General features: G+C 40.9%; 3 long non-coding RNA genes across 4 annotated transcripts; all 3 read left to right on the top strand.

Annotated features, from left to right (window-relative positions):
• The first annotated feature begins 31,079 nt into the window (after positions 1 to 31,079).
• LOC146692751 (uncharacterized) lies at positions 31,080 to 33,408 on the top strand. Its single transcript, XR_014915284.1, has 2 exons — positions 31,080 to 31,187; positions 31,830 to 33,408. It is a non-coding gene; the product is annotated as an uncharacterized LOC146692751 (long non-coding RNA).
• A 3,653-nt stretch (positions 33,409 to 37,061) lies between these two features.
• On the top strand, positions 37,062 to 39,456 carry LOC146692750 (uncharacterized). 2 transcript variants are annotated; one of them, XR_014915282.1, is made up of 4 exons: positions 37,062 to 37,407; positions 38,192 to 38,263; positions 38,844 to 38,945; positions 39,119 to 39,456. It is a non-coding gene; the product is annotated as an uncharacterized LOC146692750 (long non-coding RNA). The 2 variants fall into 2 exon arrangements; XR_014915283.1 differs by having other exon boundaries at positions 37,062 to 38,071.
• Positions 39,457 to 63,587: 24,131 nt separating this feature from the next.
• Positions 63,588 to 64,340, top strand: LOC146692749 (uncharacterized). Its single transcript, XR_014915029.1, has 3 exons — positions 63,588 to 63,696; positions 63,799 to 63,932; positions 64,090 to 64,340. It is a non-coding gene; the product is annotated as an uncharacterized LOC146692749 (long non-coding RNA).
• Positions 64,341 to 72,089: the final 7,749 nt, after the last annotated feature.

Here is a 72,089-nt window from a genome sequence, read left to right as displayed (position 1 = left end):
TCAATAAATGACGAGTTTATTCAAGGTTCCCCCTTGGCAGTACGGGCCAGCTGGATTACATGGGTATCCAACCTTTTGTGTCTAATGAAGCACTGGCACAGGAGCTTTAACATTTTGTAAGAACGGCCAGCCGATTAAAGACTTTGAGTTTGGGGTGTAAGGACCCAGTGATTAGATGTCTCTTTCCATGTTAAACATGAGGAGGGAAATATATATATATAATATAATGCTTTGAGTGTGAAAATGTGGGACACACTGTTGTACGTAGAGATGGAAACGGGCAGGCAGTCCTGCCTGGTACCACTGCCCCTGCACCGGTGGAATTGAAGATTTCCGTTGATGTTCTGTTCTGTTCTGTTACAGTTGTTGCTGTGGGTGCCAGTGGGTCTGTTGATGAGTGTGTTGTGGGGAAAGTGAACTCTAGGGGCGCAGTTGGTGGCATCACAGCTGCCAGTGGTGACATTAATAGCATGTTAGCTGGCATTTGTAGTTCTGATTTTAAGGTTGTGCCACAGGCTAGTTGCAGTGCAGATGGGCACGATTCGGTGGCTATAATGGGGTCCCAGATAAGTCAGGAAAACTCAAAAGATGATTGCAAGACTCTGGAAGAACCTGAACAGGTTAGATTGGGCAGAAAAGTAGAGGGAGAATCTACGATGCAGGTTGGTTGCCATTCTGCCTGCATCCTACATCATTTGTTCATTAACATGAGAGTTTGAAGTCTCATTTTATTGTCTCTTCCTGCCTACTATTGTCCGCTCCCATGTAACCCACTGGGTTCCCATCACTAAATTCACCTGTCACCCAGACAGAAAGTGCCCACTGCCACTTTTCCATCTGCAAGACTCTTTAGACCACTTTCCATTCCTGGACATCCACGGTCTCTCACAGGTCTACATTTCAATACTTCCGGTTTTCATCCTCAGACCAACAGACAGACCGACTAAGACCAATTAAGAACTGGAAGCAGCTCTCCAAGTTGTGGTTGTTTATGTTAACTTGGTAGTTAGCTAGGGCAGCATGAATCCATTCAGAGGACAGTATGGTATGCATTTTTCTATTATATTCTAAGCTTTCCTATTTTACTACATATTTACATATTTTGTATAATGTTTTATATAAAAACTGAGTACAGCATATACCAGTAACATTTGTTCAAGCTGATGTCAGAACATTATTTTCTAAATGTTTACCTTGTTAGGGAGAACAGTACAGTGAGTAATAAAAATACTTAAATTTAAGTGTGATTTTAACTTATTTAAAAATGAATTTTAATAAAATGCCACATTGTATAATAAAAATATAACATCGTGATTACCTTAGTTTGGAGTTCTAAGCATGCATACAATTACCTATCACAAGATAAGACATGATTTCATTTAGATAAAACTTCAAGATCCATCAACATTCATGCACAATTTGTTCTCATAAACACAACATGAAATGTGATTCAGATGTTGAATGCTACAATTTGTTGCAAGGGTATTATATTGCTGCATTTTAACAGGTGGTAATTTATTATATTGAGATTGATGGGTAATCCTGATGTGTTAATGTGATTATGGACACTCGATTTCTGCTCATATGATGTGGAGCAGGGAAATTATTTTACTGCTATTGTTAAATAATTGTCATCATTACCATTGCATTAATAATATAATCTGGAGTTTATATTGTATTCAGGGGTTGAACAGTGTGTGTCTTTCAGAAAGGCTAAAAGTCACAGGCTGACAGGAAACAGGCTTGGAGAGTTTTGCAGAAGTGAAAGTTATTTTGAGCAGCAGGCTAAGACGAGGCTTTAACAATGTAACAGATAGCTTTAAGAAGGCCTTAAGATGTTATGCATACAGTTATTATGTTGACCTTGTATTTCAGGTGCAGTTATAACTATTGTGTACACAATGCATATCTGTGCTTATTTGAGTTGATGTTCAGGTTCTTTAATGGTCTTAAGCTTCATCTAGTGAGAGTGTCTAGATGATCCATGCTGAGGGAAAACTAGAACATAGAAGGAATTGCAGTACATGCTTACACAACAGTTCATTTTAATATCTTTTATATGTTCATATTCTTGTATTAAGCTTTTAGTAGGGGTTCTTGATTAAAACATTTATTTAGTGGAAGACATACAGTCTCAGTGAGCTTCTGGTCTGGTGAAAGGTCAGAAGTGCAACAGGTGAATTGAGAAAGAGCATGTGAGGTCGTGACACACACACATGAGTTAAATTTATTTAGAGGAGAGATTAGTCATGTCTGGTTGTAACTGCAAAAGTGTCTCGGTAAAAGAGGAACCGTCCTTGTTGTCTCGGCAAGAAAGAGGAACAATTTACTTTAAGACAAGAACGGAAAGTACCAGCCATGAAAATAGAAGATGATCTTCTGGGGTAAAAGCCATTGTGGTGTTGATCTGATCTATGTATAAAATGTATCTGTGACGCATGAAGGGGCGTCAGTAAATCAAACCCTGATGCTATAAAATATCTGTTTATGCTTTGATTAAGTCGGAGGTCACTTGCTGTCGGCGTACAGAGTATCTTCCCACACGTGTGTTCATTAAAATCATTGTTTGACCAAGACCTTCTGGACCATGGGTGGTTTGTACTCTCCTTCCTCAATTGTGAACCTTAACATTTGGGGGCTTCGTCTGGTGGTTGAGGAGGGAGGATTGGAGGTGTAGACGGTGATGTATGGTCCGTTGTGGTCAGACAGGCAGGCGTGACCCGGCAACCAAACTGAGGGGACAGGCGCCTTTAAAAAGAGGTAGGCACAGGCCTGTTGATTTTATCCGAAGTGTGCTGAATTGGATGATAAAATTAAATGTCTATTCAGTAAAAGTTGCCGGTAAATGTCTGCTTTGATTTTGATGAGAATCTCATGACAGTACTGAGGATTTAAAAGCAGTTGGACTGCTGGTAATGATTGAATGCGGTTGGACCGCTAAAAGGATTTAATACGGTTGGACCGTGGTAAGCAGTTGGACTGCTCAATGATTTTAGTATGTTAGGGAATTTGGTTATTTTTTGGTTATAAGGTTGGACCTGCTTCAGTCATACACTTTGTTGGGTGTTTTACTGTTGTTTCAAAGTATTATAAATTATCTTAGAACGGAACCGTGGGGGTTCTAGGAAGCGCAGTGCTCAGAGGTAACGCTTGCCAATGCCAAGGACGCTTAGGCATTGTCCTCGAAGAGGGATAGTCAGTTGGTCACTGTGGAGCTTGGGGCACTCCAGAATAACTAGGAGATAGAGTCTCCTTACCGTTTGGAACGGTAGTCTGCGCTTTTTTGGACAGGAGAAGTTGGACTTTGGGCGTGTAACTTTAACTTAAAACTTCAGGGTAAGCCTTGGCTGGGAAACGCCAAAAAATAGAGCTTCAGGCAAAGTTTGGGTTGGTTGACGCTTTTAAATTGTGTTAGGGACTTTAGAGATGAGGCCAGAAACTGTTGGACAGATACTGGTTAATTGGTCGCAAAAAACTCAGGGAGTTCATCCGCTGGGCGGTTATTTTAAATTTGTCGAAATTGGGTAGGCGCTAAAGCTGACAGATCTGACAGTGGTTGTAAATATAAGACGTCGTTGTAATATAGAATAAGAAAATTTGGTGTGAGAGATCTCTGTGTGTCGAGTCAGTAATGCACTGACTGCCTGCTGCTATTTTTAGATGTGTGTGAGTGAGTGTGAAAATGCAAATTAGTAAGCAGTGAACTGTTTAAGCCACAGTTGGTTTTACAAATACTGCTGCAAACATTGTAGAGTGTGTGTTTAAGATGCCATTTATGTTTATGAGAGGACTATAAATAAAGTTTTGAGTTGCCGTAGTGGATGTATAGTAATTGACTGAGTTTGGATGCAGATATATAAATATATTGAGTGCACTGTATATACTTAAGACTAACACATTACTTTCAGTAGTAACTTTTCTCCAGCATTAGTTGCTGGTGTGGTTTATTTTTTCAAATTCTTGTGTGTGCGGTGAGAATTAATGGAGGTTTCAATTTTTCGTTTGTTTTTTTTGTTTTTGACTTGCTCTTTTTGATTATGACAAGCATGTCTAAAATACTATAAGGAAAGTGTGTTTTGAGTTATATTCCTCAACTCTGGTCACACTTTAAGTGTGTGAATGCGGTGACTAGAAGGTTTTGAATGATGAATAAAGGTGTGAGAGGTATTTCTTTGGTGATGTAAAGTAGGGTGTTTTAAAGTTTGAAAGTGTTTTTAATTTAAGAGATGCATGAGTGATGTTATAAGAGTTTAGTTTATTTAAAAGGTGTGTGTGTGAGAGGATTATGAAATCATTGTGTGAATGATGCTACATTTTAGATCAAAAGTTAGTAGAATTACAGAGGGTTTGTAGATTGTAAATACAAAATAAGTTTGATTAGCCTGGAGAAACAGCAAAGCAGCTTGAGCTGCTCTGAGCAGCTGCGTGCTGTGTGTGTGTAACAGGAAATGGTGTGGGTGACAGGAAGTTTGCATGCCCATATAAGGTGACGAGTGAGCACCCAGAGAGAGAAACAGATGAGCTAAACTCTAGGCAGATTAAGTATGGAGGTTTTGAGAAAAGAAATGAAAAGGATAGTAATCGTATGCTTTAGTGTGTTAATACAGGTTCCAGATAAATGAAGGTGGACTTCTCTCAACCTGGAATTTTGAGTACGGCGTCAAAACCAGTAGAGTAGCATAATTGGGAGAAAACAGGCCAGATTTTGGCTTAAAATCTTACAGCTTGACCTTACACTTGTCCCCATCCTGAGAAGAAGCTTAAAGGACAGTTAATCTCCTGATGAAGACCAACAGAACATCGTGGACTTGAGAAGAATTAATAGCAGGCAAAAGACAGTGCAACGGAAACTACACAGACGACACCAGCAGCAGCATGAAAGGAACCACGAGGTGGAAACATGTACTGTAAATTACAGGCTGGGCAGTTGAACAGTGGGATAATGAACGGTGGTAAAGCACTGGACACTGATTGTCAGATTTGTCTTGCTTGGAGTAATCTTGAAAGGGACGAGTGAAAGGATCAACAGAAAAGAAGAAACTACGTGATGAAACATGCACGGTGGACTGAAGGCTGGTAAGAACAGTGCCACACGACTGTGTAAAGGCACTGAATGTGATATTTTGCCAGGCTGGGACTTAATCCAAAAGGACACTGAGAGAAGAGGTCAGGGACCAGTGAAAGGTGAAGCCGGACGAGCTCGACTGTGAGAATACAGGGTGTAATTGGATTGAAATGAAAGCCTGAACTCATGATGGTTTAGAGATGTCCACCGTCACAAACAAAGAGGTAACCAACAATAAAAAACACACATAGACAAAGTGTTACATGTGAAATTATTTCTGGAAAGAATCAGAAGTGAGATAGTTTTGAATTAAGAAATCAGGGAAAAGATGCATGAATTAAACCTGATTATAACATACAGAGGCAATGAAGAAAGCAGCTTACACTCACTGAACAAAATACATAGGAAAAGCAATGAAGACCTGCTTACACGTATATACATGACATAAGTTGGGATTTCTGACCAGAGAGAGGGAAACGGGTAGTTTAAGTACTTATGATAATAATGAAAATGTCTCAGTTGTGTTTCTTTAGGGGCGAAAGAGACCTGGATCAATTCTCCCCATGCAGCGGTCGGAAGAAACCTGTAGGTTAACTTGACTGGACATGCCAAGGCAAGTTTCTGGTTGAATTGTTCACAGCGCCATGTCTCCACAAACCTGACAAGTGGGCCCTAATTTCTGGCTGAGGAGCAGGAATGCTGTTAATAAGGTGGGAACTTAAAATTTGGGTTAGCAAATTTGGGAAAGACAACTGACGGCTTGAGTGGAAAATTGTCTGACACACTGCAAAAGCAACATATGCAAGTTCACATACACAAACAGAAAATGCATTAACCTTATAAAGACAAGACAAGCTCATGGAGTTTAATGCATAGACACTGATTAAACCTGGCCAAGAACACAAACATATGCAATGAAGAACAGCTTGCTATTTTGTATGAATGATACAATGGTGTGAATGTTTAATAAAATACATTTGAGTTTGTAATTGAGGAATAGAAGAAGCCATATGACAAAGGGAGTTATGAAAATAAAAGTGATTAAAGTAGTTTTAAAAAGAGTGACTTAGGAGTGCTCTCTCGTACGGAGTGATCAAGTAGTGATCACTGTAGAAAGAAATAAAATGATTTAATGAGTTGGTAATGTTTAAACATATGTTTCTGTTGTTACAGCAACTCATTGAGAGATGACTCAGTATGCAAATTAGTTGGAGTGAGTGGTGACGAAGGAACTTCCTGTGTGTGTGTGTGACTGAGGAAGTGACTTTCAGGAGAGGAAGCACGGCAGACAAGAGGAGTGCAGATTTGGGTAGGAAATAATTTATAGTTTAGTGATATGTTGTTGTAAGGGGGTTTTATGCTGAATGTAAGTATGTTACAGAGCATAAGGGGGTGATTTTTGTGTGCAAATTGTGTGGTTTTAATGAGACTTTCGGTGTATTGAGGAGGTGAAATTATGTGGTGGCAAAACTTTTGTGTGTTTAAGGTTCGGGTTGTTGTTGTTTTTGTTTTTAATAGAGGGAGTTTTAGGAAACATGGACATGTCTAAAAATTGGGCCCATTATTTTGTAACAGTGCACTTAAAGAAAACCTGTCAGGTGATTTTGTTTTGTTTTTATAAGCTAACAATCAGCTCTATTTTTTTTTTCATTTCTGTTTTAAGGAGGCCTGCAACAGTGAATAACGGCGCTGAAAATTCTCGGGAAGAGCAAATATAAGGGGGCTTTCCAGATTACAATTGGCTGAGGAGAAAGCTACCTGTGGGGACGTAAGGTCGTAAGTCCCTGTAAAAAGGATTTTATGCGAGTCAATCCAGTCTAAAAGCATAAAGAAATATTTTCCTATGGAAAATAAAAAATGACTGAGCTCATTTTGCTGAGGGTGGAGAATCTGACGCGGGAAGCTCCACTATTAGCAAAAATATGGAGTGAATGTGTGAGTGAATGTGAGGATGAATAAATGTGGACAAACAATTTGCTTTTACCAGAGAAAATTTCTGTTTTGTTTTGTTGACTGGGGTTAGATTATGGGATTATAGTATATTGTTGGGAGAATGCCAAATGTTAAAGGGGAAACATTTTGATGTAACTCAGTTACCATTAATTGTAGAAACACATGACTGATAATTGTTCTGTTTTAAGTTTATTTTTATGACATAGATTGGAACATGAGTGGGGAAAACTGAGCATTTTTAAGTTTTGTATAGTATCTTGACACATGAAATGTATCAAGATAAAGGGGGGTTTAGGGTTTAATAATTTAATTGTTTAATAATTTAGGATCATTTTAGGACTTTTGGGGTTTTTGATCATTTGGATATGGTAAAACTGAAACTGTTATTTTTATGTTAAGGTTAAAGGATTAAAGAACTGAATCCTGTTTAGAAGATACAATACCAGGGTTCAAAGCTGTGAATAAATCTTAGAGGGAAAATTAGTGAGGGTTGAAGGAGTAGAACAGCTTTGATTTCTTTTTAATTTCTAGAAGTAGTGGTTATAATGTAGGCTTACACATACAGATATTACATAGGTGGTATGTTCAGGATAAAGGGGAGAGCTTATAAATAGAAATGATTTTTATACATATTGCATTTTTTGATATGAGTTATTGAAGTTATTGAAGGATTGCACACGCTTACAGACACAGAGTTAAGAAACACACATGACAGTATTGATTCCAGGCAAAAGGCCTCAAATTCATTTAGCTTTTAACTGAACTTAAAGAAGGACCAAAGAGGAAGGAAAGCATATATTTTGGTTAAGTCTGATAAACTAGAATTAGAAGGTATTGTTACATTAAAAGGAGCAAAATGAAATAAAAAGGCTATACCAAAAACGGGTTATAACATAGGAAATGTGAGGTTTTAAAATGAAGTTAGTGTTAACACACAGGAGTTGTTTCAAGGCAGCATTTAGCTATGATGAAATGTATACAGGAGTAATTGCTTATATGCTTAAACTTAATTGATTAAAGTGGTTGTTTTCTTTTGGATCTTTTAGAGTAGAGGAACTTGCAGCAGCGACAATTTGTGCACAGGATGTTGATGATCAGATAAGGGAAAAATAGAGCGAGCAACCGGACGTGAAAGCAGGGCTTAAAGAGTTTTAAAGGGATGAGTAACGTTGAAGAATATATATAAATATAAGTCAATAAGTTAAGAACATAATTAGGATCAGGCTTTTGATTACAGAGTCCCAAAAAGGATAAGTTAGGGAGATGCAGGAAAAGGTGTTTTGTTTCCTTTGCAGAAGATCGATCTCGGCGACCACAGGAGGGGCGAGGATCCTGGAGATGTCGAGGCCTGCTGAACCACCAGAGAGGGACCGAGAAAACCTAAGCTTACACATGGAGTGTTCTCGAATGGGAGCTGGTTGAGCCAGAGGACGGCTAGAGAGGGTCTGAGCGAGGACACAATGTATTGCGACCTCTGGTGTTCCAGAGGTCGAGAGAGGGAGTGTGGAGCAGGGAAATTATTTTACTGCTATTGTTAAATAATTGTCATCATTACCATTGCATTAATAATATAATCTGGAGTTTATATTGTATTCAGGGGTTGAACAGTGTGTGTCTTTCAGAAAGGCTAAAAGTCACAGGCTGACAGGAAACAGGCTTGGAGAGTTTTGCAGAAGTGAAAGTTATTTTGAGCAGCAGGCTAAGACGAGGCTTTAACAATGTAACAGATAGCTTTAAGAAGGCCTTAAGATGTTATGCATACAGTTATTATGTTGACCTTGTATTTCAGGTGCAGTTATAACTATTGTGTACACAATGCATATCTGTGCTTATTTGAGTTGATGTTCAGGTTCTTTAATGGTCTTAAGCTTCATCTAGTGAGAGTGTCTAGATGATCCATGCTGAGGGAAAACTAGAACATAGAAGGAATTGCAGTACATGCTTACACAACAGTTCATTTTAATATCTTTTATATGTTCATATTCTTGTATTAAGCTTTTAGTAGGGGTTCTTGATTAAAACATTTATTTAGTAGAAGACATACACATAGTCTCAGTGAGCTTCTGGTCTGGTGAAAGGTCAGAAGTGCAACAGGTGAATTGAGAAAGAGCATGTGAGGTCGTGACACACACACATGAGTTAAATTTATTTAGAGGAGAGATTAGTCATGTCTGGTTGTAACTGCAAAAGTGTCTCGGTAAAAGAGGAACCGTCCTTGTTGTCTCGGCAAGAAAGAGGAACAATTTACTTTAAGACAAGAACGGAAAGTACCAGCCATGAAAATAGAAGATGATCTTCTGGGGTAAAAGCCATTGTGGTGTTGATCTGATCTATGTATAAAATGTATCTGTGACGCATGAAGGGGCGTCAGTAAATCAAACCCTGATGCTATAAAATATCTGTTTATGCTTTGATTAAGTCGGAGATCACTTGCTGTCGGCGTACAGAGTATCTTCCCACACGTGTGTTCATTAAAATCATTGTTTGACCAAGACCTTCTGGACCATGGGTGGTTTGTACTCTCCTTCCTCAATTGTGAACCTTAACAATGATTAACATAACCCTGTTACTGTTTAAATAACACTTCCAATAATGTCAGCATAGAATTAATGTGAATGAAATAAATCAAATTAGCATCACCAATGTTAATACAGTGATTGTATTTGATTAGTGAATGTGGAGGAGCTGAACCACTTCTTTGCAAGCTTTGAGGTGCAGGGACAAGTGGCAGCTGCAGCTCAAACATCGGACGGCAGCAGCAGCCCAAGCTTCATGGTGTAGTAGGAGGAAGTCCATGCTGCAGCTCGTCAGCATGAACAGGGAGTGCATGGAGAGGGGGTCCAGTTTCAAGTTCCTGGGTGTGCTCACAGACACAGACCTCCAATGGAGCTCAAACACTGCTGCGGTTGTAAAGAACACCCAATAGTGTCTCCATTTTCTGAGAATCCTCAGAAAAGTGGACCTGAAGAGGGAGCCCCTGATTGTCTTCTACTGTTGCTCCATTGAAAGTGTGCTGGCCAGTGTTGGGCAAGTTACTTTGAAAAAGTAATTCATTATAGTTACTAGTTACTTCTTCAAAAAAGTAACTGGGTTACAAGATTCTAAAAGTAATTAATTACTTGAAAAGTAACTATTGCGTTACTTTAAAAAAAATGTTTAACCCTCTGGGGTCCAGGGTATAATTGGCCATTTTTAACTACTTTTGATTTGACTTCTACATTTCACCTTTAAAAATTATTTACTTTGCCTTGTTATTCACTTTATCATTGTTTCCAGCACAACCTCACATGTCTGAATTTACAGTTATGTTTTCATTTTGATATACTGTTGTTGGGAAGCATTTAAGTAACAAAGTGTTGCAGGTTACCTTTGTGGTGGCCATCTTGTTTTCCCAGTAAAGAGGAAGCCTGCCTCAATTGCAGCTCTTTTATAGGCCAGTCTGTATTAAGAAGGCGTGTCTTTAGAGTATTTAAAGGGAGCAGGAAATGGATTGGGGGCCATTTTGAAAAGTTGCTGTCTGCATGTGTATGATGTTGGCAAGAGATAATAAAACAATTACTTTAATTAAGATAGAGTGAAGTCTGATGTTTCCCTCACCGCCCCTCACTGCGTAACAGTTGGTGTCAGAAGTGGGATTCGGTTACGCCTGTGAATGAGGGACAGAACACGCTGAATGAGGGGTGTAGGACGTGGAAGAAACCGTTGGACAAGGAAAAACCCCCTTGCTGACATGGAAGAAAGAGAAGGTGGACAAACAATTGAGCCAGGTCCACCACCTGAAGGAGCAATGGCTAATGAGAATGATTTTGAACCAGTAGTATGACCTAAGCAGACTGCAGTTGGTGTCGTGAGTAAAGAACTTTCTGAACCGGATATTTTTGATGAAATTAGAGAATTTATGCGGCATTCTAAAAGAACAGAAGCAATACTGTTTGAACAGATAAAACAACTGAGTGACAATATACCAAGGCTGCAACATGTTGTACATTCTGAACTTCAGCCTTCTGTCCAGAGTGACATTTCTACAGCAGCTGTTTGTTCAAAGCAAGAGGCTGGGCAGCTGCCTCCATTATCAGCTGTGCAGCCACCTCACGGAGCCACTGAACACCAAGCTGAGCTGCCTCCTCCATCTCAACCACTGCCTGTACAGTCTCAAATGCACGTCGTTCAACCTGCTCCAGTGCAGAGAGCAGAAACACACCGTGGGGGTGAGCCAAGAATACCTGACTTCAGGGAAGGTGAGGATCCTGAAAGTTTTTTTGTACGATTTGAACGCATAGCTAAAACGTGGGGATGGCCGCAAGTTGAATGGGCAGCTAGAGTGGTCACGTTATTGACTGGAAAAGCCCTTGAAGCTTATGCTGGCATGGATGAAGAACAGTCTGACTCTTATGAAGCCATTAAAGCTGCAGTGTTATCCAAGTTTAATGTAACAGAGGAGACCTACAGATACCGGTTCCGGAGCACCAGTGTACCCATGGGAGAGAGTGTGCGTGAAACCTACAATCGGATAAAGGGACTCTATAAGCGATGGATGCGTCCTGACAGTCGGAGCAAAGAAGAGATCGGCGAAACCATTATTTTGGAACAGTTTCTTCGCGTGCTGCAGTCAGACGTCCGCACATGGGTGAAAGAGAACAACCCAAAGACAGGAGAGGAAGCTGCAGATCTGGCTGAACGTTACCTAGCTGCTCATCGTGAACCTTCTAAGTCAAAGATGACTGTGGGGAGACCAAAGTTTGGGGAGGTAAAACCTCCAGGGGTGACTAGTGTTGAAAGCTTGGACACTAGGGGTGGTAAGAAGCCTATACATTGCAGTCAAAGGTACAACCTCATTTGCTATTACTGTCAGCAGCCTGGTCATAAAGCTTCTTTATGTCCCCTAAGAAAACCAAAGTCAGTAGAGTTGTGTGTAGTTCCCTCCACAGGTCTTGAGGGGGAACTTACTGGTGATGGTTTAGTGCCACATAAACATGTGGTAGATGTTTCAATAAATGGCCGAACAGTAAAGGCTCTTGCTGACACTGGTAGCTCACAAACCTTGGTTAAATATTCTATGTTGAGCAATGTATTACCTGACTTTAACAAACCTGTAAATATTACTTGTGTTCATGGGTGTCAAAAAGATTATCCAACAGCAGATGTCACTATTGAACTTGAGGGCCAAGCATTTATGTTAACTGTAGGAGTGTTGGATCAGTTAGCATATGATGTCATTTTGGGAGAAGACTTACCAATCTTAGACAGTTTGGTTCATAATAACTCTGAAGCCTATTCCTGTGCTGTTGTCACTCGTTCAATGAAAAGGGGTTTAGAACCACTGCCTGATGTAGATGAAGACTTGTTTGAAGGAGGGAGTAAACTCAGGAAAACAAAACGACAACGTAGGCAGGAGAAAAATAAAAACAGTGGTAGGGCAAACTTTCCAGAACCAACCTTACCAATGTCTCCACCTATTGATCTTCAGTGGGAGTTTCCCAATAATTTTAGAGAAAGACAGGAAAATGATTCATCTTTAAAACCTCTCTTTAAGAAAGCATGCAACGTGGATGATGGAAAAGAAAATGATGTAGGGCTTAAAAGTGTAACTGGAGAACCTTTTATAATAAAGGATAAACTTCTGTATCTAGCGGACATGGAGAAACCCAGACTTGTTGTACCAAAAGAGTACCGATCAGTAATCCTGCATTTGGGCCACACTGTACCATGGTCAGGACATTTAGGACAGGCAAAGACTTACAATCGTGTTGCTCAACGTTTTTACTGGCCAGGATTGTACAAAGATGTGGTTGACTACTGCAAAACATGTCATGAATGTCAGAAAGTGGCTCCTACCAAAATGTCAGACCGAGCCCCGTTGCAAACATTACCAATAATGGATGTACCTTATGAGAGAATAGCTATGGATATCATAGGTCCTTTACCTAAGAGCAGTAGTGGTCATAAATATGCGTTAGTCATTTGTGATTATGCCACAAGATATCCAGATGTTTATCCACTGCGTTCTCTGCAGGTCAAACACATTGTTCGATGCTTAGTAGACCTTTTTTCCAGAGTTGGCGTTCCAAAGGAGATCCTGACAGATCAGGGTACCAGTTTTATGTCACATTTGATAAAGTCTCTTTATGACCAATTTGGTGTAAAAGGTATTCGAACTACTCCCTACCATCCAGAAACTGACTGTCTGGTGGAACGATTTAATGGTACATTAAAGCAAATGTTGAGAAAGTTTATTGATGATACTGGCAAAGGTTGGGATAAATGGTTGCCTTTTCTGTTGTTTGTATACAGAGAAGTACCACAGGCTTCAACTGGTTTCTCCCCTTTTGAGCTGCTCTATGGAAGGCAGGTTAGAGGCCCCCTGGATATGCTGAAAGAGAACTGGGTGGCTGGAGTGGCACCGGGGTCTACTGAAGTGGCTTCGACGATGAACATCATTTCCTACATATTGCAGATGAGAGACAAACTGGAAACATACAGAGAACAGGTTAGAGACCATATGCAGAAGGCGCAGCAAAAGCAAAAGGTATGGTATGACAAGCATGCCTGTGAGAGAGAACTAAAGACTGGTCAAAAAGTTTTGGTACTTTTGCCTACTGGACCAAGTAAGTTGCTGGCTAAGTGGCAAGGACCTTATACTGTGGCCAGAAAAACCAGCCCAGTGACATATGAGGTCATTTGTCCAGAGAAACACAAATCAAAGCAACTGCTACATGTAAACTTGTTAAAAGAGTATCATGAAAGAAACGCCCCAGAACCAGGTGTGAAGCAAATCCTGATGGTACAAGATGTTCGGCCTGAAGACAGTGGCATTCTGGAGGTTGGAGAAGCTGAGATGAGCCCATTCAGAGGCATGCCCAAATCTGAAGACCCTCCTGAACATCTGACTGAAGATCAGTGGCAACAGTTGAATGAGGTGAGGCAATCCTTTCCATCTTTGTTCTTAGACAAACCGGGACAAACAAATGTCATAACACATAACATCATCTTGAAAGACACAAAACCTCTTCGTCTTAAGCCTTACAGGATACCAGAACGGATGGTGGAACCGTTGAGGAAGGAGGTTCAGATGATGCTGGAACTGGGAGTGATTGAGCCCTCAAGAAGTGAGTGGTCAAACCCCATTGTACTTGTTCCAAAGAAAGACCCCTCCCCTACGATTTTGTTCAGACATGAGAAAGCTAAATAGTATTTCCTGTTTTGATTCGTATCCAATGCCATGGATTGATGAACTACTGGAAAGACTAGGAAAGGCTAGATACATTACAACCTTAGATTTGTGTAAGGGTTACTGGCAAGTGCCCTTAGAGCCGTCCTGTAAAGAATACACAGCCTTCCAAATTCCAGGAATGGGCTTATTTCAGTACACCGTGTTGCCCTTTGGTCTTCATGGGGCACCTGCAACTTTTCAAAGGTTGATGGACATTATCCTTAATGGTTGTTCAAAGTTTGCAGCTGCCTACCTGGATGATGTGGTGATTTACAGTGAGTCTTGGGAGGAAGACCTGCAGCATCTAAAAGTTGTGTTGGCAAAGATCCAGGAGGCTGGTTTGACTCTGAATGTGAGCAAGTGTGCCTGGGCACAAGAAGAGGTGAGGTATCTAGGATACATTGTTGGCCATGGACAAATAAAGCCACAAGTTGAAAAGGTAAAGGCTATACAAACAATTCCCAGACCTAAAACCAAAAAGCAAGTGAGGTCGTTTCTGGGCTTGGTTGGCTGGTATCGGAGGTTTATTCCCCATTTCTCAACCTTGGCAGCCCCTCTTACAGATCTCACGAGAAAACACGCTTCTAAAGTGATGTGGAATGACGACTGTGAACATGCCTTCCAATGTTTAAAGAGACAGATTTCTGAAGCCCCTGTTTTGCAAAGCCCGGATTTTTCCAAACCATTTGTTGTACAGGTAGATGCCTCTAATGTTGGACTTGGAGCAGTGCTGGCTCAAGGAGAAGCTGGTGAAGAAAAACCTGTGCTTTTCTTAAGTAAGAAGCTGTTTGACAGGGAAAAAAAACTATTCTACAGTAGAGAAAGAAGGACTGGCAATTAAGTGGGCAATTGATTCGTTGAAATATTATCTCCTTGGAAGAGAATTTATTCTTCAGACGGATCACCGATCCCTGGTGTGGATGCACTCCAAGCAACATCAGAATGCGAGGATACTGCGCTGGTGCCTAGCCCTCCAGCCATACCAGTTCACCGTCCAGCATTGTCCGGGTAAGAACAATCTTATTGCTGACTATCTTTCCCGTTTGCCGGAGATGTGTTGACCAGAAGGGGGGGGGGGGGGGGGTAGTGAGTAATGTTGGGAAGCATTTAAGTAACAAAGTGTTGCAGGTTACCTTTGTGGTGGCCATCTTGTTTTCCCAGTAAAGAGGAAGCCTGCCTCAATTGCAGCTCTTTTATAGGCCAGTCTGTATTAAGAAGGTGTGTCTTTAGAGTATTTAAAGGGAGCAGGAAATGGATTGGGGGCCATTTTGAAAAGTTGCTGTCTGCATGTGTATGATGTTGGCAAGAGATAATAAAACAATTACTTTAATTAAGATAGAGTGAAGTCTGATGTTTCCCTCACCGCCCCTCACTGCGTAACAACTGTATTAACACAATTGATCTAAAATTAGACAAAAAACATAAAATCAGAGTAGAAAAAGTTATATTTTTTACTGTAACAACCACAAACATTAATGAATCATATTTCATAACTTTAAATGCAATTATAAATTGTCAATTTTAAAATCATATGCACAAGTTTTGCAAACAACAAAATTACTTGTAGCTATTTACCTTTTACCCCTTTTTAATAACCATTTAAAACTATTTACATAGCAATCAGGTGTTCTGCATTCAGTAAGATGCCACACAAATTATTTGTGCCACTCCAAACATTTCTGTCCACTATAAAGGAGAACATCACAGCCTGACACATGCAGGTCTGACAGCAGCAGGTGTATCACTCCTGTTCTCTACCTGGAGACAGCAGTCACCTCATTGTTCTCAAACACAACACAAAACTATCCACAACACTACACACCAACTACACAAGATAACACATGAACTAAACACTCCAAACACGTTAAACGTCATAAATCTGTCACAACTCAAAACTCTCTCTCTCTTTTTCTGCTCTCTCTCTCTCCCTCTCTCTTTCTCTCTCGCCGTCACTCCTAAAACTTCCCCCTCTTCCTAAACAACCGAATGTCATGTTTAGGGATGGGTATCGTTTAGGTTTTATCCGATACCGGTGCCAAACCGGTACTTTTGAAACGGTGCTGGTGCTTAAACAGTGCTCAAACCGGTGCTTGAACAATGGAGAACACAAAATTGGTCCAAAAACCTCTCATGTTCAGCTGTTTTTTGTAAAAAGATGTTAGCCTTTTCTGCAGCTATAGGGGCATATATGTGTCAGGGTTTCTGGGTCGTTGACCCAGTATTTTCAGTTCACATTCACTGTTTATCTACTGCCTGTTCCACTTCCTGTTTTATTGTGTTAGCCTTGGTCTGTGTGCATTATATTCAGTTCTCTTCCCATTTATCATTAGTTCATTAGGTCCAGCTGTTCACTCACCTGTCTCCAATCGTTGTCATTGTTAGTCGTGTATTTAAGCCCTCTCTTCCCTTCAGCCCTTGTCGTGTCATTGATGTTATGTTGTCGTTTCCGCCTGCGTTCAGCCAGCCAGCCATTCAGTCTTTCAGTCCTTCAGTCAGTCGTCCAGCCAGCCAACCATTTCCTACCTCTGTTCTGTTCATCCACTCCTTATAATAAAACTTCACCAGTCTTCACCTACCTGCGAGTCCTGCGTTTGGGTTCCTTCTTCCTCGCCTCCACACAATGCCTGACAATATGGTATCACTCTTGGCTGGAAGCAGTGCTTAAACAATGTAAAAAACACAAACTTTGTCCAAAAACCTCTCATGTTTAACTGTTTTCGATTTTTTCTTTGGTCATTTTAGCCTTTTTGGCCAGGGTGAAGGGAGCATCTGCCATCAAACAAGAAGACAGCTGCATATAACTACGAATATGTTTGCTAGTTCACCTTACATGCATTCATTTAATAACGTGGTTAGCCCACTCAACGTAAATTATACACGAACAACATTAAGCTACTCACGCAGAGAAGAACGGCTGCTGCTGCCATCATCATCCGTCATCATTTCTGCTACACTGGCAGGGCTAGGGGCCAGGACACTCCTCTTCGGGCTTTTGGGGATGTTGCTAAATCCGGGTCCGATAACAGGCACCACACCCGCAGTAGATGTGCTCGGTGTGAGGTCTCACAGCAAACTATCAAATACGGCGCATTTCTCGGCTTTTAAAAAAAAAAACGCTATGCGTCGCCAGGTGTTTCAACGAATTTGAGGTGTTACCTCCTTTGACAGTATCACAGTATCACCTTAAAGCACTTGTTGCAGGCTGCTGAGTTTGCATCTTTTGCTGTGAAGTACAGCCAGACTTTTGACCGCTTCGTCTTGGGCATTTTTAATCTGTAGCTCTGCTCTAAAAGAACGTACGTACCTGGGCCCGCCTACTATCCTCGGAAACATAAAATGATTGGCTAGAATTCAAAGTGTATGACATCTCAGGAAAAAAAAAGCACCGAAATAAAGCACCGAAATGTGAGCTGCTTTTCGGTCTGGTTACTACCGTTTATGTCAGATACCGGTACCCATCCCTAGTCATGTTGCCATATCATTTTTGATTGGTCGACATGGTGCATTTTTCCACCAACACGAATGGGCTGTTTCTTGTTTTGTTTTTTTTATTTTATTGTTTTGTTGTTAGTGTGCTTTGTTACTGTCATTTTGCCACCACAAAATGATCAAGACTTGCTTGCTTTTCTGCGTAAAGGACTTTCAAGCATTTTTTTTATACACAGTCTCATCAATCTCAAAAATAATTAGACAAAATAAGACAATTACATATAAGGATGGTTTAGTACTGCCTGAAGAAGTTGTTTTTCTTTCAGTGAGAGGACTTTACTGTAGCCACCTTCAGTTGCTCCTTGTTTGTCGGTCTGTGAGTCAGATTGAGACTACGTGAAGTCAGGCTCACCTCAACACACAGCTTGGGCCCTGGAACCAGTCACCTAGAGAGGACCTGAACTGTGCCCAGTGTGGAATTGCTCCCACGAGAGGCAGTGGGCAAGACTGTCAATCAATCAATCAATCAATCATTGATTGATTCATGTATCCCCTGGCCTACTGCCTGCATTTTGGGGTTCTTTCCGCTGGAGAGTTGCATCCCAGAGCCTCCAGGTGGGGGAAATGATTCTAAATTGTCATTTGTGAATATGCAAATGACAGTTCAGAGTATCCAGCCTTCTTGGAGTCACTGAGTGAGGTTGCCCAAACGATTTCATTATCCTACTGGGAGATTTCATTGCTCACAGAGGTCTGTGTTATTGGACTTATGTACCAACCACAGTTTGAACATAAAGAATGCTATGTTCTAACATAACGGTGTTCATAAGTGCATGTGCCTATATCCTAGGATTGATGAATCAGAATATAGGTTGCACCGTGGTTTGAGGTAAAATGTGCACCTTTATAACAGTAATGTGTACCTTCAAAAACCATGAATGTGTTTGGGGTATTTGAACCCTCTATCGTTATGCCATCATGTGATAAGATAAATTAGAGTAGAGTGACCCTTATGTTGCTATATAGCCCTAGTCTGTTCTTCTTAGGAGCCTGCCTGTTACTCCAGTTAAAGTAACTTGCATTTTTGTCTTCCATAGAGATACGCAGTGGGAGTGATTATACAATGAGCATCTTGCTCCTGTACTTACAACAAGTTAGTCATCAAGTATAAACTCAGTCATGCAGTCCTGTATAACATTTGACTCTCTTCCGTGTTTGATCGCTTACCCTGAAACTGGTCATACACTGTTCCAAAAAATAGTAATGTCAAAGTATCTTACTGTATATTTTACAGTTTTGTACTGTCTTTCTAGAATATCATTAAATTTACATAAGTAGACTGTGATTTTATATGTAAAATGTAAATTAACGTTAAATCAATGTAATGCAATAAAACATAATTTTCATGATTATTAAATGTATCTGTCTGTACATATGCATACTTAGATTGTTAAAATACATTCACAAATATACCATGATTTCACAAATATCTGTCCGTTATTTGAAATATTGAACTGTTGAATTCAAATGTAATGCTATGGATTTGATTTGATTTGATATACCTTTATTAGTCCCACAAGGGGAAATTTCATAAGGCTGCCGACCTATTGCACACAATGGCGGTGCCATCTTACCCTCCGACCATACATACATTACACAAAACATCACATGGGGAAGACAGGTCAGAGAGGTATAACAATGGAAAATGCACCACATGAGGAAAGATAAGGAGAAAAAAATAACTCCCCCCAGACTGAGCTCTAACAGGGAGATCAGTTTGAGAACAGAAAAAAACACCTCTGCACATAGCACATGAAAAACCAAAGAAAACCAAAGAAACACATGACAAGCAACGGGGGTGGGTAAAGGGTGAGAGACAGCCGATTTAGACAGTACATCCGGGCCTGCAGCCTGTGCACTGGTCTCCTTGATCCACCATCAGCATTGGAAGGGAATAAGCGTCGAACGCGTTTGGAAAGGGAGGGGGGATGAGTGTGTGGAAAAGTATATAACATGATTCCTGTTGGGTCTGTGTTTCCACAAGCCCCGCTAATTCTAGAGACTTATTCATCATGAAGAAAACAAGACAGTCAATCGATCAATCACTTGCGCAAGGGAGGCCTGTGTCCACCACGAAAATGACCTCACATCTGACCTCCCTTGCTGCCCTTTTTATTGAGAGACAGTTCACACAGAACAAAGCCACGCCCACATGGTTCTAAGACAAGGCATTGTATGTATATGTGTGAACTTCTGTAAGTGTGTGTGTGTGTGTGTGTGTGTGTGTCAGTCAGACCTCCTGCTGACCAAAGGGTCGTAAACGCAGGAAGCTTACATCAAAAGAAGGAGATCTTCCAGATAGGATGTATCTGCAATAAAACATTACAGTCCCCCCATCCAGAACCTCGAGAATCTGGGGGGGAAGGACAGTGTTTATACGTAATTTCATTGTTTGATCACGTTAAAATGTTCCTAATTTGATGTCTAAAAGCACTTGGAAAAGGCAGAATCCCATGTGAAATTAGCACAACAAACTATTTTCATTACTGAAAGTAACTGTATTTACGTGAGAAAGTTATTTTCTGTTATTTTACGGTAGTATTTTGGCGCCCCAACTGCCAGAATATTACCGTTTTATTACCGTTTTTTTAAGATTTTTTTTTTAACATCTTAAAAAAAACACTAGTATACTAGTGATATTATGTCACAGAGTAACTTCTAAATGCTTCTAAACTCTTTACTTTTGATTTCTGTGACGTAAAGGAATATTGTCTGCAGAGAAGCTGTAGGTTCAGTCTTGTTCTGTTGGCTGTTTTTGAACAAGCTCCTGGATGAAGACACATACCATGTGAGGCTGTCAGATGTCTTTTCATTCTGGCGACTTGAGTGGCATTCTTTGTGAGGTTCTGCTGAATCCCCTGGAGATCCTCTCATTTGGAGGGGAGACATACCTTGTGTATGACATCCTTCACTGAGCAAACTAAATACAGATCATAAGGTATCTAAGGTAAGAAGTTGAAATGTTTTTTGTTTTTTGCACCAGCAGCAGCAGAATGCAAGCTGAACAGTCAGTCTAAGGAGCAGAAATCTCAGCATCTGACATTTCTGGCAGCAGAACAGATGCTGAGTCGCTGGTATTGATCAGCTTTAAAATAGAGAGAAAAAAAACACAGCTTCAGGTGAGTGCAGAGCACTTCAGTACACAGTTCTTTAGAGCAGCGGTCCCCAACCTTTTTTGCGCCACGGACCGGTTTATGCCCGACAATATTTTCACGGACCGGCCTTTAAGGTGTCATGGATAAATACAACAAAATAAAACTAGTACCGGTACCGAAAAAAAAGATTTATTCATAACACACGTGAAAAGACCCAGAAAAACCGATTAAACAATAAAAACGATAACAAAATAACGCTGAAAACCGACAAAAACCCGGAAAACCATACATTTCACACCTGAGCTTCAACTCTCGCGGCCCTGTACCAAACGACTCACAGACCAGTACCGGTCCGAGGCCCGGGGGTTGAGGACCGCTGCTTTAGAGCCATTCCACTGGGAGATATTTTCTTTCACTTACTAGCTGAATATTAGTAAGTGCTCATATTTAATAGTCATTTAAATTGTACAGACTGTAAATCCTGGGGAACAGCCTCTGATGTGATATGACACACTCTCGGTGATCACTTTACAAATGTAATTATGGGGCAATAGATGAGGGACATTTCATTTTTAACGTAATAGAAAGAGATGAGATTTTCAAAATGGGCTACAGTTCATTTTGAATGTTTACTGATCAGAATCAACCACACAGTGTGGCACCTGATGGACCATGATAGAAAAAGCGAGATGTCACTGACAAAATAAAAAGATAGCAAACAATACTCAGAACAATGGATCACAATGGAAGCTTTGAAGGCTTGGACAATGCAGACGCATGCAGTGTTTAGTTCTTAAATGTTCCAGCAGTAACCTTTGCAAGTCCTGTCCTCTGCCTCCAAAACTTTGTTAACTCTGTGTGATTTCCTGTGTACATAGTGCTTTTCGAAAATGACTTAATCAAGGTGTATGTATATCAGTGAAACAGAAGGGGTGAAGTGATTATTTATTTTTGTACAGTTTTCCCTTGTGTTTTCCTGAGATAGGGTCTTATGGAGAGCACTTTCCTTTTGTTTGGTTCTGTTTCACACTGGGTATTGGTAGCACTTCTTGGACAAGTTGTGGGTTTTTGGGGGGCTTTTTTGGCGTTGGTTCATCATAGATGTTATGCTTTTAAGTTTATTGCCACGTCTTTCTCACTTACTATGTGTTAATAGACCTCTCTGCATTGAATCGTACTTGTTATTAATCTCTGTCTCTGTTCCACAGCATGTCTCAATCCTGTTTTCCTTCTCTCACCCCAACTGGTCGCAGCAGAGTTTGCAGCAGGGTTTTCTCTGTATCTATTATTGCAGGATCTACTGTACAATATAAAGTGCCTTGAGGCGACTGTTGTTGTGATTTCACGCTATATAAATAAAATTGAATTGAATTCTTGAAAGGAGTAGCATTAAACCTAATCTTTAATTGTGAAGTAAGCTTGAAATTTTGGTTTTGGAGACTGGGACGTGGACACAATTTTAACGCTTATTCTGAGAACCAGTCAGACTGTGTGAAATAACTCCAACTTATAAATTCTGGTCATAAATCGATTTGTTTTTATATAGCATAATTTTCTGACCTCTTTTAAAAGTGTCTTGTAAGTCTTGTAGAGACTGTAAGCAATTTACAAGACTGCAGGCGACTGAAGCGCGGGACTCCGATGCTTGAAGGAAGTACAAAGAATTTATTTACAATGTCCAGGGGACATGTACAACAGTGAAAGGGTGGGGTCTCCAGGGAATCCAAGGGAAAGAAACGGAGATATCCGTTTCTCACTCCTCTTCTGTCACACACTACACTTTGCAGCCACTCTCCACTTGCTCACAACTTGAGTCTCCACAGGGAACAGGAACAGGTCAGGGATGTCTATGTACAAGGAGAAGGCAAATTGAAATAAATGCTAAATCAAAGAGAGCTACAAGCAATCTCAAAGCCGGGGTTCGGAAGTCAAACTCCTCATACTTCTCACCTGTTGTGCATGTCCATATAGAAGACGATACTCTTTGGCTAAGGATTGATTACAGACCCTTGAACAGAAAAATACATCCTGACTGACAGACATTTATTGTGCATGATGTATTGTACACAATCTGGATCTGCATCCCCTTTGACCTCATGAATGCTCCAGCAGCCTTCCAGAAGAATGTTTAGAAGTTCTTCGGGATAACATTTGTATTCCCTATATTGACAACTTGGCTTTTCAAAGTGAGCTAGTGGCCTGTATGGGGCTGTTTTGCTGCCTCAGGACCTGGAAGACTGGCTGTAGTAAATGGAAACATTAATTCTGCTGTCTACCAAAACATCCTAAAAGAGAATGTTCATCTGTTCGTGACCTGAAGTTGAAGTGCACTTGACTTCTGTAGCAGGATAATGATCCAAAACAGTAAAGTCCACTGATACTATCGACCATAAGTCCACTTATGAATGGCTTAAGCAAAACAAAATGAAAACTACAGTTTTTGCTGCTAAAAGTGGCCCAACCAGGTTAGGGGTCAATCACTTTTTTAACAGGGCCATGTAGGTTTGGATTTTTTTCCCCTTAATAATACACACCTTTATTTAAAAACTTCATTTTCCATTTTCTTGTGTTACTTTTGGATAATATTTTAATTTGTTTGATGATCTGAAACATTTAAGTGTGGCAAACATACAAAAAAAAGAAATAAGGAAGGGGAAAACACCTTTTCACACCACTGTATATGACAGTACTCCTGTCTACTCTGACTATCCAACTTTTTCTAATCAGTCATCAGTACTCCTAAAGTTTTATAATGCTAAAATTTCTGTGCTTCAGCTCTCTTTTCACCTTTGCAAATAAGGGGGCAATTTTTTTTAAATTTGTAATGCAATAAAATTTGATCAACATACTTTATTTACTTTATATTTTTTTGTTTTTTATCTATCCTAGGTAAACATCTAACATTTTTTGTCAAATGCTTTTTTTGTGTTAATTCAATTCAGTTTTATTTATATAGTACCAAATCACAATGGCAGTTGCCTCAATGTGTCATCATCATAAGGATGCATTTCTTATGCATTTCTTGGTACTTGTACTACAGATTTCTCATCTCTGTATCTGATGAATTAGATATTCAGGAAGAAAATTAACAACAATTTTTTGTTGGGGTTTCCATTACAAGGCACAGTAACTGTATATTGTATAAATATACTGTATACAATTAATGATTTAAAGGTAAAAACACAAGTGAGCTTTATTGAAAGTCATGCATGTCCATTTAGATATTGTAGAATAATAACATGGCAGAAATGGATTGTCCTTTTGGCAGAAAATGGTCCGGTTGTTAAAAAAACAGCCCTCCTGCTAGAGCTATTTTTATCAGCTTTTATCAGGAGAGGTCGACCGGTAAACAAATAACCAAATAAATAAATATATAAATTCATCTCAGAGTATTGTCTAAGGGACAGGTGATCTGTATGCTCTACCGCCAAGAGAAGCCACTTATTCCATCATTGCAGAAATCCCTGCTGTACAGCCTTCTCTTGTGCTTTTACAGGCTTAAGTTCAGCACTGTATTCCACTTGTCAAGCCAAAGAGCTAAATGTGCCTATCTTACTCCATTTGACAAAAAACAAAAGAGAAAAAAACAACAACAAAACGACAAAAAACAAAGCTAGAGGTGTGTTTCTCTAGCTTCACTCTTCCTTTTTTCTTCATTGTACTGCAATCACAGGCAGTGGGTTGCAGATTTATAAATCATTTATTTGGAAGCTAATGCACTGCACTTGATGGAAGAGTGCCTACTTTGGCTGCAGTTACACTGGCATGAGATATTGAAAGAGACTTTCCATGTGAAAACAAATAGTGCTTTGTGTCATTGTGCTTAATTATAAATATTGTTGAAATTTAAGTTCATAAATTTCTTTTTTACTTAGAATGAAACTATTAAGTGTGTGCTTGTGGAAGACATACCTGTTGTAAGACTGGCTATTAAACTAGCTGGCTATTTTAGAGTTTTTCATGAACTGAGATTCGGGTTTTATTAAGTATGTACGAGTAAGAAATCATATGTCAAAAGGTAGAATGCATCACCACTGTTGTTGTGTTGGAATTAAGAGTTCCACTTCCATCTTCTTTAAAGCTGATTGTACTAGCTTCTACAGTGAAAAATAACACCAATGGAATAAGTGCTGTGTAGTGCCAAGGTGTTCTGGGAGAAAAGGCTGCAGTATGCAGTTTTTGAAAGCTTAATGCAATGCCTTGGCCACCCTAGCTCGAAAACCCCAACCCTGGGGAGCCAACATAGGTGAACGGAGAAGACAACACTCGGAGGCACAAGGGATGAGTGCAAACCAGACTTTATTTACAAAGAATAAAGTGAGCGACACAATGAGAATTAATTCCATGAAAAGTTAAGTGTGTTTTAACTATGAACTGTGAATGAGAGGACTACAGAGCAAACTATGACCTTAGATAACACTATGATGAGCTATTTCCTAGGATCAATACTATGAGAAACATGACACAATACACAAGCACATCATGAACCAAGCAACACTAGCGACCAGGTAATGAGTCGAGGGAGTGAGTTCTTAGGCTGATGAGAACAGGAGTCCAGGAAACCCGATTCTGGGTAACATCCAGTACAGGAACCCAAAGGTGCAGGAAAAGGGAGTTACTAGACATAGAAGTGGAGCTGGAATGCTCACAATCAATGAAATGAGAGAGACAGGTGTCAGGTCGCAAATCCAGACACTGGTCTGAAGTGAAAATGGCAAATGGTGAAACAGTCCTACTTTTCACAGGCGGAGGCAAGACGTAGAGGGCAGGTGGTCTGGGTGAGTCGTAGAGAAAGTTCCAACAAGAGATCGGTGATTCCCAGAGAACAGCGCAGGGAGGCTGGCAGGTGGGTTAAGTGGGCGAACCAGCAACTGAACAGAGGTAAATTATGGTAGTGAGAAGAATGATGTCCGTAGGATTGCTGTGAATAGAGGAAAACACAGTACAAGAATAGCTATAACTAGATTCTTTAAACTATGATGACTTTCACAAACAATGGTTAGCAGACAGTCTGGCAAGTAATGGTGGTGAGGGTTGGTCTTAAATCCCTGCAGCCTAATTACTCACAGGTGCCGCTTGTACGAGGAGATGAGGCACCTTCGCCCAGAAGTGAAACCACCAGCACCACGGAAAAATCCATAATTAAACTAGAACATGACAAAAACTATCATGGGCCTTACACTGAGTTTCTCTCTGATTTCTCAGACTTTTTATCTGATTTACTGCTCAACACAGATAAAATAATTATTGTGGGTGATTTTAACATCCATGTAGATGGAGCTTGCAAAGAAAAGCGTCTGGACTTCTTTAAGTTACTTGAAGACGTTTCACCTCTCATCCGAGAAGCTTCTTCAGTTCTAAGGTCAAATGGTGGGGAGTCCCAGATTTAAACCTAGTGGGAGTATCCCCCCACAGAGGGACAAAAGGACCCCCTGATGATCCTCTAATCGCCTGAGCCAAGGTGTGAAACTGGGTGTGGGTCCCAATCAGCCAGGGTTTCGGGTGAGCTCATTGTGAAACCTGGCCCCACCTTATCATGCAAATTCCTGAGTTCAGATGGCCCAGGATGTGAGTGGGCGTTAAGGCGTCTGGGGAGGGATCTCAAAACTGGATTATAGATGGCAGAGAGTTGGTGTCGTAAACCACCGCCTCTGTTCAAAGATGGTCGCTCACAGTGGACATAGATGGCTTCTTTCACTCCTCTTTCAAACCATCTGTCCTCTCTGTCCAAAAAGTGAACATTGGCATCCTCGAAAGAGTGTCCTTTATCCTTAAGATGCAGATGGACTGCTGAGTCTTGTCCTGTGGAGGTGGCTCTTCTATGTTGTGCCATGCGCTTGTGAAGTGGCTGTTTGGTCTCCCCAATGTAGAGGTCTGGGCATTCCTCACTGCACTGTACAGCATACACCACATTGTTAAGTCTGTGTTTTGGAGTTTTGTCTTTCGGGTGAACCAGTTAAAAGACAAAACTTAACTTAACATAGTTGTCATGGTCCTGGGCTGCTGACTCAGCGTTTTGAGTTAATTGTTATTATTTTCTAGTTTCTTCTGATTTTGTATTAGTTCTTAGGGGTTGGTTCTTGTGTTTTATTATTCCTACCTGTGTTCTCCCCTCTGTGCTCTGTTTGTGTCTCTGAGTTTGTGTTTTTAAAACAGTCTGTTAATTTCCTGTTTTACTTTGAAGGTCTGTGTCTCGTTTTGCTCATCAGTTTCAGCTATGTTTTCCCCCTGAGTGTCATTTCCTGATTACCTTGTGTGTGTGTATTTATAGTGCCCATCTAGCTCTCTTCCTCGTCAGGTCGTCTGCTTCCCATGGTTTTGTCTGCGTCTCTCTGCTCCTCGCCTCATGTCTCCCCTTTGTGTATGATTTCAGGTCTGCTCACTAGCTTTCCCAGTTTAGTTTATTTTGTAATTCTCACCATCACTTTGTGTTACTGTCACCCATCATCAATAAAGGTCACTCACATCACAGCCGTCTCTGCAACTTGTGTCCTCCTTTCCCAAACACCACACGACTGCTGCCCAAGCCGTGACACTAGTAATGACTTCACAAAATTCTTCACAAATAAAATTTTAACCATTAGGGAAGTCAAAGGAGCTTGCAAAGAAAAGCGTCTGGACTCCTTTAAGTTGCTTGAAGACGTTTCACCTCTCATCCGAGAAGCTTCTTCAGTTCTAAGGTCAAATGGTGGAGAGTCCCAGATATAAACCTAGTGGGAGTAACCCCCCACAAAGGGACAAAAGGACCCCCTTAACCCGTTTCAGGAGTAATGGGTTAAGGGGGTGTGCGTTGAAGATCTCGCGGACTGGGGCCTCTTCTAGACGTTCCCAGCACACCCTTACTACGCGTTTAGGTGCACCAGGTCTGTCCAGCATCGTCCCCCGCCACCTGATCCAACTCACTACCAGGTGGTGATCAGTTGACAGCTCAGCCCCTCTCTTTACCCGAATGTCCAGAACATATGGTCGCAGTTCTGGTGATACGATTACAAAGCCGATCATCGACCTGCGGCCTAGAGCGTAAGGCGCAGGGAACAAACCCTCTCATCCACCAGGAAAAACCCCAACGTACCGGCAGCAAGCCGAGGGGATATTAGAATACCCACCTCAGCCCACCGCTTCTCACCAGGGGCAACTCCAGACTGAGACAGAATCCAGCCCCTCTCCAGGAGACTGGTTCCAGAGCCCAAGCCATGTGTAGAGGTGAGCCTGACTATATCTAGCCGGTACCTCTCAACCTCACGCACTAACTCAGGCTCTTTCCCCACCAGAGAGGTGATATTCCATGTCCCAATTGCCAGTCTTGGCAGCCGGGGATCAGTCTGCCAGGGTCTCCGCTCCTGGCCGCCGCCCGGCACACAATGCATCCGACCCCTATGGCGCCTCCTGCGGGTGGTGGGCCTGTGGGAGGATCGGCCCATGTCCCCTTTTCGGGCTGTGGCCGGCCGGGCTCCATGGACTAAGGCCTGGCCACCAGACACTCTATGTTTTCTTCATAAGGGTCTTCTGAATCGCTCTTTGTCTGGTCCCTCACACAGGACCAATTTGCCATGGGAGACCCTACCAGGGGGCAAAAGCCCCCAGACAACATAGCCCCTGGGATCCCTGGGACACACAAACCCCTCCACCACGATAAGGTAGCGATTCACGCAAAGTCAAAGGTTACATTTCAAAACAGGATTAAATAAAACAAAGGTGAATAACAGGATTAAACCAGTTGGGAATGCATTACAAATTGCAAGGAGGCATTTAACACCCTGCCTTAAAAATAGTTTGTACTATGTAAAACAGAGAAAACTGTTAATAAAGCAGTACATTGCACGCTGAGTACAATAACCACGGAGAACTTGATCAGTAAGAGAAACCATTTTTCATTGTTTTGCACAATGTTTCAGATTAATGGATTTCTTTTCAGTATTTAGTGGCATTTGGGAATCATTTGAAGACTGTTTCGCAAAACAGTGTTTTATTTTTGTTTTGTTTTTTTCATTTTCTTGATTTTGCATATGACAAAAGAAAGAAGAAAAAAAGACGACTGATGAATCTTTTCCTTGATCGAGCAAAGTTGGCAATCTGCTGGAGTCAAAAATATAGGATTGATAATGGACGAAATACTGATTTTGTACAAATGTTAGATTATTTAAGTATTTTTTTTAAAATGGATGAGCTGGATGTTTTTCAAAATCTCTGGGACTATAAAGGTTGTCTGTTTAAAATCATTCTGAACTTTTATTTAGGAATGTGTTGATTTGAGCTTAATGTTTTTTATGGCTCATTATTAAGTCAATAAATGTATTTTTAAAATCAATCAAATCTCTTGTGTTCTTTCTTTGTAAGTGTGTGTTTGTGTATCTCTGTGTGGTGTTTGTGGTTAACTCCTTCAGTTGTTATGTTGATACATCCTCTTTCTATTAAACACATGCATAGAATTTGTGGACTTTGAAGTTTTGGCCCAACGTCCTGCCCTAGTGTGACCAGTTAACCACCATATGCTCATTTACTTCATTTCCAACAGGTACGCATCTAATACCTACTGTCTAGCTAAAATTAATAACAAGACAAATAAGGTTGAATCAGTGTTGCACAGCCCCTTCTCCTTTCTCTCTGCACTGCACACAGCTTTTCCTTCTTAGTACATTCCCCAGATTCCTCCTCGCCATCCAGTCTGAAAGTACTGGTAATTGTGCATTATAAGGTTTTGGCACAGGATACTGTTTAGTATACAGGGGCTATCACAAAGACCTGATACTCCTTAATACCTCTGCTATTAAGAACCAAATAACATTGCAAACACTTCATTAAACAGTCTGAGGTTGTTTCATTGTGTAATGATATATTGATGAATGTTTTTAGTGGACAACAGCACTCTTTTTTTCCCCTTCACCACCCCGGGGTGTCATCTATCACTCCATCTCTTGCTAATCGTTGTCTCTGGAGAATGCTGCAGTTGTCCCATTGGTGACAAGGTGCATTAAAAATGTAGCACTGTTATCTCTGCTGGGCCATTCATAAATTTTGCATGGTTTGGAGAGGTCCCTGAAGGTGTCTCAGCCACAGAGCTTAATGTCCACAGTAAACATGGACTGTGGTCTTGTGATCAGACAGTATAACACAAATACCTTAAAAATCTACTAATTGTGCGAATAATGGATTAAATGACTTCATGTAATGAGAAGCAGTTGGTTCACTGCAACAGTTTCACATAAAATAATTACGTATTTTCTTTTCTTTTTTTTCAGCTTTACCAAGCTAAACACTTCTTTTATCTATTCTGTAGTATGGCCCTTTTTCTTAGCAGACGCAGACAGTTAATCAGAAAACAAATGGTCTGAGAAGAGCGAATATTAGCCCAGATGAACGTTAGAACAATTTATTAGCTATCCCATTAGACTGTTGATGAACTAACTGCAGTTTTCTTGAAATAATTCTAATTTCCAAGGTGTGAAGAAGTGAAAGCATTAACCAGATTTGGTCATCAGTTTTCCCCAGTCGCTCATACTGATATAAAATAGTCACAGGGCTGCACACTGGACTAATGAATAATACTAGTGCTGTCAGCGTTAATCTCGTTAAAATTACGGTAATGCAGCAAATCTCCATTAGCAAGTTAGCGCGGATCGCCCCATGTGTGGAGCTGCACACGTAGCGTCATCATGTTAGTGTGGTTAGCTCGTCAACGCGTTAGCGCCGTGCAGCCCCCACACACGGGTGATCCCGTGATCCCGTTATGACGTTAACATCATTTTAACGAGATTAACGCTGACAGCACTAAATATTGCACATAGCACCAAAATTATGATAGACTCCATGAATTTGGTAGCCCTAAAAGTTTACTTTACAAAAGCCGTGCATCGTTCTTTCGAGAAAACAAAACAAGAAAAAATGTTTCCAGTTTTTAAAAAATAATAATAATAACAATTTATCAAGAGAAAAAGTTATCCAAACCCTGTTTTTAAACTTTTGCCCATATCTTGATGATATGGAGAATATGAACGGTGAAATCATGATGAAAACTGCAAACTCTAAAGCCAATGTATCAACAAAACAGTAAGAGTCTATTTTGGTGTAGCAGTATCCAACTACATAGTCTTTTTTTTCATCCTGTTTGTACAAAAGGCCAGCCAGTTCGCAGAACTCACGAACGGAGCCACATCTGCGGAGTAAGATATCAGCATACTGCTGCCGTTTAGCCAATGAGCGGTGAGGCAACTCATTCTCTTCACCAATCAGAAGACACAATTCTACCTCATCATTACGCACACGTCGACACAGAGAGTGCGGTCGGAGCTGCAGGTGGGAAGAGTCAGCAGAGTTTTACTCACCGTGTGGATTTTCATTCCTTCTAATGCTGTTAGCGGTGTGCGTCCATGAGACTGTAAGTTTCTGTGTTTTATCGTGTTTGTTCTTTGCTGCGGCCATTATCCTCCCTTGTTTAATCCTTGGCGCACACTTTGTTTACCGATTGTTACTGCCGTTTACTGCAAAGCAGCCTCTGCCGTGCGGTCATTAAGGGACCGTCACTAATTTCTCATGTTAGCTCTAGTGTAAAGTGCCTAGTTAGGATTTATGTAAATAGTAAAATTAGCATTTGTTGACACTCCCTTATTTTGGTTGAATGTTCCACTATCCAAATCAAATCAAATCACTTTTATTGTCACATCACATGTGCAGGCACACTGGCACAGCACATGCGAGTGAAATTCTTGTGTGCGAGCCCCACAAGCAACAGAGATGTGCAAACACAACAACACAAACGAGCAAAATACAAGAATGGCCAACCTGAAACTAATAAATATATGTACAATATATAATAGTGTATGCATTTCTGGATGTGTATACTAAATATTGTCCTACGTGTGTGTGTGTGTGTGTGTGTGTGTGTGTGTGTGTATACACATTTTTACAAATTAAATAGTAAAAAAAAATCCAGTATCCAGTATTGTTTGTATTGTTGTATTACACATTTAATTCACTCTGTTCACATAATTATGGAAGACTTTTATGTTCTTTCCAACAGAAACCACACCATCACTCACCACACAGCATATAGCATTTTACAGCCTGTTAAATCCCCTCACTCACATTATGGATGTGTGCTTCGGATTCTTGCTAAATAAATGAGTGAACGACAGATACCTGAGTGGCAGTGGATTTTGTGGATACGCCAGCTGTTCTTATCGGACAACCCTGTTGAGATTGTGGATTCATAGAGTCAGCACCTTATCATCTACATCAGTCATAGTCAGGAGGTCAAGTCCATCCCTCTTAAAGTGACCTCCTCCATTACAATGTTTGAAGATTATGCTAGCACAGACAAAGCCATTCAGGAGAAAGGATGCCCCGTCAGTACCATTGTGTGTTTCCTTGTCCGCCTGAAAGCCTGTATCATTTAACATATTTGGGCTAAATGTTCAAAACAATGCTAATGCCCGCTCTGAGATCTGAAAATGCTTCCAAAGAGGGTATTTATTACAATCATCAGCAGCTCAGTCAACCTCTGGCCCTCAGAGGTGTCACATTTCACATTATTGTGATGGATTGTAAAGCTGCATGGGTGATCGTGTGGAGGTCAAAACGGTCACAAACTATCATTTGAATGCAGATCTTTGCAAACTGTCATATGATGACTCTAGATGAACTTTGTTAACTTTTTTTCTTCTTGTAGGAGTGATAAATGCCAGAAATGCTGAATTTTGAGATTTGTTTCTGTATGTAATCTTAATGTATGTAACTCTTTTGTTCCAAAAAATGGATTCTGTTCATCTGGATGTAGTGTTTTCAGTGGGAGAAATGTTTCGCCATTCATCCAAGTGACTTTTCCAGACTGATTAAATGTTTCTCCCAATGAAAATTTTACATCCAGATAAACAGATTCAACATTTTTCAGGATTTCCTTACCTGCATGATTGAGCATGCATCAAGTCATAACTCTTTTAGGTAATCAAATAAATATTACATATCTAAGTGTGTTTTATGGTTCTTAAAAAAGGTCTTAGAGAACAAGGCACCAATGTGTGCCTGAATATATAGATGTGCTTGGTCAGATCCCCAAAACAGCTTTGGTACTCCCTCAGTGTCCCATCCATGCTCAGGTCAAACACGATGTGAGGATATTGATAGCCCCAGCATAAAGACCCACTTTACTTCCAGTAAAGAAAGAAAGCAATAAAGTTATGTGTGGACCTTGACATTTATTGAGAATCTTGAATGCTTTCTGCTGTTCAGCTTTTGAGAGGTATGTACTACAAAGCAGCACCTAATGCATCAACACTACAATGAGCGGGTGGAGGGAGGTTTGGAGTCTTCTCTCACCCCCGTTCTCTGCGGCCTGCTGGAGCGGGGGGGCTAGGAGGAGTTGGCCGTCTGGCTGCGGTCTGGAGTGTGGGGCCTCCCTGCTAGTGCGGAGTCGGGGCGGTCTGCCTCTCCCCACCGCAGGGAAAAGGGTAACACCACCTGGGTCTGGGTGCAGTTCCCCCCTCCAGGGGCAAGGGTACCTAGACCCGGTTCGTAGAGTACGCTTGGGGAGTGTGATCGTGTGTACAGCGTCTCTTTATGTCTGTCTCCACGTTGGTTGAGTGTGGAGTAAGTGCATATGAGAGCATGAGGGGGGGAATGGATGTTTGTGTCTGTGTGTGCCTGTATGTCTGTGTCTATATGTCAGGTTGGGTATCAGACGCCACCTCTCTGGGGACATCTCAGGCCCTCCAAGGTTTGGAGGCCTATCTCCACCCACCACCACTTCCCCTGCCAGTGGCGGACTCCCTCAGGTGTCGGTGCGTTGGTGGTTCTTTGTGTCTGGGGGTGGGCGTCAGGGTACACACCGGCTCACTCCTTGGCGGCCGCTTATCAGGGCCTGGAGCCTGGGGCTCGGTCACTCAGGCACAGCTGGCTGCCGGCGGAGCTCACGGGCGCGTCACTGCAACTCCCCCTGGCTTCTGCTCCGCGGCTGCTGAGTGAGCCCTCATCTGGGACTCTCCTCAGCTCTTACTGAGACAGTGGCGCGGCTGCCCCTCTGTTGGTCTTCCTTGGTCTCTTGTGTTCTGGGGGCCTCTGGATGTCTGGAGTTTTGATCTCCTCCATACCTGCTTCATGCCCTGGAGGACGGGGCTGTGGCTCCCCACACTCCCTAGCAGATCGTTACATGGAGAAACCTTTGGAATGCAAGCATGCTGATCCACACAGGTATGCACACAGGTGTACACACGGGTATTCACAGACGCGGACTACAGCTTTCTTGGCTGCTGCCTCAAAGCACATTGTGCGCTGTCTATCTTGCGTGCTGCACAATATCGTTCATTACTTAGTATCTACTGATATTTACTGCTGGCTAGTTTATTGTGATGGTGCCGTTTTTTTTATTATGTTGCTATTTGTTGTTTGCTTTCTCTTCTGTTTTTTTTCTCCATACAGGTGACCCAGGTGGGTTTTTTTTTTTGTTGTTGTTGTTGTTTGGTTTTTTTTTTTCTTTCTTCCCCCCCTTCTCACCGTCTCTTCTCCCCTTTGGTTTTCTTTCTCTCCCTCTCTTTCTTTCATTCTTTCTCCCTGTCCTATCCCCCAGTCATGTCTGTCCCGTTTGTAGGAACTGAAAATAAAATAAATTCATAATTATAATAAAGGTCAATCAAATGGACCAATATGGCAAGGCCATGATGATCCACTTGGTAAAATAAATCCGCTTGGCATCTTTCTTGGCCTTAAGACAACAATTCTGATGGCTAAAGATCCAAACGGGACACAAAAAAAAACAAAACAAAAAAAACAAAGCAGCACCTAAATGTCCAGATAGTGAGAGCATCTCTATTATGATACAGGGTTTCTTTAGTGTATTTTTTGGTTTTGTTAGAGATTCTAAAAACATAGATTGTATAAACAATTCATTATTCATTCATTATGATTTCTAATATAATAGTTTTCACTCCCTTATGCCCCTTTTCTGCTACTAGACCAGTCTGTGTTTGTAATTGATCACAGTCACATGCAAAATATGGGGTACGGTTATGGTTCAGATATTAAAAGTTGTTACCTTTCAAATGAAGTCATTGAAATTTTTCTATTATAAGATTTACCTTTGTGTATGCCAAAGTGGTAAGAATTCTGTGCATAGATGTAGATGGGAGTTTACCACTAACGCCAGACACACATAGTGACCAAACACAGTGACACGTGTATATGAACAACATTACAACAGTGGTATATAAATTATAAGGCTAATAAAAGTGCCCTTTAGCAAGGCACTTCCACCTGCTTTAGTAAATGTGTTGGCGATCAACATGAGGAAACTGATTGCATTTTGCACTGCCCCACCATATGTGCAAGAATTTGAATGTGAAACAGGACATTACTACAAAAGAGCACACATGCTTTGCACATCTTCCATGGCTCAATAAAGATGTGACACATTAGGTCTGAAGGTGAATTCTAATCATTTTCTGTGGTCTTGGAGTTACATGCTTTAGGTTAGTTCGGGGGGGGGGGGGTTGTCTATGGAAAACCTTGACATTCCACCTGTGCATCAAAATGTTTTTTTCCTTCCTTTTCCCCCAAGCAATGTGAATCAATAATCTGCCTTTGCTTCAGTCTCAACAAAATAAGTGAAGAAGAACATAGTTGATGGTTGTCTATTATGGACATAGGTTTATCAGTCGGCTTCATAGTGAAAATATCTTTATTTAATTGCAGCTAAAAGCACTGAAGACTGGATTGGATGTTTTAAGGAACAATAAGAAAAAATGATAAATGATGTTGCTTTTAGACTTTGATTCTGATTATTTTAGGCAAAACATGTGTAAGACAGTTTGTAGAGAGTAACACAATGGTTTTCCTTCAGCATTACATTTATAAATGATTAGCGGTGACACTGGCTTTGGGAGGCAAAGCTCCCAGGAGACAAGGCTTATAGTATGGAATTATCCCATACCAATAAGAGTCTCATAGCCGTTGTTCAAGGTCCTATTATTCATTATTATTCATGAATCGTTCTTGCTTAGCGTCTTCTCCCTTGTCTGCCCTGTTCACTCTCCTGCTCGAAATACACATACCTAACTATGTACATTAAAAGCCTCGTGGAGCATAGATTAATGGTAGTTCATAAATAGATGTGAGCTAGTTGCTAAACCAATAAAGCCCAACACTTCAGTAGTCATTCCACAAATTAAAACACAATATTCTTATCAAATCTAAAACTTAAGACCATATGACAAGGTTTGCTCAAACCCAGTTCCCCCAAATTTGAGAAAGCAGCACTTCACAGACCTCATAAAGTCATATTTTATTGCATGCAAGAACACAGAAAGCATATTTCACGTGCTGCCATTGAAGAATTTCTTAGATATATGAAGCTACCAAAATGACGACCAGTCTGTAGCTCTGGATTCACCACTTTCAATATCTGAATTTTACAAACCCCCACAGCATCTCCCAAACAATAATGGCCCAGGTCCAGATGGTTTTCCAGCAAGAGGAGCCTACAGATAGTCCATGGTACTCCTCTTGGGAAAGCAAATATATTTGGCACAACAAAGCATCCAGACAATGATTCTGCTTGCTAAAACTGCTGGACAGGATAGGTTAAAAAGTGTTTTTCTGTGCTCTTGATAGCTACTTACTTTAAAGCCATGTTTAAAATGTGTTAGAGTGGCAGGACACATTACAAAACTACAACTTTGTCAATCCTTGAGCTGTTTTTCTCTTGAACTACCTACTACCTGTGTGACTGTAGTTCCCATTCCACAGTTTCTTATGAAATGTCTTTACCACAGTAAAGTTAATTTAACTTAAAACTCTGTTTGCTGAGTCTGCTTTGTGAGTTCTGTCGGTTCCTGAGCAGTGACGTTCATTAAAGAATATTTATTTTCCACCTCGTACTACACAGATTTCTCCAGATTCCTGAATATCACATAATAAAAACGAGATTTTCAAAGTCCATCCATCCATCTATCCATTCGCTTCCGCTTATCCTTTTCAGGGTCGCGGGGGGCGCTGGAGCCTATCCCAGCTGTCATAGGGCGAAAGGCGGGGTACACCCTGGACAGGTCGCCAGTCTGTCGCAGGGCTAACACCATTATTTTGAATTCATTCTACAATTTGTAGACAGTTTTTTACAGTTCTAATTACTACAGCAACTCCCCAGAGCAAAGTTGCTGTGGTAATCAGTCTGCCTTTGTAATGTTTACTATTTAACAACTCAGCTCGACAAAAAGTCAGTCAGCACCAGACATTCCATGCCTACTAACCTAACAGCAGGTACACTGTAAAAACTGTGATTGGGGTTAATTAGAATCTAATAGGAGAGTAATAGTAATTATTACTCAGTAAAAACGTGTATGAGTAGTTTTAATCAAATCTAAGCAAAATTCAACAATTTTGAGATGTTCAGTTATTTAAATTTACACAGTTTTGTTTGGGGTAAATTCAGCAATGGTTTGTTGAGTAGATTTAAAAAAAAATGTTTGAGTACTAAAAAAATTTAAGAAATCTAATAGATTTAACTGATGAAAGCATTTTCATTTTAATCATTGTACACTTCCGCCCATAATCCTTTGTGCCACGTGCAGGACACACGCGCTTCATGAGTGGACGTCTCCATTTTGTCAGAGGTAAGACTTCTTAATTTGTTCAAATATAAGACACGGTTTAAACAATAACGTATATCGGTTTTGAGTAAAGGTTTTAAAGAGTATGATACGTCGAAATTTTATTAATAATCATCACTGTAATGATAGTATCGTATTTTTACACAAATGGCAGTTAGTGGACTGCTAGCACAAGGTCACTTTCCAAGCCTTCACGACTGTGTTACTGAACAGCTTTAACTAACCACATGTTTTACCGTATTAAAAAATATCAACGGTATATTCCGATGAGTTTTAACGTCTTTCATCCACGTTTAAAAGTTCATGAAAAGGTTTTGCGGTCAGTTGTGAGTGATTTTGTCAGCCACAGTCAGTTTTTCGAACTCCAGTTTCCAATAATGGCGGCCGCTACTAAGTTTTAAAATTACTCATACTAATCTTTCTGGGTCACAAAATAAACTTTTAACATATTTTCAGGCGCGAAAGTAGCTGTGTAAACATCAAATATCTGCTCTGTTTATCAAGATATCGCATGTTTGCAAAAGTGCTTCGACGTTTTCGGAGCATCTGCTACCCACCAGCTTGATAGCAAGCCGGGAGCTCGAGGGTCACTGAAGCCGCCGAGAACAGCACAACTCCCGGCACATCATTTTCAGATCACCGCGGGGTTTCGCTACTCAGTTTAAACGTAATGTATAAGTCACTTAGACAACCTAAAAATGTTATTGTTTGGTTTTTTTCAGTGTTTTATTTGTTCGTGAGTAAATCGGTTTGGCTGAGATTAATGATAATGTTGCTTTCCTTTCAGGTAATGGAAGATCCCTCAACTTAAATTCACCTGATCAGCATGGGATTGAAGTTGCAGGCTATCATAGCCAAGGTATTTTCCACTGACATTTCAGCTTGGAATTTTATTTAAAGAATTTTTTTGTCAAATTTCATTTGCATGGTGCACAGCTCCACTAATTTGTTTGCATGTTTTTGTCAGTGCAAGAGGACGCCAGGACGTCACTGATATAATTAACAACACAATTATGGGTTTCATGTTTTAATTGTATTTTAAATACATGTCTATTCTTAGTAAAAAAAACAAACAAAAAACAAACAAAAAAACACAAGTACAGGTATTGCTGGGTTTTTGTTTTGTCCCAAGAAGGAAAAACCCTTTCTGACGAACATAAACTAAATTAGATAAAAAAAACTAAATGACTAAATTAATGTAATTTACTAAAACGACACATTTAAAGATTGAACCTGTCAAGCATGTTGACAATACCTTTGTGTTGACTGTCAGCACCCAGGCATGTGCATTAACATCAGCTAATTATCGCACATAATGCTCCATGTGATGATAATTTGATATTTAACAGTTTTTTTTAATACTGCCAATTCTCACAGTTTTGTCTTAATAAATGGTCACTTATCTGATGGTAATTTTTGGAATTCTTGCTCATTTTCAGTCACCAAGCAATCCTAGCAATAACATAACCAGAAATCTGGTTATTCAGTGCTTGATGGTGTACCTTGGGGAGTCCATTGATCAACTGATCAAAGAGTACAGTGTAAGTGTTGAAGTAGAAACATTATTCTGTTTTTGTTATTCATATGTGTTTGTCAAGTTTCAAATAATTTGAGGCATTATCATGTTTTATTTGTCATTCAGCTACAGGATGTGTCCAGGAAATATTTCATGTGTGCAACTACAGTCAGAAAACCCATGTGTTTGTTGTTTCAGGATGCTGATGAGGATGGTGTGTCACAAGATCTTTCTGAACAGAGGATGAAAATCTACAAAATCAAGGCTGTTGGATCTGAGGAGGATGACATTGGCATTGTGCTGGAGGGTGTGAGAGTTATGCCTGCTCTGGGCAATTTTCCAAGAGCATGCGCAATGCTGGTTGGATTGACATATGCAGTCGATCTTGCCTATCCCAAAGAGCTAAAATACACCTTGGAAGTATTCCAGAAACTTTTCCTTGAACTGGATTGTGCTAAGCTCTCACCAAAAGTGAACAGCCTCAAGAACAAGTTATTGGCTTAAACGAGGACTCTGAAAGAATGAAAGGGAAGTAAGCTCACTGAAAACCTTTGGTTTGTCTTTGTTAGATGCAGCTATCTTTTCAGTTTTCAAAATAATTTCAACTTATTCATGTCTTACCCAAATGACCTGCAATGTGTCAGGCTGTATTTGTGCTCTTCATTTTAATTTTGTTTTTTATTACCTACAAGTTTCTTAGGAATATTCTGTTTGAAAGGCAGCAAATTGTAGGAATCACTAGTGAAGCTTTTCTTTGTTTATAGTGTATGTTACTATAAAACATTAGTTTAAAACAACTTTAAAATTTAACAGAAGTGCAGTCCTGTAGCTGTAGAAATGTTACTTCCTCTTACATGTGTCTTAGATTTTCTCAGGTTAAACATCCAAATTGGGATAAAAGGTTGATTTACATTATTGATATTCCATGTACATGAGTGAAAAACCTTTGTTCTACAGTTATATTGAGTGATTCAATTTAACAAAAGATTGACAAACTAAAGTTTTTGTTTGTCAATCATAAATAAGTAACAGAGATAAAGGAAACGGTAAAGGATATTCAAATTTCAGGTTCATGTTGATATTACAGTCTAAAGATTAATTTCTTTTTTACAAAACTGGTTTACATTCATGCTTTATGTTGCTGTTGCTCTGTACACAAAGCTGTGTGATAAACTGTTTATGACACTAAAACAAATTTACAGCAGAGGAATGTATTTAGGAGATCAGGAGATTGTTGATGAGAATTCAGTGTATACGAGCAGAAAAATGTTATATTATAAATTACTGTGTTTTATTTTCCACAATAAAACAAATTACTGTTTTGATGTTTTCTTTGTGAAATTGATTCATTTTACTCAGAAAATAAGTAAAATTCATTTCATTTTCTCTTATTATTCAGTCATTATTTTTAAGGTTTATTTGGAAAATTATTGAATCCAATTTGAGTTTTACTGAAAAAACAAGAAGATTTCATTTCTTTGTAATGGATATTTTAGGAAGTTTTTACTAAACCTTTGCCAGATAGTTAGTAAATTCAAAGTAATTTTTCTCAGAGACTTATTTCATATCAATTATTTTTTTTGGTAAAGTTGGACAATTTCAACCTTCAGTTTGAGATTTTGACCCTAAATCCAACACATATTTACAGTTTAATTCTATTAATATCTACTTTTGTTTTCTATTTGAATTTAATTAACATTTTCTCTACATTTTACATAAATCTTTTGAAATTAAAATCTACTTAATTATTTCAAGTGTCACTTTGTTGCCATAACTTTTTTAAGTAACCTCTAGTCACAGTTTTTACAGTGTACTCATTCAAACTGGCAGGGCAGGGCAGGACACTCTTTATCATGAAGGATCCCCACAAGGGTATGACACTCTTAAACTACCAGCAGGTAATCTGTCACTAGGGATGGGTATTGATAAGATTTTCACGATTCCGATTCCATTTTCGATTCTGTTTAACGATTCGATTCTTTATCGATTCTTTTTTTTAAAAAGGAGAACACTAACACTAGCTTAGAACTTTGTTTTAAATCTTCTCTTTGAACGAGATAGAGATTTAGGAGTAACATGGCCTTAGAAACCCAACAGTGAGATCTTAAGAGATCCACAGCCTACGGCTCTTCCATGGGGTGTCACAGGGTCCCCAGGTTGAGATTCACGAGTCCGGAGCGGAATTAAAAACATGACATTCATTTTAAGGTTATTGCGTGTTTTGTGAGCAAATTCTTTTGCATATTCGTAGTGTTTCCTCCCCTGAATGAAATATCTACTTTGCAAGTATTGCAAGTTGCCCTGTTGTCATCCGTTCTCGTAAAGTATAATCAAACTTTTGAGCGTTTGAGCCGCCATGTTTCCTGCCAGGTAAATGACGCTCCGCAACGTGGTGACGTCATTCGGGGCGACTGGACTCGATAAGGGAATCGTTTGCAAAAATGGCAAACAATTCCAAGGAATTGGAACAGTGGGAACCAGTTCTCAACAAAAACCGGTTTTCGATACCCATCCCTATCTGTCACTCTACAACATAGAAGGTAAGGCACTGTATTTAGATTGAAGATCATTGTAGAAGAAACAGCTGAACAAATAATAACACAAACTAACAAATACCTAAGAAAATGCAATAAATAAATACAGGAATATAATTTTCAAGTGATGAAGAATATAGTTGCAATACTGTGCCCCTGCCTTACTTCTGCCGATTCAAAATAACTGGTGTACTCTCACTGGCATGTGAGAGTACACAAATACTCTAGCCTCTTATCCTGACCGTAATCCAACTGTACATATGTTTGATTTTATATATTCTCTAGTGTCTCCTATGTCTTTTAATTCTTCTTTAAATAAGCTAAGTGAGAAACAGTATGTTAATTCTCCCATATTTCCTGTACAGCAAATAAATAAATAAATCGTATAAAGTAGAGCTGGGCGATATAAGATTTTTTCATATCACGATATGTTTTTTTCATTTCAGGCGATAACGATATCTATCACGATATAAGCCAAATAACTATATTTGTAAGATTTAAATGTGCCGTTGCTCACAAGTAAAATGTGAAATAATCAGCAGCTTGTTTTTATTTAAATATTTATTTCCCATAATAAGTTCAACAGGGTAGATGTACTTAAGGGACATGAGACTTTTTCAGATAAATAAAGGCAAATATTGCAAACTACACAAAAGGCAGCCGCTAAAGCGTTTAAGTTTCAAAATAGAACAAACGAAACAGACTACTAAATTGTCAATTCCACTTAGAAACAAAATATTAATTCTAAAAATAAATCTTAGTTTGTTTTACAGAAGAACAGACAAAATTGACTAACTTTTGTCAATATCAAATAAACTGAGAACTAAAAGGAAATTCTCAATCTCTCCTTGTTGTATAGCTTAGCTTTTCAAACAGTTTTAACAGTTACTTTAGTCTGACAAAAGCCGAATGACGAATTAGCGCTTCCAGTCAGAGACTGAGGCTACGTCCACATGTACACGGGTATTTTTGAAAACGGAGATTTTCCGTTTTCGTTTTAAAAAATAATCCCGTCCACACATAAAGGGAGAAATGAAGGAAAACGCTGCTATGAACATGCCAAAGCAGCAGGTGGAGCTAGATTCCTAACCGTGCAGAAATGTTGGCCAATCAGAAGTCTAGAAGCCTCGGTGGGAAAAAGTAAACAAAGCTGGGGCATAGAAGCAGAACCGAGTCGTATGTGTGGAGGGACAGTAACTGTATGTGTATATGTAAGCATTTAAACACTGCAGAGAGTAGAATTAACAGTAACAGTATTGTAGAAATTCATTTCACCGAAACAATAACGTGGCGCACAAAAAATCTTTGAATCTTTATATTGAATATTTGAATATTCAAAAACCTCAATAATATCCACCCATCCATTCTCTTCTACTTGTCCTTATCGGGGTTGTGAGGGGGAGATCCAGGGCTCACCTCAACAATATGCCCAACTAAAGCTGGATTCAGACCAAAACATCCCTTGTTGTGTTGTAATAGTCTGTGAAAAAGATAATATAAATGCATTTTACGTACTTTCTTTACTTACTTGAATATGTGCTAGAGAAATAAGAGTAGCCAAAGAGTCCTCACAAAGGTAACCACACACACACGCACGCACGCACGCACACACACACACACACACACACACACGCACGCACGCACGCACACACACTGTCCTTTGAAATGACAGTTATTGACCGATACGGGCACTGCAATTAAAGGTTAAATACATTTTCAATTTTAAACATCAGTTGTCACGTTATTGAAGTGGTTTTATTAAAGCTTGGAGAGATTATGCATTTCTATCAATTACCCAGGAGATGCTTCTGTCATTCATTTCTCATTCTAACATGTGGTCAAGAAGACTGAATTAGTCTTAAGTTATGTTGCTAGTGGCACTTTAAAGTCATATTGGATCATTTGGAGGTCCAGGCTTTTATTATCAGTTAGTCATTTCCTTATAGTGTACAACTGAAGCTCTGTCACTTTCTTAATGTGACTTTCTGGCACATTAAAAGTAAAATAAACTGAATTCCTCATAGTACTGACCAAACCTGAAACTGACAACCAGCTTGTCTATACATTTACTTTTTATGCTTCATACTTGTACCCAATTACATTAAGTGTAAAGTAATGTTTATTTATTAAACTGAATTTTCTTAACAGAATGAATTACTAGATGCATTTGAAATTTAAACAGGGTCATATGCAGAATATATGAAGCGCTCCTGAAATATTATGTAACATTTTGTTACACATTATATTTTATATATAAGCAATTTAAACTGTTGTAAAGATGACATGTCATGGTTCCAGCTGTTTAAATGTGTAAATTTCTGTACTTCATTTAAATGCAGTGGAGTCATTTACAGCTTCAAGATGCTATTTAAGTCACAGGACTAAAAACCTAGCAAGCCATATGTCTTATGTTTCACTGTTATAGTGTTCTTTGACATGAGTACTCTGATCCGCCATGGCAATATAGGCTCTCAAAAACTATCTATTGTCTTTTATAAACCTATAAATTTCACATTAGGGGGTTCGAGAAAGGGTGGTGGTGTCATAAGTTGCAAGTTTAACAGTAAGGAGACCCTGAAGAGCACTTACTCATCTTGGTTATGTTTAGGCATCGTAATTAGGTGAAAACTGCATGGTTAGGATTAGGAAAAGATCATAAAGGCATGGATGAGAAAAGACACCCTGTAAGTTCTTTTTCTTTAGTTTTTGTGTTTGTTGTTTTTTTGTTTGTTTTTTTACAAAACACCATTAATCAATCCCCAAAGGATGTGATAATACATAAAAGAAGCTTAGTAGTTTGTTACCCTGTCAAGGATTAAAAACTGTAAAATCTTTATAATCCTTTAACATGCTAAACAACATTTCTTTCCAAGTGCTTCAATCCAGTTGCTGGTTGTAAAGATAAAGAAATGTGATTTGTCTGAGGAGTAAAAGCAATGTATTCAGCATTGATGCACTGAAGAGCAGTGTGTGAGTAATGTAAATTCCAGTTTTGGATGACTGGGAACACAGAGTTGAATAATCCCTCACTGAGCATTTCATGGATGACCTTTCCGGTCTTCAGCATGAACGGCGGTAATGTGAAATGCAGATGGAAAAGAGGTTCAGCAGGGGGTGAGCAGCGCCCTGTAGCTTTGATTCCTCCTAGGCTGCTATGAATCTCCAATGAATTTTTGAGATCACAAGAGATGTGCTTGATTTGATAACAGTAGCATCAATAAGTGATATCAAACCAATGCTGCTGAATTCTTCAGGGACACTTTTAAAAAGGCCTAATGTTTAAACTCTGCCAGCCTTAAAATCTTCATCTACAAGGGCTAAGGAAAAAAATGTCCATACAGTAAACTAGGCTGGTTTCAGAGGCTTTGACAAGGTGACTCATAAAAGGGGTGTTACATATAGAGAGCAAGACACGCTGGGGCAGTCTGGAAACTCAATCCTCTTTTTCTCTGGTGCTGATAGATATGCTGCAGTCTGTGATGGTGCCTCGTAAATATGTCATTTACCCAAATCAAAGACAGAAATGTTCCTGTTGTATTTACTGGTAGTCTGAAGGTCTTTCTGAGTGCATGACTGTCAGGAACATAAGAATTTACCAGGAGATGTAAAGATCACAAATGAAGTGAAAATCATTTACTTGTCTGGAGTTTTAGTTTTTTTTTAACAGCCATTAAATGACTCCTTCATGGGAGGGTTTTTTACATCTCATCCAAAAGTCTCTCATTATGTCCTGTACAGTCCTTTATGATCTTGGGCATGTTTCCCATAAGGCCTCATCTGTCTGTCCTGGTGTGACAGAGGGGCCCGGCCTCCTCTCATTCCTGTCCAACAGCTTCATCACTCACCTCTGACTGCTGCTTTCTCCACATCAAAACAATGCCGTGCCAGAGTGAATTAGTATGTCCTTCACCTTGGGTGGAACCCTGTCATTACTTTGCCAAGACTCAAGTGAAGAAGGTATGATTTAGCACACGCTAAAAAGCGCAACATTGGTATATCTTCAAAGGCTCCAGGCACTGAAAGACATTAGGTTTATGGCTATCTTTCCACTCCCTCAAGATTTAGTAAAAGAAAATGTAAGGACAGTTTTGAACCAAGCACTTTAAATATACACTTTACAGTGTCCTTAGCACTGCTGAATTGACCACAGGTGCATTGGTTATATTTATAAAGTAGTTAAAGTCATCACAGTATTCTATAGATACACTGAAGTCTCGCAAACTATGGTCAGATGAGTACAAACTGAAATTTAATGAAGTTTAACATGAAAATTGTTTTCACTCCAGCCAGGAAATTAAGTATTGGAAAAGTTTTTACGCTTGATTTGATTGAAATCAAATATACATTTTCTCTAATTTTATTTTCAATATGTGTCAGAACAATATAGGGGCAATAAAACAGACTTTAATAATCCATATTTAGCATGCATAGATTTGATATGAATGACTTTAAATTAATAAAATTAAAAGAGAGCAAGAAATAAATTAAATAAAATTTAAAAAAAGAAGAGGGTTCAGGCTATACTACAAAAGGAAGATGGCCATACTAAATGTGATTTTCAAGCACCTGTACAAACTGTTGCCTTATTTATGAATGCAATATCAATACTGTAAACTGTATTATTAATGCAATGGTAATGATGATGATTATGAACCATAGCAGTAAAATATTTCTCTAATCCCCACACTGTATTTCCACTTTTGTCATTTTCTTGGCAAAACATACCATAACATCTTTGCACACCAATTTGAAGAGTGGGCTACAAGCTAAAATGTTTAAATAGTTATGGATAAACTGCTGGGCTGCATAAAGTCCCATTATAGCATACTCTATCGTTGCTGCAAAAGCTTTCTGAAGTGCCGAGACTGCCAAAACAAATTGTTTCTAAAATCTTTTAAAATCTAAATAAAATCAGAAGTATCAAAGTGCATGACAAACTTTGTGCTCCTGCCAAAGCTTTTGGCCATGACTTTGTTAGAGGTCCCCTTGGTGAATGTGGAGGTGCTTCAGCTAGTTTTTTCTTTCTGAAATATACATTTAAGGACTTCACTGTCAGATCTCAGTATGTGCTGCAGAGCTTGTACAACGTGGCATGGGTTTTCATGTGCCAGGCAAACACATGCATACTGAATTCTGAAAGTGTACACACATGTGTACATTACATTATTACAATAAGCAGTTTAGGTATCAGTTAAGGTGTCATGGCTACCTCCTTTACAATGCTACTTTGACAACCTTGCTGCTGAACACCAACTGTTCTAAAGGACCTTGCAGCTGAGCAAAAAGACTGCCGTGTCCTGTGTGATGTGGATCGATAGTACACCCCAGTGAAGCACACCTCCTTTACAGCTGCTGAACTTGAGCTAGAAGGGTTAAAGGAATGAGGTAGAGCAAGGGCAGGTGTGGATGCAGACAGAATCTTTGATGAAGATGAGAAGCAGGGTGTGGATCAAAGATAAAGAAACCTAAAGGCTCTGACCGAGAGGGAAGACAGTCTACATCCTCACAGGTTTTGGGAGAGGGAGAGAGGAATGGATATCAGAATGGTCCATGAGAAATGGTAGTAAGTCAAAAAGAAGGCAGGAATAAAAAATAAAAAGGAAGCTGCATTCACATTTCAGCTGGGTTTGTTTTGGAAAGCATGGATGGGGTTGGTCTATCTACAGGAGTCAACAAAACAGAAAGAACATAATGTAAAGCATTTAAAATAGTGGTGAATAAAATAAAAACTTTCATGGGTAAAAACTGATGAGACTGAAACAGAATAATTGTTCTTTATAAAAATATGCAAAAAAAACCTGTGAAACCAGTGAACTGAGGTTAATGGTGATGTATGGAGAAAAATACTGCACTATGTAGATCTTTCACATCTTCTAAAAGCCCCACTGAGGTCACTTCAGAAGACTTAAATGTGTTTTCATATTTTCAACCATGATAGAAGGCCAGGCCTGTGGCATTTTGGGTCACTTGTGGATGCTTTGTTAGGAATAACCAAGAGCTGTGCAGCTGTTAGTGGGAAAATGGAAAAGTTGAAGCAGGGCTTTGAGAAGAAGAAGTGATGAAAGTGGAGGTTGGTTGCAATAATTGACCTGGAGCAGATTTTCACGCTGTGCTGTTTGCATGCTTTGTCAGAAAAGACAATGGAAACTACCAGAGGCAACGCATGCCTATAAATAAGGCAGGAAGTATAGAAAGTAATATTGACAAGGGAAGAGGCTGTGTAGGAGTCCATTAGTCTCATAAAAAATGAAGGCAGGCATTAGTGGTCAGGCTGAGAAAACAACCCTGAAGTTGAACAATCACAGTTTTGTGTCCTCCTCAAGACAATGCATGCAAAGTCAGTGACCTGAACTGAATTCTCTAAGCTTCTTCTCTTTTCTTAGTAGTTGTTAATGGAAATAAAAGTAGCTAAGATGCATTGACTGTTGTTTCCGTACTATATACTGTATCCTCTATAGCCCTCTTCTAAGGCTCACAACTTAGAAACACATTCCTGAAAAAGTGTTTTATTTCCCCATGGGCACACTGTAGGGAAGTTATATTTGGTACAAAGTTTACATTGCAGTCCCCCCATTGCACACGGAAGACTGCAATAGAGCAAACAAATATCCAATTTAACTGTCATTACAATCAATCATGCAGATGCTCCAAATTGCCAAATGAGACCTTTTGCAATGTGATCAGTGGCGTTTGTTAAAGGACATGAAGGATATGAATATAGTGCTTGATGAGCTTTCAGTCATGTCTAACTCAAAGAAGGGTTGAAAAGCGTTCTGAATACTCAAAAGTGCATTCAGAACACTAAGTTGTGTATCTCACTCTGAATCTCAGCACAAGCCTCTTTTAATTTACCCCAAATAAGCAGTTTTTAAACTCAGCATTGAAAATTCAAAGAGCAATTTCCCAGCCTCCACCAAAAAAGTGTTTTTTAAAGAGAGCAAAGAACAGCAACAGACTATACATATTCACAAACATTCTTACATTTTATGAGAATAGCCACACCTTCTTCTGTCATCTACTCTGGCTCTAGCGCCCTTTCTGCCAGAGCGATGGTGGCTGAGACGCAGCTGAGCGGATGTGTAAGTGCTTGGCTTAAAAGAGGACATGTTGGCTGCATTTAATCTTCAGCTACTCTTTCTATAGTTAGGTAGGAGTCAGACCATGTTTCTTTTTAGCTGAAAAACATTACACCCAGGTAACCTGCAGTGTTGAAAACGTGTTTTCCGACAATGTTTGCTACCTTACAATCCGTCCTGCTCTGTAGTAAAACCAGCAACATTTCATTGTCCTGTTGCTCCCATTGAAATGTATATGACCTATTTAAAATCTAAAACTTAAAATTGTCCATAGCCCGCTGTTGTTACCACTGTCCTGTTAGAAATGGATACTAACTAGCTAACTTACTGAATGCCCATTAACCTTATAACTCCTGGTGTGTGTGTGTGTGTGTGTGTGTGTGTGTGTGTGTGTGTGTGTGTGTGTGTGTGTACAGAGAGACAGCCAGGTTCATAATGGATATAAGTACGTTTTTTCAAAAAAAGGAGCCACATTCAGGTAAAAGTGTAAAATCAAATGAATATAATCAAATGAATCAAATCAAATTTGGTCACCTCAAACAAGGAAAATCTCTGGCTCTCACAGACCTGTAACGTCTTCTGTAAGAAGCTTTTCTGTCCCCCACTCGTTACCTGTATGAATGGCACCTGTTTGAACTCATCATCTGTATAAAAGACACCTGTCCACAGCCTCAAACAGTCAGACTCCAAACTCCGCCATGGCCAAGACCAAACAGCTTTCGAAGGACACCAGGAAAAGTATTGTAGACCTGCACCAGACTGGGAAGAGTGAATCTACAATAGGCAAGCAGCTTGGTGTGAAAAAATCAACTGTGGGAGCAATCATCAGAAAATGGAAGACATACAAGACCACTGATAATCTCCCTCGATCTGGGGCTCCACGCAAGATCTCATCCCGTGGGGTCAAAATGATCATGAGAACGGTGAGCAAAGATCCCAGAACCACACGGGGGGACCTGGTGAATGACCTGCAGAGAGCTGGGACCAAAGTAAGAAAGGTCACCATCAGTAACACACTACAACGGCAGGGAATCAAATCCCGCAGTGCCAGACGTGTTCCGCTGCTGAAGCCAGTGCATGTCCAGGCCCGTCTGAAGTTTGCCAGAGAGCACAGCAGAGGATTGGGAGAATGTCACGTGGTCAGATGAAACCAAAGTAGAACTTTTTGGTATAAACTCAACTTGTCGTGTTTGGAGGAAGAAGAATACTGAGTTGCATCCCAAGAACACCATACCTACTGTGAAGCATGGGGGTGGAAACATCATGCTATGGGGCTGTTTTCCTGCCAAGGGGACAGGACGACTGATCCGTGTTAAGGAGAGAATGAATGGGGCCATGTATCGTGAGATTTTGAGCCAAAACCTCCTTCCATCAGTGAGAACTTTGAAGATGAAACGAGGCTGGGTCTTCCAACATGACAATGATCCAAAACACACCGCCCGGGCAACAAAGGAGTGGCTCTGTAAGAAGCATTTGAAAGTCCTGGAGTGGCCTAGCCAGTCTCCAGACCTCAACCCCATAGAAAATCTGTGGCGGGAGTTGAAAGTTCGTGTTGCTCGGCAACAGCCCCAAAACATCACTGCTCTCGAGAAGATCTGCATGGAGGAATGGGCCAAAATACCAGCTACTGTGTGTGCAAACCTGGTAAAGACCTATAGTAAACGTTTGACCTCTGTTATTGCCAACAAAGGTTATGTTACAAAGTATTGAGTTGTATTTTTGTTATTGACCAAATACTTATTTTCCACCCTGATTTACGAATAAATTCTTTACAAATCCTACCATGTGGATTCATGGATTTTTTTTTCACATTCTGTCTCTCACAGTTGAAGTGTACCTCTGGTGCAAATTACTGACCTCTGTCATCATTTTAGGTGGGGGAACTTGCACAATCAGTGGCTGACTAAATACTTTTTTGCCCCACTGTATTTTATCTTATTCTTTCCCAGTTAAATTTACCCTTCATTCTAATTTGTGTTGTACAGTTATTTCATTTTTAACTTTAATTTTTATATTTTATTTTATTCCTTCCTAGTTAAATTTACCCTTTTTAATTTTCATAATTATTTCCTATCTTATTCATAGCCTTTTCTTTTTTTCTTTAGGTCACGAGCAGTTGTCTAAGCATTTCACTGCATATCGTACTGTATATGACTGTGTACGTGACAAATAAAATTTGAATTTGAACATCACTTTCACAACAGCATCTATTTTCATTCAAAGGCTTTATGGCTTTTCCTATAATACCTGGGGGGCCAGTCTCTAGTCAAAATGCCCGGGCCAATTTTTTGTCCCAGTCCAGCCCTGCTGAAAGGTCAGGTAATTTAAGAGATTTCCTGATTTGATTTAATATCTTTGGAGAGTGTTTAACAACAAAATTACAACTGATCCATTTGTTAGAGGAACTGGTGTCAGAAAACAATAAGGCCGGTAATGAGGTTTCAAATACTGTTGTTGACTGAAGCCAGAGCGGGAGATTGTCATAACGGTGGTCAATAGGCAGACCCCACTGCCAGTGTAATAGAGCTCTTGAGTTTGCAGCCCAGTAATAGTGTCTAAACACAGGGAGACCCAGCCCCCACTGGAAGTACTTTTTTGAAGATGAGCTTTGGATATCTGAGGGGGTTTTCCTGCCCAGATAAATGAGAGAATTAATGAATCATGCTGCTTAAAAAAATTAAGTGGCAAGTAAATAGGGAGGTTTTGAAAAAGATATAGAAATTGTGGCAGAGATACCATTCTAAATGCATTTATTCGACCAAAGACAAAGGGAGCAGTTTCCATTTTCTAATATCCTCTTTGAGCTTATCCAGCATTTCCAAGAAGTTCAATTTATAAAGAAGTTTTGGATTTTTAGGAATCTTAAGGCCAAGATTGGTAAAGGATGTAGTCACTAATTTAAATGCGAGTGAGCTGAGAAACTTTGGGCACAAATTATCTGTTATCGGCATGAGCTCAGATTTGTCCCAATTAATCTTTCCCAAAGTGTTTAATGCAATTTAAAATGTTAGGAAGTGAAATTTCTGGTTTGGAAAGACAGATCAATAAATCATCTGCATACATATTAACAAGACTTTCAACATTTGCAAATTTGACTCCCTGTATGCCTGGGTGGTTTCTTATATTAATAGCAAGGGGCTCCAGAGCTATGTCAAAAAGAAGAGGTGAGAGAGGGATTTATCTGCATTAGTGAGGATGCAGGACACCGGACACAGATAAATCATTTTAACCCAATCCATGAAATATTCCCCGAAACCAAATCGTTTAAGGGTCTCAACTATATAGGGCCATTCAATCTGATCAAATGCTTTTTGGGCATCAAGAGAGAGCACAAATATTTTTGCCTCTTTTCCATAACTTGAATAAATTGTATTTAATAATAAACGAATGTTATTAAATGACCATCTACCAGGAATAAATCCTGTTTGGTTGGGGTGTATAATTGTTGAAATGTGTTTGTTTAATCTTGTAGCTAAGACTTTGGTTATGATTTTATGACCACAATCTAATAGAGCAATGGGTCTATAATTTGCTGGGTCACCTTCCTCCTTTCCAATTTTATGAAGCAAGCAGATATTTGCATCATAAAGTGAAGTTGGTAACCTTTAATTTTTAACTGAGTCCTTTACCATTCTAAGCATGAGAGGAATAATTTTGTTTTGAAAATTTTTATAGAATACATTACCAAATCCGTCTGGGCCAGCTGTCTTTCCAAGCAGTAGGGTCTGAATTGCTCTTAAAAGATGGTTTTCAGAGATAGGGGATTCAATTTCGTCTCTCAGGGCTCCATCTAGTTGAGGAATAGATAATTGGTCGAAGAAATTGCAGAAATCGCTTTGAGAAGGTTTAATTTTACTAGAATGCAAGTTTTTATAGAATTTGGCGAAACAAGTGTTAATTTCCTTTGGGTTGGTGCTTACTTTACCGGACTTCATATTCACTTTTTGGATTCCTCGTTTTGCTTGTTCTCCTCTAAGTTGGTTTGCCAACAGTTTTTCTGGTTTATCTCCAAATTCAAAATGTCTCTGTTTGAGCTTCAAAAGAAAATTGCTAATGCGTTTATTTAAAATTGTGTTTCAAGATCTGATTTAAGTCAGTTTGCAACAAGGAAGATCTATATACTTCTTCCAGTTCAGGAAGCTTTGTTTCTATTTCTTTGAGCCTTTACTTGAATAGTTTTTTCTTGGAAGATTCAAAGGAAGAAATGTGGCTTCTCATTACGGCCTTGAAAGTCTCCCATAGAATAGAATCCGAAACTTCCCCATTATCATTAGTAGCAAGAAACATATCAATATTTGCACTAAGATTGTACGTACACTCTTGATCGTTCAGAAGGGAAGGGTTAAAACGCCAATTATAATTCTTGGTCAAAATGTTTTTGAAGACCATTGAAACTGGGCTATGATCAGATATTACAATATTATTGTAATTTGAATCAACAACCATGGGCAGAAGCTCAGAGGATATCAAGAAATAATCAATTCTAGTATAAGTTTTGTGGACGTGAGAGAAAAATGAATAGGCCCTCTCAGTGGGGTGTTGTAAGCGCCAGCTATCAATTAAATTTCTGGTCTTGACTAAGTCATTCAGAGTCTGCACTGACATAATATTTCGAGGGGCTTTTGTGGATAGTCTGTCCAGAAAAGTGTCAAGATAGCAATTAAAGTCACCACCAATAATAAAGTTGGAGGCAACTGTTGGTATTAAGTTGAAAACTTTCTTAACAAAATCAGGATTGTCAATATTTGGAACATAGATGTTAAGCAAAATTATCGGTAGTAAGTTAATTTGACCGGTGACTATGAGGTATCTGCCATATGGGTCAGCAATCACAGAGTCTGAACAAAATGAGACATTCTTTTTAAAGAGAATCGCAACTCCTCTGGCCTTACTGGTAAAAGGAGCTTGAGATATCCATTTTTTTGTAATCTTCGTTGGTAATTAATATTTATATGAGTTTCCTGAAGGAATATTATGTTCGGTTTAAGTGATTTGAGATGCGAGAAAACTTTACCGCTTTTAGTTACATTTACAAAAAAAAACAAAAAAACAACACACTTGAACACACTGAAACAAACCCATATGGAAAAGATATATATATATATAAATCTCATAAAGTTTGTATCTGTCTTGTGTGAAACTTGTATGAAAAGCATATAAGAGTGAAAACAGATATAAGATCCCTTGAAAAATTATATAATGAAACTTGTATGTTTTGGATACTTACTAAAACAATGTATGAAAGTAATGAGAAAGTGGCCACTTTCATGAGTAAATCATGTAAGCCTTATATGATTTACTCATGAAAGTGGCCATTTTCATGAGTAATCACATATAAGTTTTTACTATTTCTTTTCCATATGGGAACCCACAAGCACCCCCCCACTCCCCGTCCTCCCCCCACCCCCACATGAAGCACTTCTGAAATGAAGTACTGGCGTCCCTCTCGGCCCAAAGCCACTGGGCACACAGCCTTCAACACGTTCCTCCATAGAGTGTCCAATTCAACCAGAAAACACTGTGCTGAACTCTGTGCTCAAATGAACTAATAAGTGAAAACTTCAGTATGCCGGTCTCCCAAGACATTAAAAAGTAAAAATGGTAAATGGCCTGTATTTGTATAGTGCTTTACTAGTCCCTAAGGACCCCAAAGCACTTTACACAACCAGTCATCCACCCATTCACACACTGGTGATGGCAAGCTACATTGTAGCCACAGCCACCCTGGGGTGCACTGACAGAGGCGAGGCTGCCACCGGGTCCTCTGACCACCACCAGTAGGCAACGGGTGAAGTGTCTTGCCCAAGGACACAACGACCGAGACTGTCCAAGCTGGGGCTCGAACCGGCAACCTTCCGATTACAAGGCGAACTCTCAACTCTTGAGCCACGATCGCCCCCATGATTGTATTTAAGTATTTTACAAAGGAGGCATAAAGCATACAGCTCTACTCCAAACTGTTCAGCTCAGAGTTTATAAACATGAGCACCTCATCCAGTGTAGAAAAGACCTTCAGGTGTCCATTATGTTTCACCTGGAGTCTAGCTGGATACCAAAGGCTGTGTTCCACTTTTTTCACCCGCAGCACCTTCAACACCTCATTAAAGTCACGACGCTGCTGCCTCACCTCCGGTGTATAATCCAGGAAGTCTTGGTGTCGCGCCTCCCGCCGGTGGAGGTCTCAGCAAGTGGTGTCCTCGGTCGATGATAACCAGAGACTTGAATGTTCCTCCCCTAGAAGCTTAAGATCAAATCTTGGATAAATTCAGCCAGTCTGGGTCCCTCTGCTTTCTCAGGAATGCCGATAATCATGATCTTGTTTCAGCGCGAGTGACCCTCGAGGTCATCCACTTTTAATTTCAATTCTTTATTCTTGCTCTTCAAGTTGGAAACTACTTTGTCCATGCGGGACAGGCGATTTTCCTAATCTAGAGCCAGCTCTTCCATAGATTTCACTTTCTCCAGCAGCTCTTTTTGGGATTCCTGTACTGTTTGAAGAGTATGCTCCAAATTGTCAAACCTTTAGTTTATGTGACGGAGGATTTTGTTGGAGATCTTCTCCCATATTTGTGGCAGCTCTTCAGTATCGTTGTCACCTCTGTCTTCGGGGGAGCCAATGCTAACCATAGGGTTAGCCACGGTGCTAACAGCGTTAGCCAAAGTCGTGGTTCGTAGTGAAGAGTTAATCTGTTCACCAGGTTTTCTGGGCATCTTTTGTTGTATTCGGTGTAGGCTTCAATAGCTGGCTTGTTGAGAGAAAAGTTAATTAAGAGACCGTTAAGATAAATTTTTGAGTTTGGCACAGAGGAGCGTCAGGAAACATGTCTATTCCATGTGCTGCTCCGGAAGTGACCGGAAGTAAGAGCTCTTTTAACAGGAAAAAACCTCCAGCAGAACCAGGCTCAGGGAGAGGTGTCCATCTGCTGCAGCTGGTCAGGGCAAAGGAATGGGTGTGTGATATAATTTTTTTTTCAAAAGCGGCTTGCATGGGTAAGCCTTTATTGAAGAAAAGCCAATTAGAAAAGCAAATAAAATAAAACAGCACTGTTTTTACACACAAATATAATTATTTTATTCCCTAATTGCAATGGTAATTTCATGAATATGAAATATATAATATTTCACAAAATAAATGAGAGAGCCCGAATATTAACACAAAATCTAGAAGAAAAAAATATTACATAAGAGGTATATAGAGTGATTATGGTCATCTCCTCTTTACAGAAATTCTCTAGATACTTTAGGTTTTTTGGTTGCCATTTATCCACTTGAAGCTTCAGCTTTCTCCACAGATTTTTTATATATTACTGAGGTTTGGAGACTGGCTAGTCAAATCTATTAGCTTAATTTGCTTCCTCTTTAGCCACTCCTTGTTGTCTTGGCAGTATGTTTTGGGTCATTGTCATACTGGAAGACCCAGCTTCAGTGCTCTGATTGGGGAAAAAGGGTTCTTGTCCAAGAGTTTAAAGTATGGCCTCTTCTATTGGCTCATCCATACAGTGAAGTCATCCTGTACCCTTTCCAGAAATAATTCCCCAAGCATAATGTTGCCAATGGCCAACAGCATTTGGGGGATTCACCCTGTTAGTGCAAACATACCATTTTAAGCCTTACAAATTGTAATATTATTGCTTTTTTCATAGACTCATGTGTGAAATTATGTGTAAATGTGTGAAATGTTTTGGGAGGTCACGGTGGTCTGTTCTCAGGATTACCATGTATTTGGCATTGCCTTATTCTCCCAGATGTTCTTTTAGTATTGCTCATTTTCTGCCCTCTGGATATGCCCATGTTATTTCCTTGCATCTCGTCTTTAATCACCCATTTGGATGTGAATGGATGAATAAGGCAATTTGAATGCTTAGATTGGACAAGAAGCAGTCCATTTACCATTCCAACGTGCATCAGTGAGCCTTGGCCACCCATGACCCTGTCACTGGTTCACCACTGTTCATGCCTGTGGTGGGGTGCGTTTGGTGGCTTGGCTGCAGGGAGTGGAGCAGCGGGTCCAGATTGTGGAGTCCATTGGTGCTGCTTTCTGGAGGGACAGATGGGACCAGAGGACCGTCCCTTCGCGTTTGCAAGGGGGCTGCACAACACCGTGGCAAGGTGGCTGCAGGAGGTGCGGCTGCTGAACATGATGGTGCTCATGGGGGGGCTCAGGGCTAGGACGATGGAGTGGGTCTGCTGTTGCTGGCTGGTGAGTCTCGAGGCTGCATTGACGCTGGCTGACGACCACCTGGCAACCCGACTGGAACACCCGTGGGAACAGCCATGGCCAGCAGCGAGGGACCGATTGGTCCTGGCCCCACTAAGGAGGGTCTTGGGAGGAGGAGGAGCGGGACCTTCCCGGGAGACCCCACCGGTTCCACCGGTAATTCACTCCACGGAAAATTTTCCACTGAAGCAGTCTCGTGATGATACCCTACGCTCAACCTTTGACCAGGTGATGAGTATTGTTGGTCAGATGGTGCACCCTGAAGCAGCACTGATGTTTCCTCATTTTGTATTGATTAGGGACAGATTGTGTTGAGTGAGCCATGACACCAGTTCTTGGTCCCTAAAAGCTGCTGGGAAATGATTTTCCAGGGGGCTCATTACAACCCAATGGTCATTCACGTGGGGTATGACTAAACTCTGGATAGAATAATGACCCGATTTTATTGGCCGAGCATCCGGGCAAATGTGTGCCCAGAGGGTCAGCTGTTTAACCAGCTGGCCATTCCAAAAGCACCATTTGTTAGGAGGTGGTGGGTAGTTGTATTGTTGTTTTTTGGGTTTTGTTTCCCTTTCTGGCATAGGTAGGCGGGGCGGGGCTTGATAGCATTCCGGCACACCTGCGGCGCATCGGACGTCATCAGTGAGCGCTTTTATGGAGCTGAGTCACGGACGTATGGTGTCGGAGTATTGTCGCTGTCATAAGTGGTAACGTGTTGGTGCAAGCTGAATCTGTTGATTCCACGCTATTGAGCTGCATGTTTTGAGGATCCATCTCCTGCCTGCTTCTCCTTTTTACTAGCCTGTCCCGCTGCCTGCTCGCCTGCCTAGTTTTCTTTGTGTCAGGCGTTGTGTGGAGGCGAGGAAGAAGGAACCCAAACGCAGGACTGGCAGGTAGGTGAAGGTTTATTATAGGGAGTGGGTGAACAGAGGGTGAACGGACACTGACTGGCTGGACAACTGAACGGCTGACTGAACTGAGGGAACACACGGGAAGGACAACGTAACATCAATGACACGACAGTGAACAGGTAGAAACAGAGTGCTTAAAAACACAGACTGATGAGGATGATAATGAGAGACCGGTGGGTACACAGCTGAACATAATCTGGCTAATGACACAAGACGAGCTGACACAGGAAAAGCAGGAAGTGAGCACATGGAAGTGGCAAAATAAACTGAACATGAACAAAACTGAAAACACTGGGTCACCGACCCAGGAACCCTGACAGTACCCCCCCCCCCCCCCCCCCCCCCCTCCAATGGCCAAAAGAGCAAAAAAAACAGAACAGGGTGGGCGGAAGGGGCCCAGGACGGAGGGACGGAGTCCACACCGAGACAGCACCGGTGGGCGGCCACGTGGTCCGCGGCCGAGACGAGACAGTTCAGGCGGGTGGCCATGTGGTCCAGAACATGGCTGACGCGACGACGCGGCAGCAGCAGGACCAGGCGAAGCAGAAGCTGAAGCCGAGGCCGGACCAGGCGAAGCAGAAGCTGAGGCCGAGGCCGGATCAGACGAGGCAGAAGCTGAGGCCGAAGCCGGACCAGGCGAAGCAGAAGCTGAGGCCGAGGCCGGACCAGGCGAGGCAGACGCTGAGGCCGAGGCCGGACCAGGCGAGGCGGAAGCCTCTGGCTGGAGACAGGCAGGGCCAGTGGGCGTGGAAGCCTCTGGCTGGAGACAGGCAGGGCCAGTGGGCGCGGAAGCCTCTGGCTGGAGACAGGCAGGGCCAGTAGGCGCGGAAGCCCCTGGCTGAGGAGCGGCCGGGCCAGCGGGTGCGGAAACCCCTGGCTGAGGAGCGGCCGGGCCAGCAGGTGCGGAAACCCCTGGCTGAGAAGCAGGAGAGCTCACAGCTGGCTCTGGGTGCTGTGGCTGCCGGTCCGGGAACTGAACAGGATGGTAGACGGGCGACTGGGAGACAGGAGGCGACTGGACTACAGACTGAGCAGGAGCAGACTGGACTGACTGGACTACAGACTGGACCGGAGCAGACTGGACTGACTGGACTACAGACTGGACCGGGGCAGACTGGACTGACTGGACTACAGACTGGACTGGAGGAGACTGGAGGACAGGAGACGGAAGTACAGGGGGCTGGAGTGAAGGCTGAACAGCAGGTGAGGGAACTGACTGGAGTGGAAGCTGAACAGCAGGTGAGGCTGACGACGGAGTTGAGGTTGGTGTGGCTAATGGCTGAGCTACAGATTGAGCTAATGAGGGAGATAAAGCTACAGCCTGAGCTAGTAAGGCCGGTGCCTGAGCAGGGGACACTTCAGCTAATCTAACTAGGGATAGTGCGAGGGCGTGAAAGGCTGGGTCAGGAGGTGGATGGAGTGGTGACGTAGCAGGTGAACCGGTTAGCTCTTCCAAGCCTCTAGGGAGGTCAGGCTGGGTTCTGGCTGCCCTCAGCCTGGGCGCTGGGACAGGCACGGAAGGTGGCTGGACACCAGTCACCCCCACCTGAGAAACAGAAGCGGGTGTGGAGGTAGACTGGGTCGAAGCTGCCCTCCTCCTGGGAGCTGGCACTGGTGTGGGTGTAGACTGAGCCCCCGTGCTGGTGGGAAATGGCTGAATAATGGGTGTGGAAATAGTGACGGTGTGTGTGTTACTGGCAGATTTATTGGAGATTGTTCTGGTTTTCCTGCCACCACTATCTACAGTCTTTGGGAGAGCAGAGCAGAACAAATCTTCCCAGTCCACAGAATCCTCCAGGAGGGAAACATCCCACGAATCAGAGATGGGGTTATTGTGCGTTTTGAGTGAATAATCAGATGGTGAGTGCGAAAAACAGTCACTGGAGCTCACCATCGGGAGTGGTTGAAAGTAGTCTGTTTTATGGCGGCGTGTGCGCCGCTTTCTCCGGGAAGAGGAAGCGGCCGGGGTAAACAGCAGAGCCTCTGGCGCGGTAGCCTCCGTTGAGCCGAGGTGGGAGGCGTAGCCGTTGTGCCGTGGCGATGGTGGAGGTCCGGCGAATGAGGCGGCTGGCGGGCGAGCGAGGAGCGGAGCGGTGGGAGAGCGAGCAGCCGAAGCTTGGCCTGTGACGCCCACTCTCCGCGGCGAATGCTCCGATGCAGGTGAGGCAGCAGGTGGAGGACCGCGGCGTCTCCGAGGCCCGCCCAGAGCCAGGCGAGTCCCCTCAAAGACGTGCTCCCTCTCTGAGAAGAGCCGCTGTTTCCCCCTGAGCTTCTCCGCCCAAATGGAGAGCGCTACCTCCTGCCACTCGTAGAGGTCCGAGTCCGCTGGGTTCCAATCGTGTCTTCGTGGCACGGGTCGTGTCATTCTGTGTGGAGGCGAGGAAGAAGGAACCCAAACGCAGGACTGGCAGGTAGGTGAAGGTTTATTATAGGGAGTAGAAACAGAGTGCTTAAAAACACAGTCTGATGAGGATGATAATGAGAGACCGGTGAGTACACAGCTGAACATAATCTGGCTAATGACACAAGACGAGCTGACACAGGAAAAGCAGGAAGTGAGCACATGGAAGTGGCAAAATAAACTGAACATGAACAAAACTGAAAACACTGGGTCACCGACCCAGGAACCCTGACACTTTGTGTTGGCTTCTTTGGATCCGTGACGGAGAGTTACTTCATACCAGTCTGTGACCACCGCTACAGCTGTAGTTCTGTGTTTCAAGTAAGCTCTCCAACTCTCCCCGTCCACTTTAGTTTAACTCTCGGCTCTTCTTGCACATTTTTACCTGTCACTGTATATAGCCCCTTCCCTTGTAAATATTTCCCTATCATTGTATATAAATCTGCATCACTGCTATCTTGTGCCCGTGTGTGTTTCTGCCACTAAATCCATCCGTGTAAGTTCTCCTAACACCATTTTCCCATTTGAGTGCATTGGCATGGACCTTATCGGGCCATTTCACCGACGTGCATGCAGATATCGCTTTATATTAGTTCTGGTGGATTATGCAACACAATATCTGGAAGCACTACTAATGCGCACCATTTCTGCGAAGAATGTGGTGCAGGCACTGTTTAAGGTCATCTCTGGGCTCAGACTGATGGGCTGGTGGAGCGGCAGAATAAGACTTTAAAGTCCATGATTTTGAAGTTCATTCATGAGGATGAATGCAATTGGGATTGCTGGTTAGACCCCTGTTGTTGCCTAGACTCAGGAAATTTTCACTGGGAGATAAATTGCTTGTGTTAGTCCCTTCTTCTAACTCAAAGTTACTAGCCAAGTAGCAAGGACCCTTTGTGGTCACACGACCAGTGGGGAATGTGGACTATAAGGGGTGGAGCCACACAGATATATGACCTCAACGTCTTTAAATCATGGAGAGAGGCTGAAACCACTTCTCTGATGAGCCTGGTTAAGGAGAGAGATGAGTTGGGGCCGGACGTGCCAAATTCTGATGATCATCTCACACAGGCCCAGGGAGCTGATACTGCTGCTTTGCAACAGCGTTTTGCAGATGTATTCTCCCTCTTACCCGGCTGTACAAATCTCATGGAGCATCACTTTGAAACACAGCCTGGCATGATGATGTGTTCATGGCCCTACAGGTTACCAGAGCACAAAAGAGATGAGGTGTCAAACTTTGATGCTTATCCTATGCCCTGGGTCGACTAACTCCTGGACCGGTTAGGCACTGCTAGCTTTTTTATGACGCCGGATTTGAACGAGGGCTACTGGCAGATTCCCTTATTTGAAGAGTCACACTTCCATTCGGCTTGTTCGGATGGCTCCCCGTCCTAATTTGGACGGTGGGGGTGTGTGGCAGGGTGTGGTTGGTGGCTCAGTTGCAGGGGAGGAGTGGACTTTTTTCAAAAGTAGCAGTATTATGAAAAAAATACTAGACATATTGATTTTGATGCTAGGCCCTTCAAAATAAGGAAACATGCTCTCCATCCATCAGAGTGCATAGGTAAATGTCAAAACATTGTTCTACCTTCAAGGTTCCTTTATTTATGATTCACTTCTTAAAAAGATGACTCTTTTTGATAATAATAGACAACAAAAAAATTTTCTCACACAGTCGGTAATTTTAATATGCCAACATATGCTGTAAAAATAAAATAAATTTAATTCCCAGATCAGTGATGATTGGCCTTTGTTGAAAAACTGATCAAAACTCTAATGGTGTTCTATATGGGGTACTCAAGGGCAAAAGTTCAAAGAAAAGATTGGGAGGAGTCTGATAATTCCATTATGATATATATTTCTTTCTGAATGGGATGTGAAAATATCATTCGGGGCAGGTATGCATGTATTTATTTTATTTGCAGTTTTAGCAATCTCCCCAGGGCCTGAAAGGCTGCAGAGCTGCTGCTATACCACACTAAGATGCCATAGGTCAGGAGGCTTTCAATGGAGCAGTGACACCAGTAGATGATGTGGCACGTTAAGTCATAACCATGTCTGAGGTTTTAATCGGGCAAGCCTCCTGCTAGTAAGTACTGCTAGTAGATGCTAGTAACAATGTCCTAATCTTTTGCACCTGATGTGCAACTATGTGTGAATTCACGCATTTTAATTGGTAATAAATATGGGGGTGTCCTAATTTAATCTTCACCATTAAATTGCATTTTTAAAGAATTTCCATTTTAAACATTTAGTAATATTACTGGAATCTCCCACTATTGTTAAAATTTATATTAAATATATTTCCACACAGCAAATTCAAAAGTGTTAAATGTTTTGGTGTTAGTAGTCTTCTTGCAAAAGTAGAGTTAATTGTACTCTAAGTAGAGTCACATTCTTTGAATGTAACTCTGAGGTGTAAAATGATAGTACCGTAATTGCCGGGCTATAAGCCGCTACTTTTTGCACAAGCTTTGAACCCTGCGGCTTTTAGTCAGGTGCGGCTTTTCTATGGATTGTCCATGATTTTTGTGATATCGTAAGACGATTTGTTTTGTTTGTTCCGCTGTTGTACGGCACTACGTTGCCTGGCGGAAGGATCGGGGTTCAAGAGTGGTATGTTGGTCACATGTCCATCCGCCAGGCAACATAGTGCCGTACAAGTAGCGCGAAAAAAAAACTTCAAAGTAGCGCTACGCGTTCAGCGGGAGTCGTGGATGACCAGCGGCGATAAGTTATGCTCAACTCCACCGGTGGATTCTGACAGCGTGGAAAAGTGTGAAAACATCCACGATCACCCACGGATTTCGAAGGGCTGGACTACTGCATGATGGAGAGGAGGACACCGCCACGGCCCTTCTGAGGGTGTTCGACTCTGACACTGACAATGAGGATTTCTTTGGTTTTGAAAGTGACAACGAAGGAAAGAAGCTGAGAGTGGATGACGAAGCCATCCTGAGCCTGTTCGTTTCCGACACTGGAAAAGAGGACTTTGGTGGTTTTAGTGCGCAGGAAGATGGTGGTGAATGACTGACTTTTCTTCTTGTTGAAGCCATGTCACTGCACCTGAGCCTAAAAGGTAGTCCGAATCTATTTTTCTGGTGTGCTGTAGGTTATTGTTATGTACTACATTTGTTACTCATTTATGAAGCACAGTACATGTGCAAATATGTATCCATAACTTGTTTTTCAAAATATTAATAAAAGGGGTGTGTCTCCAAACAGCCATCTCTTTCCTGACAATTCGCTTTGTGCATATTCTCTTACATATGATAAGTCAACATTGAAAAACCTGCGGCTTTTGGTCAGGTGCGGCTAATGTATGTACAAAACAGGATTTTCCCCTGATTTTAGCTTGTGCGGCTAATATTCAGGTGCGCTTTGTAGTCCGGGAAATACGGTAGTTAAAACCGAGTGTTAAAAATGAGTGTTACTATGTCAAATCTGGAGGTGTTACAATGGAAACATTAACTCTTGACCTCTTAACTCTGAACTCCTACAGGGGCTATGACAGCTATAGGGCTTTGGAGCGTGATGTCACGGGGGTGGGCGTGGAAAGGATTTTGGCCCGATCCGCCATTTTGGGGGTCTAGCGCAAGTGAAAAGGGAGCGAAGTCACACACAACAGCCATGGTTCGTATTTGCTGTGTGGTCAGCTGCAATGTTCGATCACACGACCGGCAAGAGAATAAGGTTGAAAATGGTTTATCTTTTCATTCTTTCCCAACCTGGAAGCAACATGAGGCAGCTCGTGTATCGGATGTTACCAAACAAAGGCGTCTAGTCTGGATAGCAGCTGTGAGACGAGCTGATATCCAGTTCTCTTCCATCTCCAAATATCTGTTGGTGCTCCAGACATTTTCATTCCGGTAAGTTCTAAATATGTTCATATCACTCTTTATAGCCTATTAGTTTTATTTTCGATGCGCTCTGAGGTCATAGCAAATTAGAACAAACATCCTACTGAGAAATTTTGCAGAACTACCTTCTATTTATAGAGTTGCTAATTATTTGGCATTATTGCAGCAAACCAGCCTATGAAATGGATGAAACATCGTGACTGGGTTCCAGTGCTACACAAGGGACCTGCTTCAAACATACCACCATGCCAATCAGATTACTTCTTCCATGTGAGGGTGAAGAGGTGACCCTTCTGGATAAGATGGTGAAGGTTTGCTGCGTTTGGTGAACAGTGTGATAATAAAACCAGGGAAAAATGAAACCTGCTCCTGTTAAATATTCTTAAGTCTTGTGCTGTTAAAATTGCTGTATTTTTTCAAAAGATACAGTAAATAAAGTAATGTTAGTAGTGGGTGAGATCATGTAAACACTCATGATTTTGTGTAAACATTTTGTCATTTGTAAACTATAAATGACATGGATTCTACACTGTAACTGATGTGATGTTCTATAAGGTGGTTTTAATTTAAAAAAAAAAAAAGAGGCAAAAATTTGTTTGTTTCTTTATTCAACTTTTGAACAGTGGGACTCAGTCAGTACATATTCAGTAAATGCAAATTATTTACACAGCAGTGCACTACAGGCATAAATCTAGACCCCTAGATAAAACATTATGGGTCATTCCCACAACCCACAGCTTTACTGTGTTCCAGCAAAGTATCCAATAGCAGTGACAACTCCTCCACAGTAGCAGGTGGGATTTTTCTGTTTTGAGGACGGCTCCTTTTCCCTGTCACTACAGATGGTCTGTTTATGTTTTGATTGAGAGCCTTTTTTTGGGCAGCTGAAGAGGAGAAGTGTATCTTATGGCCAACCTCTGGCTGTATCTTGGTCATATTACCCAGAAAAACCCAGTATGCAGGTTCATCTGTAACAGTCCTTGTGCCACGGATCAACACTGTTGCTTCTACATTAAACAGAAGAGCAGCGACATGGCTGCAGGTCTCTGCGACTCCGGCCTTACAGGTGCAGTGGGCGGCTTCAACCTTCCTGTGATGCTCACAGTGACCTATGGCTGCAATGCTGGTTCATTCAGTCTTTGAGAGTGCAGTACCTGAAACACACACAGACAAAGTTCATTTAAAGACAAGAACTAATGAGCCAAGGCAGACATAAATGTCTTTAATCTACTTTATCATAAATGTAACAAAGTGTTTAGAATGTTAGCACATACATGTCATTTTTCATTTCTTTATGTGTCCATCTATAGAACGCTGCATGTTATATTCTAAATCTGCCTGTTCTCTGTCAGAAACCTGCCTGCAGAAAATGAACCTAAAGTATGTAATGCAAGGATGTCATCACTTTAGAGATGGAGAAAGCATAAAGTGACAATTATGAATCACTTAATATGATAAGGAGATTCTGCAGGTCATTAATCAATGTATAAAACTAAAATAAAATGTATTTTTAGTGACACAGGATACAAACATGGAAGCAAGATGTATAATTAGGATTATTTATAATAAATATGAATAAATTAGTGCAATTTCTTTAACCATAAAGAACAATCCTTCAGGACAATGTCTCATCAATGCACTGAACTCACTATGTAATCCATCTAACAGCCTCCACATGTTCTCACTGTAATTTCCCCTCATGAATGAATTTATGCTGGACTAATCTGAATGTTTGCAGGGAAATCAAACGCATTTCACTCGCAGTACTCGAGCTGACTTACCTTTGTTTGAATGACGACTTGTACGCGCTGACTCCACAGACAAGGTCAGGCTACGTCAATAGCGGTTGGTCTTCAGGGTTTCTACTCCACGGCCGTATTTCATACGGGTCCACATTTCCAATGCACGCTCTTTTCTGCAAGTACCGCTGCTTCGCCTCTGGACGCAATCGGTCTCTATACAGTTCATTCTCTTTTGAGCTGCTTTTAAGCATCTTTCTTGTAGCCGTCGTTCCAACACAGTGTGTTTGTGTTGATTCGTAGACCCTGAAAATGGCGCTGCGCTCCCATAATGCATTGCGGCGTGACGTCAAATCCAAAGCCCTATAGAGTAAATTCACAGACTCCGCCCCAAGCACCATAGGCTCCAATGCAAGCTGAAGTGAATCCGTTTCAGAACATTTTGCTCTACATATTTGAGTTGTTTGCCATGCTTGGTAAGTAATTTTTTCAAAGATTGTTTCAATTATTATTATTAGCTTTTACTTCTGTGGCTCTTTGGAGTTGAGACAAAGCTGTGTGAAAGGCATTAGCCATGTTGCTCGGAGATGGAATAATATTCTGTTTTAGCTAGCTGAAAGGTATTGTTTGCGGGCAAATACCACAGCCTTGAAAAAAAGCTTGCATGTGAATTTTCAGTCAAACTTTTGGTCAAATACACCTAAAACAATGTCTAGAATGTGAAATGTTGGTATAATGGTGCTACTTGAAGCCTGAAAACGATCTCCCATGAAAACAAAAACGAGCAAACAGCAGTAGCAGATGTCCTGACTGGGTTCTAGTTAGCATTTAGATCCCTCCAGAGTTTTGTGCACACGTTTTAGGTTAAAATGAAAAAGGTTGAGGTTTTACATTTATTACCTGTTGCCTGTGTCCTTGTCTTTTTGGAAAATACTTTACAGAAGTAATGGCTCAAAAAGGATTCCTTTTTTTTTACTGTGCTGCAATTGATTACTGGATTATGTGTGCCATTAATTAGTGTCAACTAATTTTTATTCAATCTCCACATAGGATATGCTTGTGAAGATGGAATATGGGGGAGAGCAGAAGTGTTTTGAAATTGCGGTGCACAGTTCAGAATAAATGTTTTTCAAAAACCATTGTGTCTTTTTAGTAAATGTTTATTTCCAAAAGAAATTTCTAGAAGTTCAGAACAGGAAAATTCCCACTTTTTGGAATTAACTCTCACGTAGTTAAACTAAAATACTCTTTGAGAGTTAATATATAAACTCTTAACACCAAGTGTTAAATTATCAACTCCAGACACTAAATCAGAGTTAACGTACCAACTCTCCAAAAAGAGTTAAATTAACACTCTCTGGTGTGGACCTATATAGACACTTTTAATAGTGTTGAAATCAAATCCGACAGTGTTAATTTGGACATGCTGGATTTGCTGTGCAAATACATTAGTAAACATACAGGCTTTTTATAGGGTGTTAACATTTTTTACAAGAATGAATTTGCCCAGGAACCAGATGCTGGTGATCCACCATGTTTCTTCTAAAATCAACAATGATTTTTTTTTTATTGTTTGGGTTTTTTTTGGTGTTTAAATTCAGGGTGTTAACTGCACACCAGCCTGTCAACCACTGCACCTCCTTCCTGTATGCTGTCTCATTTCCTCTTTTCATAAGGCCCATCACAGTTGTATCCAGTGTTGGGTAAGTTACTTTAAAAAAAGTTAGTAATTACTATTACTAATTACTTAATCAATATTGTATTTAAAATACTTATCTAATTACTGTGTCTGAAAAGTAACTTAATTGCTCAATAAGTAATTTAACTAAATACTTATTAAAATCCCCATAAACCTTGAGTGGACAAACAATAGAAATTAAACTCTTTAAATAATAAATAATTTAAAAAAAAATATGAGTCAACATGAAATAGTTTAGCCTTTTTGCTTCCTGAATCATCTTTATTACATTCTATAAAAAAAATAGATTCTTTAATAATTACATTTTTTAGTAAGGATGTAACTTTCTTTAGCTAAGAAACACTTTTCCAGAATAACAAATATATTTTTCTGCAACATATCTGAATAACAAAAAGGCTTAACCTAAGAAATGTTATACATGACATATTTCACGCAGTAAACATTAAAATGTTTACATTTTCAAAGCAATGAGTAATATATTCATACATAATGTATGTAATCATGTCATATGATTCAACAAAGTGAAGTTAACTCTGAACTTTGGTTAACAAACAGAATTCCTCTGAAACTTCCTCAAACCAATGAGCACCATATTTCCTGCATGCTGTATGCACTCATGTTTTCCAAAACATTTTTTGTACTACTTAGCTGTGTTTTTGAAAAAGTTGTTGTATCTCATTAATGTAAGTCTCTCAAAGCGTTCACTTGACAGTCTGTTCCTTCTGGGTGTAAGCACAAGATTGCCGAGGCTAAAAAGCCTTTCGACTGGTGTGCTTGATGGTGTGGCTGTGTTGTACCTCAGTGAAATGGCCTTAATCCTGGGAAACTGGCTAAGAACACCCAGCTCAGACCCAGCAGATTTCAAATATTCCATCACCTCTGTTTCAGCAGAGTAGGTACAGTCGTCCTCCTCAAATGAAAAAAACATCATCAGTGGAGTTAGCAGGGTTCTTGTGATCTTGACCAGGTTGTTGGTCTTCAAGAGACAACCCACGGCACTCTGTAGTAAGCATTGCCCTAACCATGTCTTTTTTCTCTTCTTCTCTGATCCAGCGTAACTTAAATTTAGGCAAAGTGACTGCAGCCAGGAGAGCTTCTTTATTGTCCATCATTGAGGAAAAGCGCACCTTGATCGCCTATGAGAAAAAAATACATCAGACACTTCACATAAGAGCATGATAAATAAAACAAAATTTTATTTTAGGGTAAGGCTATATATAGATTACCTTAACAATGATATCAGGGAGGGATGCTGTCAGCTTAAGCTCGTCCTGCAGTGCCAGCGTCCTGGACATTAGAATCTCCAGAATTGGAAGAAGGATTCCAAAATAGCAGTTCTCTTCTCCTTGCAATATGTCTAGTGCAACAGTGAGTGGCTTCAACACGACACAATACTCCTTTAGGAACAGATACTCCCGATCAGTGAAGCATTTGATTCCAAACTGAGTGCAGACAGTATTTAATTCAGCAAGGGGAATGTCAGTGATCCTGGACAGAGCGTCGTGAAATGAATTCCATCGTGCTGAAACAGGTACTGTGAGTTTTTTCTTGAAAAAATTATCTACCAACTCTGAAGCAACAGAAGAACGGTTTGCTTTTGTCCACATTGCAGAACACTTTGAAGTTGCACTTCTGTAGATGAATTATGCCTCATTTGCTTGAAGCCATTTTTCAACATGATGAAAAATTAAGTTCAGTGTGGGTGATGCACACCTTAAGTGTGGAGGGAGAGAAAACTGTCCTTCAGATTCTGTGGAGAGGGTCTGCTTAACATCAGTAAATGTCACCTCTTCATCTTCTTCCGATTCCTCATCAGAGTCTGATTTTTGGAACATTCTAAAAGCTTTGATAAAATTGGACCCATTGTCTGTCACGGTGGCTGTCACTTTAGAGTTCAGTCCATAAGCCGAATGTACTTGCTCGATTTCATTGCCGATGACATCATATGTGTGTCTCCCTCGAACTCTTTTACATGCTAGCGCTGCATGTCCTCGTACAAAAGTAGAAGGATCAATCCAGTGTGCCGTCATTCCGAGAAAACTTTTGTTATGGCTGGTCCAAATGTCAGCAGTCGTGGAAATATATTCCAAAGTCTCGAATGTCTCTTTAAGCTCCATTTCCATGTCAGCATAACACTTATCTAAGTAAGTAGAAAACGTTTTTCAATCATGCAGTGCTGCTTTTTTGCCACACACAGGTATTTTGTTTAATATGCACCTAAAAGACGGAGACTCTACAGTACGCAGCGGTAGCATCTCTTCCACAACGTAGCCTGCAATCATTTTCTTAAGCTCACCTTCAGACACTTTCTGTGTTGCTGAAGTGAAATCAAGTTTCGTCTGCTTAGCAGGAGTTGCCGCAGTGTTATCCATGGGATGATGAAGATGGCTCACTCAGAAGGCTTTGTCTGTGCTGCCGTGTCAGGTGCTTCAGCAGATTACTCGTGCTATTGACAGCGGCCGATAATTTTTTCTCCCCAGGACATAGCTTACATATTACCGTAATGTTCTTGTCTGCTTGTTTTGTGAAGTGACGGGAATATTTCCATTTCATAAAACAGGCCCTCGCTTCAGCCGAGTCTGACATCTTCTGCTGTAGAATACGACTATGCGGCAACACTGGTTTTATCACATGCAAAATCCACTCTCACTGGCATCTTTTGTCCTGCTTGTCTGCTCTGTTACCTGGCTCTGCTATCATTAAGTTGAACCATGTCTCCATAAACACCATGATGCAGCAGTCTCAAAAATTCTTCTGAGCAGAAAAGGTGAGTGTTAACTTACTCATTGGAGGCCTGCATAAGTTACATACACAGTCTTGCTATTGTTTCCTGTTTCTGCACTGCCTCTGTCGCCTTCCCTCAGGACAGTAATCCACTGAGATCCTGGTAGTCTGACGATCTCATCCCAGGTCACGGTTGTTGTGGAAGTTTTCCACTTAAATAAAGCCTGCAGACGAGCGGTGAGCGGTAGCTAATGTAAAAGGTTAACATATGTGTTTAAGTTGAAATGTGTGGCTGGTAAATCTGGATTACACTAATAGTTAAAAAGTTAAGAGATAAAAAGACTTACGGGGATGTTAGTTCAGTTTATGTCTTCATACAAGGAAAAAGGGAACACCCCAGTTATATTTTGGTCTTTGTTATAGCGTTCAGTGTTAAATCAGTATTTTCTAATTACACTTTACATCTTCCATGGCATTACTTAAAAAATACCACTAGGTAGCGCATAGCGGCCAGGAGGAGCGTAAACCCCCCTGGGAGGCAAATCTGCAGAATAAATCCTGCAGTTGAAACGTAAACAAGTTCATGATCTGTGCCTCTTTATTTCAATACACAGCTGCGGGATCTAGGATCGCACCCCTCCCAGGCACCTGTCACACCAAGGGGGCAACAATCGTGGGGGCTCGTCCGGGATTAGTGCCTCCTCTTGACGGCAGCTAATCATGAAGTAATAAACTAAGACCAACGTGCTACGCCTGCTCCATCTGAGGTACCAGAATGGCGGCTGTGCAGGAGCTGCGACGAGGAATACAGAGAAAGCTTCATGAGCTTATTAACACTGCTAAGACAGAGGTGTTGTACAAGCTTGTAGACACCATCAAGGATGAGGTGGAAGATGACCTACCAGGAGATGATGCAACAGAGGTGGAACTCTATGACTTCATTGTGGACTTTTTGAAAAGTGACCGGCTGGCAAGTCAGGAGGACCAAGGCATGTCTCGCCTGCTAGTACTCAATGACTTCATCACTGACCTGCAACGACCTCCGGTGGCTGCAGATGAGGACCTTGAGCTGGGTGCAGAAACAGACTCTGTGGTAACACCTTCAGTAGTTAGTGTGAAGGCAGATAGAACCTGCATGGTAACCAGTCAAGTAACTGATGTTATAAAACTGGCAGATGTTGCGGCGCTCCTGCCTCGTAGAGAATTCAAGCTCCACAGTGGACAGATTTCTGACTCAGATTCAGATGTTAGTTATAGCTCTCTGTGTAGACAGATTGATGAAGGGCTAGCTGAGAATTTTACAGAAGCAGAGATAATCCGGACTGTCCTAAAGATAATTAAACCAGGTACATTTAAGGATATGCTAATGACCAAACCTGGATTAACGGTGGCTGAGCTCAAACGGTTCCTCAGAGCACACCTGAGAGACAAGAGCAGTGCAGAGCTATTTCAGGAGCTTAGCAATGCTAAACAACAGGACAGAGAAAGTCCACATCAGTTCATGTACCGGCTAATGGGGCAAAAAAAGCGTGTGATGTTTGCTTCTCAGCAGAGTAGCTCAGAGTTCCAATATACCAGTCAACTGATTCAAGGAGTATTTCTTCACTCATTGTATCAGGGAACTCATTGTATCCAGGAGGGACACCGGGCGGTGGGCTGTCTGCCCAAGAACAAATCGGGAAACAGCAGAGGGTCACTGGGGAGGGACCACCAGTGATCAGACAAGAACCAGGGTCCCAAACCATTGTAACAAACCATGAGAGAAGGACTCCAACTGATAATCAGCCACTCCTAAGGAAGAGAGCGGGGAAAGGAAACCGTGTAGCTCGACTGATAGGCAAAAGGTGTATGCTTACCTGTCACCTTAATGGGGTACCAACTGAGGTGCTACTGGACAGTGGTGCTCAGGTCACGATAATGGCAAAGTTGTGGCTAGAGAAGCACCTACCAGGCACAAAAGTCAGGTCGCTTGAAGAGCTTTTGCCAAATGATCCACTCAGAATA

The sequence above is a fragment of the Copadichromis virginalis genome, linkage group LG15, assembly GCF_057382275.1.
Source record: "Copadichromis virginalis isolate Kocher_CV1m ecotype Utaka linkage group LG15, C_Virginalis_male_GT1.1, whole genome shotgun sequence".
NCBI classification, from domain to species: domain Eukaryota; kingdom Metazoa; phylum Chordata; class Actinopteri; order Cichliformes; family Cichlidae; genus Copadichromis; species Copadichromis virginalis.
This window is presented reverse-complemented; position numbering and strand designations above follow the sequence as displayed.